The sequence below is a fragment of the Haemaphysalis longicornis genome, unplaced genomic scaffold (assembly GCF_048455015.1).
Source record: "Haemaphysalis longicornis isolate Haplotype H1 unplaced genomic scaffold, Haemaphysalis longicornis Haplotype H1 scaffold_11, whole genome shotgun sequence".
NCBI classification, from domain to species: Eukaryota; Metazoa; Arthropoda; class Arachnida; order Ixodida; family Ixodidae; genus Haemaphysalis; species Haemaphysalis longicornis.
The window spans coordinates 17,923,285-17,995,373 of record NW_027526214.1 but is presented as its reverse complement, the minus strand read 5'-3'; positions in this window follow the sequence as shown (position 1 = coordinate 17,995,373).

Below are 72,089 nucleotides of genomic sequence, written 5' to 3'. Positions count from 1 at the left end.
ATGAACAAACTTCGTTTGTCAAACATTTGTGAGTGTTCTAGGTGAACGGCCAACGTGCAAGGACTCACTGGACATTACTAGAAAACCTTGTAGGCCATCGGAATGCTATTCATTGCTACAAGAAGACTGTGCCACACCGATGGGTGAGCTAAGCCTCGCCCGTCATAGCCGCTCCCCCCGCCTAGCCCGCCGGCTTTGTCGACGCATCAGCTCGAGGCTACTCGCCCGCTCGAGAAATGCAGAGCATTGTAGACCTTGACCCGGTAGAAATTTCCTACCCGAGATGAAGGTGGTTCCCCCAAATAACTGGCCTTAAAGGGCGTCTAGCAAGCGGCCACCATGCAGGAGATCAACCGGCGCCATATCAAGGACTCCCCACCAATGAAAGGCAAGGACGCGCAAAAGCGCAACTTTGCGGCTATTCTTCACAAAACAATACTGCGGAAAACAATGTTACACTATTTTGTTGGTGATAAACGTAGAAGGGGCTCAGCTCGTGCATTGGTAGGCTCAACTTTGTGCCCTGCACTGTGTTACTTCATGAGATTTTATGACTGCCTACTCAGGAACATGTGGTATTTTAAATTTGCTATAACAATAGATCCTTGTTAATGACGAAGCCTGGATGTTAATTAAGTTGGGCTGTTTGAAGGAGGCTTTACCTACACTTGGGATATGACTCATTCGGTAACAAATATTCGCCAGCATACTAGCAAACACGGATTTCGTCATGTGTTTCTTGCTCAAAGCAGCTTGTTAATTTTACGCACGATTTGGCTTTACAAATTGATAACATTAAAGTAGTTGACTGTATGTTTTTGGACTGCAAAAAAGGATTTGACATTGCGACCGCGGATGGTACATCTTTTACTCTCGTTTACCCTCTTCTTATTTCCTGTCCATTCCATTTCTCTAACTTCTTAACATCTCTATATCTATTCTTTTCTCTTCTTTGCAGTTCTTTATTTTCAGTTTTCCTATCTTCCCAGCGATACGTTTGTGGCGCAGGCTTGGCTCTCTTGCCTATCTCACAATCAGTACATTGCGGGTTATAAACTGAATGGATCGGTTATTGCATGGGTAGCCCAGTATCTTTCTATAAGACAGAAGTACGTCGCTTTCAATGGTTGTTCGTCCGAATATGTTCTCGTGACATCAGGAATTCCCCAAGGCTCAGTTACGGGCCTCTTTTTTTTCTGTATACAGGGTGTCCAGCTATCATTCACCAATATTTAAAAAAAGAGCAATGGCGTTACTCGAAGAAAACATTGTGCGCAATGTTTGCAGTACGGTGGAGAAGCGGACAGTAATTTTCTCGTTAATGATATTTAACCAATTAATTGTAAGAAATATCCAACTCGAGAATTACAGTCCTAATCACTCAAGTGTCAATGAGGCACCTGTAAGTACACACGAGGGACATATAACTGCGGTATCTTCAGCAAAGAACTTATTGCGTACTCAGTTATTCTGACTGATAAAGAAAACCCGCGAAATATAAAAAATACTACCCGACGGCGAAAAAGACGTTCTACGTCTCCCGCGGTGGTCGAGGGGCTGCGCTCAGTTGTCCGGCCTCAGAGCACTTGTAAATATACCCCCCCCCTACCCCAGTGAAGTCGAGAGAGGAGCTGCTTTTTTGTTCTTTATTGCCGGTTTCAAACAAAATCCAGAAACAACTGTACATATACTAAGACTGCACTCTAGCCAGCGCTACCTAACTAAAACGGGCATAGAAAATACCTTTTCAAATTCATGCAACCATTCAGGAGTACCTTTCTGACTCTTCCACATTTCTACAATACGTTGGGCACTCTCACAGAAATACTGCCTTGTTGTCCTTCCATCTACGTCACAGTGCCGAAACGCCATTCTAGACCTCCATATTCCGTGGAGGACCAGCAACATCACTAGGTAGTAAGACACTCCATTATCGTTTTGCACTGCCAAAAAGCGGATGCCATAAGGGCTCAACGGAAACTCCTTTTTTATGTTTGCTAAAGCACGTCCCACAAAAACCCCCCATCCCAACAATAAAAAAAAAAAACATGTTCCACCGTCTCAGGCTTTTTACACAAAAAACGGTCCACTCCCCATGGCACATACAGACCCTTCTCCAACATCAGGGTTTTAACTGGCAACACTCCAGAGTGCAGTTTAAAGAAAATGTTTTAACACCAGGAGGAAGGGCCATAGCGTTTACGCGTTTCGAAACGTTTTGCCCTGGGCCCACTGGAAACATGCATTCGTATAGAAGAACCGGAAAACACATTTCAGCAAGATCCCTGTACAGCTTTTTCTTTGACACAGAGCTCAAATACTCCATCGAGAAGCGTACACATAGGAAATGAGTCGCTTGCACAACTTCCTTTAAATACCCGTGTACTCCGCTGTAGCTTTGACATGATGTGATAATTAATTGGGGGAGTAGTCTACCTACCCTGACTTCAATGAAAGTGCGCTGGAAGAAGTCCTTTACCTCACGCAAGAAATAAAAACGATTCACCACTTGTCTTAAAAAAATATTCGAGAGCGATAGACCACCTTCGCGTACTCTTCGAAAAAGATTCGTCCTACTTATCCTTTCCCAGGACGAGCCCCAAACAAAAACAGCACAGACGCGGGCCGCTGAACAGCACAGCCGCTGAACAGCACAGCCGCTGAACATTTGCGCGAGAACAGTGGATCACTTGCAAAACGTACCAAAGTTTAGCAAACAGAAACATATTGCACACCGTTGCGCGCGCAAACATCGACAGCGCATGCCTCTTCCATTCCCACTTTTCCGCTTTATCACGCAGCGCCGTCGTCTGGCTTCGTCAGTACGGGTCGCTATCTCAGTAGTTTTCCAGTAGAACGAATAAGTATTTGGCAGGCATAACCTGCCAGTTCATACCTTCAAACACACTAGCGGTCACGTCTGATTTGTCGTGCAAAAAACCTAAGCACTTGCTCCAATTTACAGAGCTCCAGGTATACTCGCAGAATATTTTAAGCAACGAAACAGCAATACTGATGCTTTTTCTGTCACGACCAAATGAAGCAACGTCATCCGCATATGCCAAAACACTTACCTCACATGCGTGCAACTGGAAACCATGTATAATGTTGCTGTTTATGATGCTAGCAAAACATCTCGATGTACAAACACAACAGTAAAAGGAACAGCGGGCATCCTTGCCGTACTGAACACGTGACATTTATTGGTCGGCTCACTGACCGATTTATTACCAGCCTTGTCGAGCAATCTTTATACGCCAGTCTTCCACCCTCCATCATTACTTTCCCGAGGTTTACTTTTTCGAAAATATTATAGAGTAGCTCATGCGAGACCTTATCAAAGGCCTTTTCTAGGTCTATTTGTAGCATGGCTACAACGTCATTCATGCTATCACAACATTCCAGAATGCTCCGTGCTATGTGTATAATACTTGTGATAGACCTTCCCTCTATACCACATGTTTGGCGTTCACCCACAATGTTCGTTATCCCACTCTGTAATCTCTTTGCAAAAACTTTCATTAAAATTTTATAATCAACATTTGTTAAAAATATTGGCCTACAAGCAGTAACTTTTCTGATCTCTTCGCTTACGTCTGTTTTCAGTACGAGGACCGTGTGCGATTTTGAGAACGAGGGCCGCAGTATTTCCTGCTTGTAGACTTCTTTGTACAGGCCACACAACACTGGACATAAGTCATTGCGCAAGCCTTTGTAGAACACCGTGCACAACCCGTCCGGGCCTGGAGACTTTCCCGGACTTAGTTCGTCGATAGCCTTCTTAACCTCCTCTACTGTAATCGTTACTTCTAAATTTTCTTTTGTCTCATCGCCTGTCACCGACAAGAATCTTAAAAGTTGTCCTTAAACAGTTCCAACTTCACAGGTGGGTAGGAAAACAAACCATCATAAAACTCACAAAAAGCTTTGCTAACTGCTTCTTGTTCGCCGAGAACTAGCCCCTTGTACTCTATTTCCGTAATCGAGTTGCGGGTAGCGTATCTTTCTCGGAGCTAAATGCTCTGTCTGTAGGGGCTTCCCCTAACATGAACTTTTCCGCACGGGCTCGCACTGTAGCGCCATGATAACTTTCTTGTTCTATAGCTTCTATGTGATGTTTCAAAACTTTAATGTCGTCCTTGAACAGTCCAGGTGACTGGCACTCTAGTGCAGAAAGCCTCCCCAGGTTCCCTTAAGCATTGCTTCATTTTTTCTGTTGTTGTGCTTTACGGCGGTCGACCTTTCTATTCCTGCCATTTTAATTTCTGCTTTTAAGTTCTACCAATCAAAGGCCCAGTCACATGTGCCGTGGAAGGTTCGTAATCTTTTTTGTAACTTCTTTTAAGAATTGTTCATCCTTTAACAACACATTTTCCATAGGTCTCAATTGAACTTATTCTTATCTTTGAACTTGCGAATCGAGAACTACACCAGGGAATGGTCGCTGAACGACACGGGTATAACACTATACTCAGAACACTCCGGCACAAGTTCTAACAAAACATAAGCTTGGTGTAATCTTCCGTGGCTCGTTCCTTGAAAGTGGGTGAACTGGATATGCGTCTTGCATTCCAACGTATCGCCTACATCTTCCAAATCAAACTCTGCCGTGGCACCATTCAATGCGATCGTGCTTCTGTAGCGATAAGGAGTACCACTTGATTTATAGTGAGCCGAGCACACACAATTAAAATCTCCCAGTAGTACAAGAGCCCATTGTGTGTGAAGCTACATCAGCAACTCTTCAAAAAACACTTTTCTTTCATCGACCTTTGTAGGCGCGTACACACAAACGATCCGCCATTCTTTTGACGCGAACATAAAGTCAGAAATAACAAAGCGCCCAGATAAACTGGACGTGACGTTTTGCATTACTGCGCCGCTGCCCCGACGTATTAAAATCAGACAGCCAGCCGATAATCCCACCGCATGGCTGACACAGACTCCATAACTAGAACTAAGCACTCCCACCATCATTTCCGTGCTTTGCTCGGTCTTTACTTTCGTCTCATGGAAGGCTACGACATCTAACTATCTCTCCTTGATGATTCTTTACAACTGACTCTGACCTTTACGCTCGGAAAGGCCGCGTACATTATGTGTTGCACAACACATATGAGGAAATGAACAACGCATGAATGGAAGAAGAAGGCAAGTAACACACTGTTACACAAACGTTTCAAGAACATTAGCCCCGCCCCGCTTTCCACCCCTGAACGCTGATTCAAAGACTCCGCCGCAACGCTGATTCAAAGACCTCCCCCCGAAAAACAGCAAATGTTTCGCTTACGGAGGCTTCCCCGCCGCAGGTCCTCTGTCATAAGGCGTGGTGTTGGGCTTTGGTTTGAAGCGTGGACGCCTAAGCAAAACCCCGCCCACACTTGCCTTGACGTTGCCGGAGTCACCAGAGTCCTCACGCTTGCCGTCCTCTTTATGCGGCCGCTTAACGGTGGCTTCCGGGTCGTCTCCGTCGCCGTCGCTGGCGTCACGCACTTCACGAGTTAAGGCGTTGTTCATCGAACCCGCCCAAACACACTCCTCACTTTTCGCGTCCAGCACAGGTGCCACCGGCGCTGGGTCGTTCTCGGAGGTCGATTGCTGCTCCGCGGGCGCAGCATTTACGTCCTCCACGCCTGGTTCCGCCAAAGTGTCCCCGGGTACGGACGCACCACCTCCACCGGCCACCGCCGCCTCTCCATCCCCCTCGTCCATACGGTTTTCGACCACGTCCGCATCTCCGACACGTCCGGTGACATGTACGTACGTCCACAGTCACTGTGTCGCCTCGTGACGGAGGCGGCGGCAGACAGTGCTGCACGGCACCTTGAAGTCGCGCCTCATATGACCCGTCCCCGAGTAGCGGATGCACTGCGGAGCCCTGCCTGGAACGACCACGAGCGCCTGGCCCCCCGCAACCCGGAACTCGTGTTGTAAGTCGTCGAGCCTCACGCCGGCGCTGAGCCTGAGGGTCACCGACCGCGTCGCCGAACCTTTCTCATTAATGCCCTTGACCCACCACCTCCCGCGTCCGATGTCAACGACGTGCCCGTAGGGAAGCAGCGCCGCTCGCTCCTCGTCGTCCGGAAGGTTGTGCAGAATTCAGGGCAGTTTCATCCGCACATCCTGGTTCGTCGGATCAATGACAAGGTACCGACGCTCCTTCAGCTTCACGCCGGTGGTCGCCAGCATGCGCTTTACGCCGCCTTCGTCACTGAATGTCAGGGCCCAAACGTGGTTCATTTGTTACGCCCCCAAGAAAAGCACCTCGGGGAGCAGTTCCAAACGAGCCAAAGTGCCCCTGAAATCCTCGACGCAATTAGCCCTTGCATGAACGTCGGCATGAAGAAAAAATTAGCGCCAAACCACCCTGTGAATGTGGTTGGAAAGCAAAGCTGTTAACGGCACCCACAGCGATTACCCATGCGACATCAGTTATATTCACTCACGTCGCTCTACTAATAGTGAAACGAGGGAAAAGTGAAATGCACTTAATCACACCCTCTATTACCTTAAAGAGATATTCATGGTAAGGTTAAATTGCTGCATGATGCATGAACGGTGGTTGGTTGAGTTGTATTGGTGTAGCACTGAAGTAGAAAATCTTTTTTAAAGAAATAATAGCTCAAACCCGGTGTTGGACGTTCTCACTTCTCAGTCTCTGCCGTCGCGGACGGTGGCGGCGGGATCGGCGGCAGAGACGAAGGGGGAGCAGCAGGAGGAAATACGTGTATTCAGATTTCTGAACGGCCCCCAGAGTGCGGCCCAGTGGAGTAGTTCTTTCTCACTGTAGCCCGTATTCAGTACGCGGCGCCTGTGTCTGTCCACCAGCTGAAGCTGCGTAGGCAGAGAGGGCCTGGACTGCAGCATCTCCCATTGCTCATTCGGTAGTCGACGGAAAGAGAGGAGGTTGCTCCGAGTTTAAGTCGCACAACCCCATTGTTTGGCAGTGTTCCTAATTCTGAGGAAAAATCAAATTAAGTGTTGTAACGATTCTTGTGCATTCAAGTGAATACGCGTCGGGTGTGGGAAGGAGCCGGATTGTATGAGCCGTAACGTAGTTTGTTGTTCTATGGAAAGGTCAGGGTAAGTCGAAGGTAGGGTCTGTCTTGGAAGGCGATAATGCTGGGTTATGTCCCTGAACGAGACAAGCTGGTGACTGTCCTCGTGTAGCTCCATAGCACGGGGGGGATGCAGGCTTGCTGGACGTATTCGTTACCCTCCATGGAAGCGTGAATGGGTGTCTAGATGAGCTGAATGGAACCATTTGGGGAGTGGTTTTTTAGAACAAGAAGTGCAGGTCGGGACACGAAAGCCGACTGGTAATTCCGATAGGCTAGTTGGGAATCGGTGACTACCTTACGAACTCTTGGTTGAGTTAGAACCAAGGCGATGGCTGCGTCTTTAGCTGCCGTCGTGTCTTCGGTCTTGAGTGAGCGCAATCAAGGAGGTTGGTTCTGGAGGCAGCCACGATGATGGCGTACTGCTGCCTCAATGTTGAGAGGCGTCTTTGTAGATAACAGCATTATCCGCACCCAGGGTGGGGTTGAGCGCTTGAGCCCGTGCTTGTCTCCCGACCCTCGTCATGTGATGCGTTCATATTACTAAGCTGGAAAGCATCTTAAGTTCTTCTCGCCAAAAGTCAAGGAGTACATCAGGCGGAGTGACATTCTGTGCAACCCAGCCAATCTGGTGAAGGATACGGCGACCCGCCGCAGTTCTGCTCTTTCGGAGCTTCTGGATAGAAAGCCGGCCATCTATTAGTTCTTCCAACGTTTTGTACAGCCCCGTGCTAATCAGCCTATCGGTGGACGCACTCATTGAAAGACCAATGGCTTCCTCAACCACCTTTCTAATCATTATATAAAGCGCCTTAATGTCCTTCTTGCGTAGAAGAAGACAAGGGGTTGACGTAAGTGATTCTAGAGAGGACAAAAGCTTGCACTAATCAAATGGTATCAGATTCCTTGAGACCTCGCTTTATGGTGGCAACTCTCCCGATCATGTGTATGATTTTATTGATGCTGTCTTTGAGGTGCTGCAAGGATACCTTGGTGTTGGCCTGAAGATGTAGGCCAAGGATCTTGATGCTGGTGCTTGTGGTGATGGCCCGGCCATCAAGGAGTATTTGAATGTATATCCTTGAGGTGTCGTTTGGCGTCAGGGTGCACGACAAGGAGCTGCGATTTTTTAAGTAGTCAAGGGAAGCCACAGGCTTTAGCACATTGGCCTACTAGAAGTGAGATGCCATGGGTTGGTATGAGCTTCCTCTAATCGCAATCGCGGGGCATTCCGCGAGAACGCACGGCTTAAACCTGTAGATGAGCTGGGTGAGAGCACCACTACTCTTTTGCGCGAGAACAGAAAAGCGCAACTTTGCGGCTATTCTTCTTAAAACAATACTGCGGAAAACAATGTTACACTATTTTGTTTTTGATAAACGTAGAAGGGGCTCAGCTCGTGCATTGGTAGGCTCAACTTCGTGCCCTGCACTGTGTTACTTCATGAGATTTTTATGACTGCCTACTCAGGAACAAGTGGTATTTTAAATTTGCTATAACAATAGATCCTTGTTAATGATGAAGCCTCGATGTTAATTAAGTTGGGCTGTTTGAAGGAGGCTTTACCTACACTTGGGATATGACTCATTTGGTAACAAATAATCGCCAGCATACTAGCAAACACGGATTTCGTCACGTGTTTCTTGCTCAAAGCAGCTTGTTAATTTCACGCACGATTTGGCTTTACAAATTGATAACATTAAAGTAGTTGACTGTATGTTTTTGGACTGCAAAAAAGGATTTGGCATTGCGACCGCGGATGGTACATCTTTTACTCTCGTTTCCCCTCTTCTTATTTCCTGTCCATTCCATTTCTCTAACTTCTTAACATCTCTATATCTATTCTTTTCTCTTCTTTGCAGTTCTTTATTTTCAGTTTTCCTATCTTCCCAGCGATACGTTTGTGGCGCAGGCTTGGCTCTCTTGCCTATCTCACAATCAGTACATTGCGGGTTATAAACTGAATGGATCGGTTATTGCATGGGTAGCCCAGTATCTTTCTATAAGACAGAAGTACGTCGCTTTCAATGGTTGTTCGTCCGAATATGTTCTCGTGACATCAGGAATTCCCCAAGGCTCAGTTGCGGGCCTCTTTTTTTCTGTATACATGGTGTCCAGCTATCATTAACCAATATTTAAAAAAAGAGCAATGGCGTTACTCGAAGAAAACCTAGTGCGCAATGTTTGCAGTACGGTGGAGAAGCGGACAGTAATTTTTTCGTTAATGATATTTAACCAATTAATTGTAAGAATGATCCAACTCGAGAATTACCGTCCTAATCACTCAAGTGTCAATGAGGCACTTGTAAGTACCCACGAGGGACATATAACTGTGGTATTTTCAGCAAAGAACTAATTGTGTACTCAGTTATTCTGACTGATAAAGAAAACCCGCGAAATATAAAAAATACTACCCGACGCCGAAAAAGACGTTCTACGTCTTCCGCGGTGGTCGAGGGGCTGCACTCAGTTGTCCGGCCTCAGAGCACTTGTAAATATACCCCCCCCCCCCCAGTGAAGTCGAGAGAGGAGCTGCTTTTTTGTTCTTTATTGCCGGTTTCAAACAAAATCCAGAAACAACGGTACATATACTAAGACTGCACTCTAGCCAGCGCTACCTAACTAAAACGGGCATAGAAAATACCTTTTCAAATTCATGCAACCATTCAGGAGTACCTTTCTGACTCTTCCACATTTCTACAATACGTTGGGCACTCTCACTTGAAATACTTTTCCTTGCTGTCCTTCCATCTACGTCACAGTGCCGAAACGCCATTCGAGACCTCCATATTCCGTGGAGGACCAGCAACATCACTAGGTAGTAAGACACTCCATTATCGTTTTGCACTGCCGAAAAGAGGATGCCATAAGGGCTCAACGGAAATTCCTTTTTTATGTTTGCTAAAGCACGTCCCACAAAAACCCCCCATCACTTCAATCCAAAAAAAAAAAACATGTTCCACCGTCTCGGGCTTTTTACACAAAGAACGGTCCACTCCCCATGGCACATACAGGCCATTTTCCAACATCAGGGTTTTAACTGGCAACACTCCAGAGTGCAGTTTAAAGAAAATGTTTTAACACCAGGAGGAAGGGCCATGGCTTTTACGCGTTTCGAAATGTTTTGCCCTGGGCCCACTGGAAACATGCATTCGTATAGAAGAACCGGAAAACACATTTCAGCAAGATCCCTGTACAGCTTTTTCTTTGACACAGAGCTCAAATACTCCATCGAGAAGCGTACACATAGCAAATGAGTCGCTTGCACAACTTCCTTTAAATACGCGTGTACTCCGCTGTAGCTTTGACATGATGTGATAATTAATTGGGGGAGTAGTCTACCTAACCTGACTTCAATGAAAGTGCCCTGGAAGGGGTCCTTTACCTCACGCAAGAAATAAAAACGATTCACCACTTGTCTTAAATAAATATTCGAGAGCGATAGACCACCTTCGCGTACTCTTCGAAAAAGATTCGTCCTACTTATCCTTTCCCAGGACGAGCCCCAAACAAAAACAGCGCAGACGCGGTGCAGCCACTGAACATTTGCGCGAGAACAGTGGATCACTTGCAAAACGTACCAAAGTTTAACAAACAGAAACATATTGCACACCGTTGCGCGCGCAAACATCGACAGCGCATGCCTCTTCCCTTCCCACTTTTCCTCTTTATCACGCAGCGCCGTCGTCCGGCTTCGTCAGTACGGGTCGCTATCTCAGTAGTTTTCCAGTAGAACGAATAAGTATTTGGCAGGCATAACCTGCCAGTTCATACCTTCAAACACACTAGCGGTCACGTCTGATTTGTCGTGCAAAAAACCTAAGCACTTGCTCCAATTTACAGAGCTCCAGGTATACTCGCAGAATATTTTAAGCAACGCAACAGCAATACTGATGCTTTTTCTGTCACGACCAAATGAAGCAACGTCATCCGCATATGCCAATACACTTACCTCACATGCGTGCAACTGGAAACCATGTATAATGTTGCTGTTTATGATGCTAGCAAAACATCTCGATGTACAAACACAACAGTAAAAGGAACAGCGGACATCCTTGCCGAACTGAACACGTGACATTTATTGGTCGGCTCACTGACCGATTTATTACCAGCCTTGTCGAGCAATATTTAAACGCCAGTCTTCCACCCTCCATCATTACTTTCCCGAGGTTTACTTTTTCCAAAATATTATAGAGTAGCTCATGCGAGACCTTATCAAAGGCCTTTTCTAGGTCTATTTGTAGCATGGCTACAACGTCGTTCATGCTATCACAACATTCCAGAATGCTCCGTGTTATGTGTATAATACTTGTGATAGACCTTCCCTTTATACCACATGTTTGGCGTTCACCCACTATGTTCGTTATCACACTCTGTAATCTCTTTGCTGAAACTTTCATTAAAATTTTATAATCAACATTTGTTAAAGATATTGGCCTATAAGCAGTAACTTTTCTGAGCTCTTCGCTTACGTCTGTTTTCGGTACGAGGACCGTGTGCGATTTCGAGAACGAGGGCCGCAGTCTTTGCTGCTTGTAGGCTTCTTTGTACAGGCCACACAACACTGGACATAAGTCATTGCGCAAGCCTTTGTAGAACACCGTGCACAACCCGTCTGGGCCTGGAGACTTTCCCGGACTTAGTTCGTCGATAGCCTTCTTAACCTCCTCTACTGTAATCGTTACTTCTAAATTTTCTTTTGTCTCATCGCCTGTCACCGACAAGAATCTTAAAAAGTTGTCCTTAAACAGTTCCAACTTCACAGGTGGGTAGGAAAACAAACCATCATAAAACTCACAAAAAGCTTTGCTAACTGCTTCTTGTTCGCCGAGAACCTGCCCCTTGTACTCTATTTCCGTAATCGAGTGGCGGGTAGCGTATCTTTCTCGGAGCTAAATGCTCTGTCTGTAGGGGCTTCCCCTAACATGAACTTTTCCGCACGGGCTCGCATTGTCGCGCCATGATAACTTTCTTGTTCTATAGCCTCTATCTGATGTTTCAAAACTTTAATGTCGTCCTTGAACAGTCCAGGTGACTGGCACTCAAGTGCAGAAAGCATCCCCAGGTTCCCTTAAGCACGGCTTCATTTTTTCTGTTGTTGTGCTTTACGGCGGTCGACCTTTCTATTGCTGCCATTTTAATTTCTGCTTTTAAGTTCTACCAATCAAAGGCCAAGTCACATGTGTCGTGGAAGGTTCGTAATCTTTTTTGTAACTTCTTTTAAGAATGGTTCATCCTTTAACAACAAGCTATTCATTTTCCATAGGTCTCAATTGAACTTATTCTTATCTTTGAACTTGCGAATCGAGAACTACACCAGGGAATGGTCGCTGAACGACACGGGTATAACACTATACTCAGAACACTCCGGCACAAGTTCTAACAAAACATAAGCTTGGTGTAATCTTCCGTGGCTCGTTCCTTGAAAGTGGGTGAACTGGATATGCGTCTTGCATTCCAACGTATCCCCTACATCTTCCAAATCAAACTCTGCCGTGGCACCATTCAATGCGATCGTGCTTCTGTAGCGATAAGGAGTACCACTTGATTTATAGTGAGCCGAGCACACACAATTAAAATCTCCCAGTAGTACAAGAGCCCATTGTGTGTGAAGCTACATCAGCAACTCTTCAAAAAACACTTTTCTTTCATCGACCTTTGTAGGCGCGTACACACAAACGATCCGCCATTCTTTTGACGCGAACATAAAGTCAGAAATAACAAAGCGCCCAGATAAACTGGACGTGACGTTTTGCATTACTGCGCCGCTGCCCCGACGTATTAAAATCAGACAGCCAGCCGATAATCCCACCGCATGGCTGACACAGACTCCATAACTAGAACTAAGCACTCCCACCATCATTTCCGTGCTTTGCTCGGTCTTTACTTTCGTCTCCTGGAAGGCTACGACATCTAACTATCTCTCCTTGATGATTCTTTACAACTGACTCTGACCTTTACGCTCGGAAAGGCCGCGTACATTATGTGTTGCACAACACATATGAGGAAATGAACAACGCATGAATGGAAGAAGAAGGCAAGTAACACACTGTTACACAAACGTTTCAAGAACATTAGCCCCGCCCCGCTTTCCACCCCTGAACGCTGATTCAAAGACTCCGCCGCAACGCTGATTCAAAGACCTCCCCCCGAAAAACAGCAAATGTTTCGCTTACGGAGGCTTCCCCGCCGCAGGTCCTCTGTCATAAGGCGTGGTGTTGGGCTTTGGTTTGAAGAGTGGACGCCTAAGGAAAACCCCGCCCACACTTGCCTTGACGTTGCCGGAGTCACCAGAGTCCTCACGCTTGCCGTCCTCTTTATGCGGCCGCTTGACGGTGGCTTCCGGGTCGTCTCCGTCGCCGTCGCTGGCGTCACGCACTTCACGAGTTAAGGCGTTGTTCATCGAACCCGCCCAAACACACTCCTCACTTTTCGCGTCCAGCACAGGTGCCACCGGCGCTGGGTCGTTCTCGGAGGTCGATTGCTGCTCCGCGGGCGCAGCATTTACGTCCTCCACGCCTGGTTCCGCCAAAGTGTCCCCGGGTACGGACGCACCACCTCCACCGGCCACCGCCGCCTCTCCATCCCCCTCGTCCATACGGTTTTCGACCACGTCCGCATCTCCGACACGTCCGGTGACATGTACGTACGTCCACAGTCACTGTGTCGCCTCGTGACGGAGGCGGCGGTGACATATGCTGCACGGCACCTTGAAGTCGCGCCTCATATGGCCCGTCCCCGAGCAGCGGAGGCACTGCGGAGCCCTGCCTTGAACGACCACGAGCGCCTGGCCCCCCGCTACCCGGAACTCGTGTGGTAAGTCGTCGAGCCTCACGCCGGCGCTGAGCCTGAGGGTCACCGACCGCGTCGTCGAACCTTTCTCATTAATGCCCTTGACCCACCACCTCCCGCGTCCGATGTCGACGACGTGCCCGTAGGGAAGCAGCGCCGCTCGCTCCTCGTCGTCCGGAACGTTGTGCAGAATCCAGGGCAGTTTCATCCGCACATCCTGGTTCGTCGGATCAATGACAAGGCACCGACGCTCCTTCAGCTTCACGTCGGTGGTCGCCAGCATGCGCTTTACGCCGCCTTCGTCACTTAATGTCAGGGCCCAAACGTGGTTCATTTGTTACGCCCCCAAGAAAAGCACCTCGGAGAGCAGTTCCAAGCGAGCCAAAGTATCCCTGAAATCCTCGACGCAATTAGCCCTTGCACGAACGTCCGCATGAAAAAAAAATTAGCGCCAATCCTCCCTGTGAATGTGGTTGGAAAGCAAAGCTGTTAACGGCACCCACAGCGATTACCCATGCGACATCAGTCATATTCACTCACGTCGCTCCACTAATAGTGAAACGAGAGAGAGGTGAAATGCACTTAATCACACCCTCTATTACCTTAAAGAGATAATCTTGGTTAGGGTAAATTGCGGCATGATGCATGAACGGTGGTTGGTTGAGTTGTATTGGTGTAGCACTGAAGTAGAAAATCTTTTTTAAAGAAATAATAGCTCAAACCCGGTGTTGGACGTTCTCACTTCTCAGTCTCTGCCGTCGCGGACGGTGGCGGGGGGATCGGCGGCAGAGACGGACGTGGAGCAGCAGGAGGAAATACGTGTATTCAGATTTCTGAACGGCACCCCAGAGTGCGGCCCAGTGGAGTAGTTCTTTCTCACTGTAGCCCGTATTCAGTACGCGGCGCCTGTGTCTGTCCACCAGCTGAAGCTGCGTAGGCAGAGAGTTCCTGGACTGCAGCTTCTCCCATTGCTCATTCTGTAGTCGACGGAAAGAGAGGAGGTTGCTCAGAGTTTAAGTCACACAACTCCATTGTTTGGCAGTGTTCCTAATTCTGAGGAAAAATCAAATTAAGTGTTGTAACGATTCTTGCGCATTCAAGTGAATACGCGTCGGGTGTGGGAAGGAGCCGGATTGTATGAGCCGTAACGTAGTTTGTTGTTCTATGGAAAGGTCAGGGTAAGTCGAAGGTAGGGTCTGTCCTGGATGGCGATAATGCTGGGTTATGTCCCTGAAAGAGACAAGCGGGTGACTGTCCTCGTTTATCTCCATAGCACGGGGGCGATGCAGGCTTGCTGGACGTATTCGTTACCCTCCATGGAAGCGTGAATGGTTGTCTAGATGAGCTGAATGGAACCATTTGGGGAGTGGTTTTTTAGAACAAGAAGTGCAGGTCGGGACACGAAAGCCGACTGGTAATTCCGATAGGCTAGTTGGGAATCGGTGACTTCCTTACGAACTCTTGGTTGAGTTAGAACCAAGGCGATGGCTGCGTCTTTTGCTGCCGTCGTGTCTTCGGTCTTGAGTGAGCGCAAGCAAGGAGGTTGGTTCTGGAGGCAGCCACGATGATGGCGTACTGCTGCCTCAATGTTGAGAGGCGTCTTTGTAGATAACTGCATTATCCGCACCCAGGGTGGGGTTGAGCGCTTGAGCCCCTGCTTGTCTCCCGAACCTCGTCATGTGATCCGTTCATATTACTAAGCTGGAAAGCATCTTAAGTTCTTCTCGCCAAAAGTCAAGGAGTACATCAGGCGGAGTGACATTCTGTGCAACCCAGCCAATCTGGTGAAGGATACGGCGACCCGCCGCAGTTTTGCTCAATCGGAGCTTCTGGATCGAAAGCCGGCCATCTATTAGTTCTTCCAACGTTTTGTACAGCCCCGTGCTAATCAGCCTATCGGTGGACGCACTCATTGAAAGACCAATGGCTTGCTCAACCACCTTTCTAATCATTATATAAAGCGCCTTAATGTCCTTCTTGCGGAGAAGAAGACAAGGGGTTGACGTAAGTGATTCTAGATAGGACAAACGCTTGCACTAATAAATGGTATCAGATTCCTTGAGGCCTCGCTTTATGGTGGCAACTCTCCCGATCATGTGTATGATTTTATTGATGCTGTCTTTGAGGTGCTGCAAGGATACCTTGGTGTTGGCCTGAAGATGTAGGCCAAGGATCTTGATGCTGGTGCTTGTGGTGATGGCCCGGCCATCAAGGAGTATTTGAATGTATATCCTTGAGGTGTCGTTTGGCGTCAGGGTGCACGACAAGGAGCTGCGATTTTTTACGTAGTCAAGGGAAGCCACAGGCTTTAGCACATTGGCCTACTAGAAATGAGATGCCATGGGTTGGTATGAGCTTCCTCTAATCGCAATCGCGGGGCATTCCGCGAGAATGCACGGCTTAAATCTGTAGATGAGCTGGGTGAGGGCACCACTACTCTTTTGCGCGAGAACAGAAAAGCGCAACTTTGCGGCTATTCTTCTTAAAACAATACTGCGGAAAACAATGTTACACTATTTTGTTGGTGATAAACGTAGAGGATGCTCAGCTCGTGCATTGGTAGGCTCAACTTCGTGCCCTGCACTGTGTTACTTCATGAGATTTTATGACTGCGTACTCAGGAACAAGTGGTATTTTAAATTTGCTATAGCAATAGATCCTTGTTAATGACGAAGCCTGGATGTTAATTAAGTTGGGATGTTTGAAGGAGGCTTTACCTACACTTGGGATATGACTCATTTGGTAACAAATAATCGCCAGCATACTAGCAAACACAGATTTCGTCATGTGTTTCTTGCTCAAAGCAGCTTGTTAATTTCACGCACGATTTGGCTTTACAAATTGATAACATTAAAGTAGTTGACTGTATGTTTTTGGACTGCAAAAAAGGATTTGGCATTGCGACCGCGGATGGTACATCTTTTACTCTCGTTTCCCCTCTTCTTATTTCCTGTCCATTCCATTTCTCTAACTTCTTAACATCTCTATATCTATTCTTTTCTCTTCTTTGGAGTTCTTTATTTTCAGTTTTCCTATCTTCCCTGCGATACGTTTGTGGCGCAGGCTTGGCTCTCTTGCGTATCTCACAATCAGTACATTGCGGGTTATAAACTGAATGGATCGGTTATTGCATGGGTAGCCCAGTATCTTTCTATAAGACAGAAGTACGTCGCTCTCAATGGTTGCTCGTCCGAATATGTTCTCGTGACATCAGGAATTCCCCAAGGCTCAGTTACGGGCCTCTTTTTTTTCTGTATACAGGGTGTCCAGCTATCATTCACCAATATTTAAAAAAAGAGCAATGGCGTTACTCGAAGAAAACCTAGTGCGCAATGTTTGCAGTACGGTGGAGAAGCGGACAGTAATTTTTTCGTTAATGATATTTAACCAATTAATTGTAAGAATGATCCAACTCGAGAATTACCGTCCTAATCACTCAAGTGTCAATGAGGCACTTGTAAGTACCCACGAGGGACATATAACTGTGGTATTTTCAGCAAAGAACTAATTGCGTACTCAGTTATTCTGACTGATAAAGAAAACCCGCGAAATATAAAAATACTACCCGACGGCGAAAAAGACGTTCTACGTCTCCCGCGGTGGTCGAGGTGCTGCGCTGAGTTGTCCGGCCTCAGAGCACTTGTAAATATACCCCCCCCCCCAGTGAAGTCGAGAGAGGAGCTGCTTTTTTGTTCTTTATTGCCGGTTTCAAACAAAATCCAGAAACAAGGGTACATATACTAACACTGCACTCTAGCCAGCGCTACCTAACTAAAACGGGCATAGAAAATACCTTTTCAAATTCATGCAACCATTCAGGAGTACCTTTCTGACTCTTCCACATTTCTACAATACGTTGGGCACTCTCACTTGAAATACTGCCTTGCTGTCCTTCCATCTACGTCACAGTGCCGAAACGCCATTCGAGACCTCCATATTCCGTGGAGGACCAGCAACATCACTAGGTAGTAAGACACTCCATTATCGTTTTGCACTGCCAAAAAGAGGATGCCATAAGGGCTCAACGGAAACTCCTTTTTTATGTTTGCTAAAGCACGTCCCACAAAAACCCCCCATCACTTCAATCCAAAAAAAAAAAACATGTTCCACCGTCTCGGGCTTTTTACACAAAGAACGGTCCACTCCCCATGGCACATACAGACCATTTTCCAACATCAGGGTTTTAACTGGCAACACTCCAGAGTGCAGTTTAAAGAAAATGTTTTAACACCAGGAGGAAGGGCCATGGCTTTTACGCGTTTCGAAATGTTTTGCCCTGGGCCCACTGGAAACATGCATTCGTATAGAAGAACCGGAAAACACATTTCAGCAAGATCCCTGTACAGCTTTTTCTTTGACACAGAGCTCAAATACTCCATCGAGAAGCGTACACATAGCAAATGAGTCGCTTGCACAACTTCCTTTAAATACGCGTGTACTCCGCTGTAGCTTTGACATGATGTGATAATTAATTGGGGGAGTAGTCTACCTAACCTGACTTCAATGAAAGTGCCCTGGAAGGGGTCCTTTACCTCACGCAAGAAATAAAAACGATTCACCACTTGTCTTAAAAAAATATTCGAGAGCGATAGACCACCTTCGCGTACTCTTCGAAAAAAATTCGTCCTACTTATCCTTTCCCAGGACGAGCCCCAAACAAAAACAGCACAGACGCGGTGCAGCCACTGAACATTTGCGCGAGAACAGTGGATCACTTGCAAAACGTACCAAAGTTTAACAAACAGAAACATATTGCACACCGTTGCGCGCGCAAACATCGACAGCGCATGCCTCTTCCCTTCCCACTTTTCCTCTTTATCACGCAGCGCCCTCGTCCGGCTTCGTCAGTACGGGTCGCTATCTCAGTAGTTTTCCAGTAGAACGAATAAGTATTTGGCAGGCATAACCTGCCAGTTCATACCTTCAAACACACTAGCGGTCACGTCTAATTTGTCGTGCAAAAAACCTAAGCACTTGCACCAATTTACAGAGCTCCAGGTATACTCGCAGAATATTTTAAGCAACGCAACAGCAATACTGATGCTTTTTCTGTCACGACCAAATGAAGCAACGTCATCCGCATATGCCAATACACTTACCTCACATGCGTGCAACTGGAAACCATGTATAATGTTGCTGTTTATGATGCTAGCAAAACATCTCGATGTACAAACACAACAGTAAAAGGAACAGCGCACATCCTTGCCGAACTGAACACGTGACATTTATTGGTCGGCTCACTGACCGATTTATTACCAGCCTTGTCGAGCAATATTTAAACGCCAGTCTTCCACCCTCCATCATTACTTTCCCGAGGTTTACTTTTTCCAAAATATTATAGAGTAGCTCATGCGAGACCTTATCAAAGGCCTTTTCTAGGTCTATTTGTAGCATGGCTACAACGTCGTTCATGCTATCACAACATTCCAGAATGCTCCGTGTTATGTGTATAATACTTGTGATAGACCTTCCCTTTATACCACATGTTTGGCGTTCACCCACTATGTTCGTTATCACACTCTGTAATCTCTTTGCTAAAACTTTCATTAAAATTTTATAATCAACATTTGTTAAAGATATTGGCCTATAAGCAGTAACTTTTCTGAGCTCTTCGCTTACGTCATTTTTCGGTACGAGGACCGTGTGCGATTTCGAGAACGAGGGCCGCAGTCTTTGCTGCTTGTAGGCTTCTTTGTACAGGCCACACAACACTGGACATAAGTCATTGCGCAAGCCTTTGTAGAACACCGTGCACAACCCGTCTGGGCCTGGAGACTTTCCCGGACTTAGTTCGTCGATAGCCTTCTTAACCTCCTCTACTGTAATCGTTACTTCTAAATTTTCTTTTGTCTCATCGCCTGTCACCGACAAGAATCTTAAAAAGTTGTCCTTAAACAGTTCCAACTTCACAGGTGGGTAGGAAAACAAACCATCATAAAACTCACAAAAAGCTTTGCTAACTGCTTCTTGTTCGCCGAGAACCTGCCCCTTGTACTCTATTTCCGTAATCGAGTTGCGGGTAGCGTATCTTTCTCGGAGCTAAATGCTCTGTCTGTAGGGGCTTCCCCTAACATGAACTTTTCCGCACGGGCTCGCATTGTCGCGCCATGATAACTTTCTTGTTCTATAGCCTCTATCTGATGTTTCAAAACTTTAATGTCGTCCTTGAACAGTCCAGGTGACTGGCACTCAAGTGCAGAAAGCATCCCCAGGTTCCCTTAAGCACGGCTTCATTTTTTCTGTTGTTGTGCTTTACGGCGGTCGACCTTTCTATTGCTGCCATTTTAATTTCTGCTTTTAAGTTCTACCAATCAAAGGCCAAGTCACATGTGTCGTGGAAGGTTCGTAATCTTTTTTGTAACTTCTTTTAAGAATGGTTCATCCTTTAACAACAAGCTATTCATTTTCCATAGGTCTCAATTGAACTTATTCTTATCTTTGAACTTGCGAATCGAGAACTACACCAGGGAATGGTCGCTGAACGACACGGGTATAACACTATACTCAGAACAATCCGGCACAAGTTCTAACAAAACATAAGCTTGGTGTAATCTTCCGTGGCTCGTTCCTTGAAAGTGGGTGAACTGGATATGCGTCTTGCATTCCAACGTATCCCCTACATCTTCCAAATCAAACTCTGCCGTGGCACCATTCAATGCGATCGTGCTTCTGTAGCGATAAGGAGTACCACTTGATTTATAGTGAGCCGAGCACACACAATTAAAATCTCCCAGTAGTACAAGAGCCCATTGTGTGTGAAGCTACATCAGCAACTCTTCAAAAAACACTTTTCTTTCATCGACCTTTGTAGGCGCGTACACACAAACGATCCGCCATTCTTTTCACGCGAACATAAAGTCAGAAATAACAAAGCGCCCAGATAAACTGGACGTGACGTTTTGCATTACTGCGCCGCTGCCCCGACGTATTAAAATCAGACAGCCAGCCGATAATCCCACCGCATGGCTGACACAGACTCCATAACTAGAACTAAGCACTCCCACCATCATTTCCGTGCTTTGCTCGGTCTTTACTTTCGTCTCCTGGAAGGCTACGACATCTAACTCTCTCTCCTTGATGATTCTTTACAACTGACTCTGACCTTTACGCTGGGAAAGGCCGCGTACATTATGTGTTGCACAACACATATGAGGAAATGAACAACGCATGAATGGAAGAAGAAGGCAAGTAACACACTGTTACACAAACGTTTCAAGAACATTAGCCCCGCCCCGCTTTCCACCCCTGAACGCTGATTCAAAGACTCCGCCGCAACGCTGATTCAAAGACCTCCCCCCGAAAAACAGCAAATGTTTCGCTTACGGAGGCTTCCCCGCCGCAGGTCCTCTGTCATAAGGCGTGGTGTTGGGCTTTGGTTTGAAGCGTGGACGCCTAAGCAAACCCCGCCCACACTTGCCTTGACGTTGCCGGAGTCACCAGAGTCCTCACGCTTGCCGTCCTCTTTATGCGGCCGCTTGACGGTGGCTTCCGGGTCGTCTCCGTCGCCGTCGCTGGCGTCACGCACTTCACGAGTTAAGGCGTTGTTCATCGAACCCGCCCAAACACACTCCTCACTTTTCGCGTCCAGCACAGGTGCCACCGGCGCTGGGTCGTTCTCGGAGGTCGATTGCTGCTCCGCGGGCGCAGCATTTACGTCCTCCACGCCTGGTTCCGCCAAAGTGTCCCCGGGTACGGACGCACCACCTCCACCGGCCACCGCCGCCTCTCCATCCCCCTCGTCCATACGGTTTTCGACCACGTCCGCATCTCCGACACGTCCGGTGACATGTACGTACGTCCACAGTCACTGTGTCGCCTCGTGACGGAGGCGGCGGTGACATATGCTGCACGGCACCTTGAAGTCGCGCCTCATATGGCCCGTCCCCGAGCAGCGGAGGCACTGCGGAGCCCTGCCTTGAACGACCACGAGCGCCTGGCCCCCCGCTACCCGGAACTCGTGTGGTAAGTCGTCGAGCCTCACGCCGGCGCTGAGCCTGAGGGTCACCGACCGCGTCGTCGAACCTTTCTCATTAATGCCCTTGACCCACCACCTCCCGCGTCCGATGTCGACGACGTGCCCGTAGGGAAGCAGCGCCGCTCGCTCCTCGTCGTCCGGAACGTTGTGCAGAATCCAGGGCAGTTTCATCCGCACATCCTGGTTCGTCGGATCAATGACAAGGCACCGACGCTCCTTCAGCTTCACGTCGGTGGTCGCCAGCATGCGCTATACGCCGCCTTCGTCACTGAATGTCAGGGCCCAAACGTGGTTCATTTGTTACGCCCCCAAGAAAAGCACCTCGGAGAGCAGTTCCAAGCGAGCCAAAGTATCCCTGAAATCCTCGACGCAATTAGCCCTTGCACGAACGTCCGCATGAAAAAAAAATTAGCGCCAATCCCCCCTGTGAATGTGGTTGGAAAGCAAAGCTGTTAACGGCACCCACAGCGATTACCCATGCGACATCAGTCATATTCACTCACGTCGCTCCACTAATAGTGAAACGAGAGAGAGGTGAAATGCACTTAATCACACCCTCTATTACCTTAAAGAGATAATCTTGGTTAGGGTAAATTGCGGCATGATGCATGAACGGTGGTTGGTTGAGTTGTATTGGTGTAGCACTGAAGTAGAAAATCTTTTTTTAAAGAAATAATAGCTCAAACCCGGTGTTGGACGTTCTCACTTCTCAGTCTCTGCCGTCGCGGACGGTGGCGGGGGGATCGGCGGCAGAGACGGACGTGGAGCAGCAGGAGGAAATACGTGTATTCAGATTTCTGAACGGCCCCCCAGAGTGCGGCCCAGTGGAGTAGTTCTTTCTCACTGTAGCCCGTATTCAGTACGCGGCGCCTGTGTCTGTCCACCAGCTGAAGCTGCGTAGGCAGAGAGGGCCTGGACTGCAGCTTCTCCCATTGCTCATTCTGTAGTCGACGGAAAGAGAGGAGGTTGCTCAGAGTTTAAGTCACACAACCCCATTGTTTGGCAGTGTTCCTAATTCTGAGGAAAAATCAAATTAAGTGTTGTAACGATTCTTGTGCATTCAAGTGAATACGCGTCGGGTGTGGGAATGAGCCGGATTGTATAAGCCGTAACGTAGTTTGTTGTTCTATGGAAAGGTCAGGGTAAGTCGAAGGTAGGGTCTGTCCTGGATGGCGATAATGCTGGGTTATGTCCCTGAAAGAGACAAGCGGGTGACTGTCCTCGTGTATCTCCATAGCACGGGGGCGATGCAGGCTTGCTGGACGTATTCGTTACCCTCCATGGAAGCGTGAATGGTTGTCTAGATGAGCTGAATGGAACCATTTGGGGAGTGGTTTTTTAGAACAAGAAGTGCAGGTCGGGACACGAAAGCCGACTGGTAATTCCGATAGGCTAGTTGGGAATCGGTGACTTCCTTACGAACTCTTGGTTGAGTTAGAACCAAGGCGATGGCTGCGTCTTTTGCTGCCGTCGTGTCTTCGGTCTTGAGTGAGCGCAAGCAAGGAGGTTGGTTCTGGAGGCAGCCACGATGATGGCGTACTGCTGCCTCAATGTTGAGAGGCGTCTTTGTAGATAACTGCATTATCCGCACCCAGGGTGGGGTTGAGCGCTTGAGCCCCTGCTTGTCTCCCGAACCTCGTCATGTGATGCGTTCATATTACTAAGCTGTAAAGCATCTTAAGTTCTTCTCGCCAAAAGTCAAGGAGACATCAGGCGGAGTGACATTCTGTGCAACCCAGCCAATCTGGTGAAGGATACGGCGACCCGCCGCAGTTTTGCTCAATCGGAGCTTCTGGATAGAAAGCCGGCCATCTATTAGTTCTTCCAACGTTTTGTACAGCCCCGTGCTAATCAGCCTATCGGTGGACGCACTCATTGAAAGACCAATGGCTTGCTCAACCACCTTTCTAATCATTATATAAAGCGCCTTAATGTCCTTCTTGCGGAGAAGAAGACAAGGGGTTGACGTAAGTGATTCTAGATAGGACAAACGCTTGCACTAATAAATGGTATCAGATTCCTTGAGGCCTCGCTTTATGGTGGCAACTCTCCCGATCATGTGTATGATTTTATTGATGCTGTCTTTGAGGTGCTGCAAGGATACCTTGGTGTTGGCCTGAAGATGTAGGCCAAGGATCTTGATGCTGGTGCTTGTGGTGATGGCCCGGCCATCAAGGAGTATTTGAATGTATATCCTTGAGGTGTCGTTTGGCGTCAGGGTGCACGACAAGGAGCTGCGATTTTTTACGTAGTCAAGGGAAGCCACAGGCTTTAGCACATTGGCCTACTAGAAATGAGATGCCATGGGTTGGTATGAGCTTCCTCTAATCGCAATCGCGGGGCATTCCGCGAGAATGCACGGCTTAAATCTGTAGATGAGCTGGGTGAGGGCACCACTACTCTTTTGCGCGAGAACAGAAAAGCGCAACTTTGCGGCTATTCTTCTTAAAACAATACTGCGGAAAAAAATGTTACACTATTTTGTTGGTGATAAACGTAGAGGATGCTCAGCTCGTGCATTGGTAGGCTCAACTTCGTGCCCTGCACTGTGTTACTTCATGAGATTTTATGACTGCGTACTCAGGAACAAGTGGTATTTTAAATTTGCTATAGCAATAGATCCTTGTTAATGACGAAGCCTGGATGTTAATTAAGTTGGGATGTTTGAAGGAGGCTTTACCTACACTTGGGATATGACTCATTTGGTAACAAATAATCGCCAGCATACTAGCAAACACAGATTTCGTCATGTGTTTCTTGCTCAAAGCAGCTTGTTAATTTCACGCACGATTTGGCTTTACAAATTGATAACATTAAAGTAGTTGACTGTATGTTTTTGGACTGCAAAAAAGGATTTGGCATTGCGACCGCGGATGGTACATCTTTTACTCTCGTTTCCCCTCTTCTTATTTCCTGTCCATTCCATTTCTCTAACTTCTTAACATCTCTATATCTATTCTTTTCTCTTCTTTGGAGTTCTTTATTTTCAGTTTTCCTATCTTCCCTGCGATACGTTTGTGGCGCAGGCTTGGCTCTCTTGCGTATCTCACAATCAGTACATTGCGGGTTATAAACTGAATGGATCGGTTATTGCATGGGTAGCCCAGTATCTTTCTATAAGACAGAAGTACGTCGCTTTCAATGGTTGTTCGTCCGAATATGTTCTCGTGACATCAGGAATTCCCCAAGGCTCAGTTGCGGGCCTCTTTTTTTCTGTATACATGGTGTCCAGCTATCATTAACCAATATTTAAAAAAAGAGCAATGGCGTTACTCGAAGAAAACCTAGTGCGCAATGTTTGCAGTACGGTGGAGAAGCGGACAGTAATTTTTTCGTTAATGATATTTAACCAATTAATTGTAAGAATGATCCAACTCGAGATTTACCGTCCTAATCACTCAAGTGTCAATGAGGCACTTGTAAGTACCCACGAGGGACATATAACTGTGGTATTTTCAGCAAAGAACTAATTGTGTACTCAGTTATTCTGACTGATAAAGAAAACCCGCGAAATATAAAAAATACTACCCGACGCCGAAAAAGACGTTCTACGTCTTCCGTGGTGGTCGAGGGGCTGCACTCAGTTGTCCGGCCTCAGAGCACTTGTAAATATACCCCCCCCCGTGAAGTCGAGAGAGGAGCTGCTTTTTTGTTCTTTATTGCCGGTTTCAAACAAAATCCAGAAACAACGGTACATATACTAAGACTGCACTCTAGCCAGCGCTACCTAACTAAAACGGGCATAGAAAATACCTTTTCAAATTCATGCAACCATTCAGGAGTACCTTTCTGACTCTTCCACATTTCTACAATACGTTGGGCACTCTCACTTGAAATACTGCCTTGCTGTCCTTCCATCTACGTCACAGTGCCGAAACGCCATTCGAGACCTCCATATTCCGTGGAGGACCAGCAACATCACTAGGTAGTAAGACACTCCATTATCGTTTTGCACTGCCAAAAAGAGGATGCCATAAGGGCTCAACGGAAACTCCTTTTTTATGTTTGCTAAAGCACGTCCCACAAAACCCCCCATCACTTCAATCCAAAAAAAAAAAAAACATGTTCCACCGTCTCGGGCTTTTTACACAAAGAACGGTCCACTCCCCATGGCACATACAGACCATTTTCCAACATCAGGGTTTTAACTGGCAACACTCCAGAGTGCAGTTTAAAGAAAATGTTTTAACACCAGGAGGAAGGGCCATGGCTTTTACGCGTTTCGAAATGTTTTGCCCTGGGCCCACTGGAAACATGCATTCGTATAGAAGAACCGGAAAACACATTTCAGCAAGATCCCTGTACAGCTTTTTCTTTGACACAGAGCTCAAATACTCCATCGAGAAGCGTACACATAGCAAATGAGTCGCTTGCACAACTTCCTTTAAATACGCGTGTACTCCGCTGTAGCTTTGACATGATATGATAATTAATTGGGGGAGTAGTCTACCTAACCTGACTTCAATGAAAGTGCCCTGGAAGGGGTCCTTTACCTCACGCAAGAAATAAAAACGATTCACCACTTGTCTTAAAAAAATATTCGAGAGCGATAGACCACCTTCGCGTACTCTTCGAAAAAAATTCGTCCTACTTATCCTTTCCCAGGACGAGCCCCAAACAAAAACAGCACAGACGCGGTGCAGCCACTGAACATTTGCGCGAGAACAGTGGATCACTTGCAAAACGTACCAAAGTTTAACAAACAGAAACATATTGCACACCGTTGCGCGCGCAAACATCGACAGCGCATGCCTCTTCCCTTCCCACTTTTCCTCTTTATCACGCAGCGCCGTCGTCCGGCTTCGTCAGTACGGGTCGCTATCTCAGTAGTTTTCCAGTAGAACGAATAAGTATTTGGCAGGCATAACCTGCCAGTTCATACCTTCAAACACACTAGCGGTCACGTCTAATTTGTCGTGCAAAAAACCTAAGCACTTGCTCCAATTTACAGAGCTCCAGGTATACTCGCAGAATATTTTAAGCAACGCAACAGCAATACTGATGCTTTTTCTGTCACGACCAAATGAAGCAACGTCATCCGCATATGCCAATACACTTACCTCACATGCGTGCAACTGGAAACCATGTATAATGTTGCTGTTTATGATGCTAGCAAAACATCTCGATGTACAAACACAACAGTAAAAGGAACAGCGGACATCCTTGCCGAACTGAACACGTGACATTTATTGGTCGGCTCACTGACCGATTTATTACCAGCCTTGTCGAGCAATATTTAAACGCCAGTCTTCCACCCTCCATCATTACTTTCCCGAGGTTTACTTTTTCCAAAATATTATAGAGTAGCTCATGCGAGACCTTATCAAAGGCCTTTTCTAGGTCTATTTGTAGCATGGCTACAACGTCGTTCATGCTATCACAACATTCCAGAATGCTCCGTGTTATGTGTATAATACTTGTGATAGACCTTCCCTTTATACCACATGTTTGGCGTTCACCCACTATGTTCGTTATCACACTCTGTAATCTCTTTGCTAAAACTTTCATTAAAATTTTATAATCAACATTTGTTAAAGATATTGGCCTATAAGCAGTAACTTTTCTGAGCTCTTCGCTTACGTCTGTTTTCGGTACGAGGACCGTGTGCGATTTCGAGAACGAGGGCCGCAGTCTTTGCTGCTTGTAGGCTTCTTTGTACAGGCCACACAACACTGGACATAAGTCATTGCGCAAGCCTTTGTAGAACACCGTGCACAACCCGTCTGGGCCTGGAGACTTTCCCGGACTTAGTTCGTCGATAGCCTTCTTAACCTCCTCTACTGTAATCGTTACTTCTAAATTTTCTTTTGTCTCATCGCCTGTCACCGACAAGAATCTTAAAAAGTTGTCCTTAAACAGTTCCAACTTCACAGGTGGGTAGGAAAACAAACCATCATAAAACTCACAAAAAGCTTTGCTAACTGCTTCTTGTTCGCCGAGAACCTGCCCCTTGTACTCTATTTCCGTAATCGAGTTGCGGGTAGCGTATCTTTCTCGGAGCTAAATGCTCTGTCTGTAGGGGCTTCCCCTAACATGAACTTTTCCGCACGGGCTCGCATTGTCGCGCCATGATAACTTTCTTGTTCTATAGCCTCTATCTGATGTTTCAAAACTTTAATGTCATCCTTGAACAGTCCAGGTGACTGGCACTCAAGTGCAGAAAGCATCCCCAGGTTCCCTTAAGCACGGCTTCATTTTTTCTGTTGTTGTGCTTTACGGCGGTCGACCTTTCTATTGCTGCCATTTTAATTTCTGCTTTTAAGTTCTACCAATCAAAGGCCAAGTCACATGTGTCGTGGAAGGTTCGTAATCTTTTTTGTTACTTCTTTTAAGAATGGTTCATCCTTTAACAACAAGCTATTCATTTTCCATAGGTCTCAATTGAACTTATTCTTATCTTTGAACTTGCGAATCGAGAACTACACCAGGGAATGGTCGCTGAACGACACGGGTATAACACTATACTCAGAACAATCCGGCACAAGTTCTAACAAAACATAAGCTTGGTGTAATCTTCCGTGGCTCGTTCCTTGAAAGTGGGTGAACTGGATATGCGTCTTGCATTCCAACGTATCCCCTACATCTTCCAAATCAAACTCTGCCGTGGCACCATTCAATGCGATCGTGCTTCTGTAGCGATAAGGAGTACCACTTGATTTATAGTGAGCCGAGCACACACAATTAAAATCTCCCAGTAGTACAAGAGCCCATTGTGTGTGAAGCTACATCAGCAACTCTTCAAAAAACACTTTTCTTTCATCGACCTTTGTAGGCGCGTACACACAAACGATCCGCCATTCTTTTCACGCGAACATAAAGTCAGAAATAACAAAGCGCCCAGATAAACTGGACGTGACGTTTTGCATTACTGCGCCGCTGCCCCGACTTATTAAAATCAGACAGCCAGCCGATAATCCCACCGCATGGCTGACACAGACTCCATAACTAGAACTAAGCACTCCCACCATCATTTCCGTGCTTTGCTCGGTCTTTACTTTCGTCTCCTGGAAGGCTACGACATCTAACTCTCTCTCCTTGATGATTCTTTACAACTGACTCTGACCTTTACGCTCGGAAAGGCCGCGTACATTATGTGTTGCACAACACATATGAGGAAATGAACAACGCATGAATGGAAGAAGAAGGCAAGTAACACACTGTTACACAAACGTTTCAAGAACATTAGCCCCGCCCCGCTTTCCACCCCTGAACGCTGATTCAAAGACTCCGCCGCAACGCTGATTCAAAGACCTCCCCCCGAAAAACAGCAAATGTTTCGCTTACGGAGGCTTCCCCGCCGCAGGTCCTCTGTCATAAGGCGTGGTGTTGGGCTTTGGTTTGAAGCGTGGACGCCTAAGCAAACCCCGCCCACACTTGCCTTGACGTTGCCGGAGTCACCAGAGTCCTCACGCTTGCCGTCCTCTTTATGCGGCCGCTTGACGGTGGCTTCCGGGTCGTCTCCGTCGCCGTCGCTGGCGTCACGCACTTCACGAGTTAAGGCGTTGTTCATCGAACCCGCCCAAACACACTCCTCACTTTTCGCGTCCAGCACAGGTGCCACCGGCGCTGGGTCGTTCTCGGAGGTCGATTGCTGCTCCGCGGGCGCAGCATTTACGTCCTCCACGCCTGGTTCCGCCAAAGTGTCCCCGGGTACGGACGCACCACCTCCACCGGCCACCGCCGCCTCTCCATCCCCCTCGTCCATACGGTTTTCGACCACGTCCGCATCTCCGACACGTCCGGTGACATGTACGTACGTCCACAGTCACTGTGTCGCCTCGTGACGGAGGCGGCGGTGACATATGCTGCACGGCACCTTGAAGTCGCGCCTCATATGGCCCGTCCCCGAGCAGCGGAGGCACTGCGGAGCCCTGCCTTGAACGACCACGAGCGCCTGGCCCCCCGCTACCCGGAACTCGTGTGGTAAGTCGTCGAGCCTCACGCCGGCGCTGAGCCTGATTGTCACCGACCGCGTCGTCGAACCTTTCTCATTAATGCCCTTGACCCACCACCTCCCGCGTCCGATGTCGACGACGTGCCCGTAGGGAAGCAGCGCCGCTCGCTCCTCGTCGTCCGGAACGTTGTGCAGAATCCAGGGCAGTTTCATCCGCACATCCTGGTTCGTCGGATCAATGACAAGGCACCGACGCTCCTTCAGCTTCACGTCGGTGGTCGCCAGCATGCGCTTTAAGCCGCCTTCGTCACTGAATGTCAGGGCCCAAACGTGGTTCATTTGTTACGCCCCCAAGAAAAGCACCTCGGGGAGCAGTTCCAAACGAGCCAAAGTGTCCCTGAAATCCTCGACGCAATTAACCCTTGCACGAACGTCCGCATGAAAAAAAATTATCGCCAATCCACCCTGTGAATGTGGTTGGAAAGCAGAGCTGTTAACGGCACCCACAGCGATTACCCATGCGACATCAGTTATATTCACTCACGTCGCTCTACTAATAGTGAAACGAGAGAGAAGTGAAATGCACTTAATCACACCCTCTATTACCTTAAAGAGATATTCTTGGTAAGGTTAAATAGCTGCATGATGCATGAACGGTGGTTGGTTGAGTTGTATTGGTGTAGCACTGAAGTAGAAAATCTTTTTTAAAGAAATAATAGCTCAAACCCGGTGTTGGACGTTCTCACTTCTCAGTCTCCGCCGTCGCGGACGGTGGCGGCGGGATCGGCGGCAGAGACGAAGGGGGAGCAGCAGGAGGAAATACGTGTATTCAGATTTCTGAACGGCCGCGCAGAGTGCGGCCCAGTGGAGTAGTTCTTTCTCACTGTAGCCCGTATTCAGTACGCGGCGCCTTTGTCTGTCCTCCAGCTGAAGCTGCGTAGGCAGAGAGGGCCTGGACTGCAGCTTCTCCCATTGCTGATTCGGTAGTCGACGGAAAGAGAGGAGGTTGCTCAGAGTTTAAGTCGAACAACCCCATTGTTTGGCAGTGTTCCTAATTCTGAGGAAAAATCAAATTAAGTGTTGTAACGATTCTTGTGCATTCAAGTGAAGACGCGTCGGGTGTGGGAAGGAGCCGGATTGTATGAGCCGTAACGTAGTTTGTTGTTCCATGGAAAGGTCAGGGTAAGTCGAAGGTAGGGTCTGTGCTGGATGGCGATAATGCTGGGTTATGTCCCTGAACGAGACAAGCGGGTGACTGTCCTCGTGTAGCTCCATAGCACGGGGGGGATGCAGGCTTGCTGGACGTATTCGTTACCCTCCATGGAAGCGTGAATGGGTGTCTAGATGAGCTGAATGGAACCATTTGGGGAGTGGTTTTTTAGAACAAGAAGTGCAGGTCGGGAAACGAAAGCCGACTGGCAATTCCGATAGGCTAGTTGGGAATCGGTGACTACCTTACGAACTCTTGGTTGAGTTAGAACCAAGGCGATGGCTGCGTCTTTTGCTGCCGTCGTGTCATCGGTCTTGAGTGAGCGCAAATAAGGAGGTTGGTTCTGGAGGCAGCCACGATGATGGCGTACTGCTGCCTCAATGTTGAGAGGCGTCTTTGTAGATAACTGCATTATCCGCACCCAGGGTGGGGTTGAGCGCTTGAGCCCGTGCTTGTCTCCCGACCCTTGTCCTGTGATGCGTTCATATTACTAAGCTGGAAAGCATCTTAAGTTCTTCTCGCCAAAAGTCAAGGAGTACATCAGGCGGAGTGACATTCTGTGCAACCCAGCCAATCTGGTGAAGGATACGGCGACCCGCCGCAGTTTTGCTCATTCGGAGCTTCTGGATAGAAAGCCGGCCATCTATTAGTTCTTCCAACGTTTTGTACAGCCCCGTGCTAATCAGCCTATCGGTGGACGCACTCATTGAAAGACCAATGGCTTGCTCAACCACCTTTCTAATCATTATATAAAGCGCCTTAATGTCCTCCTTGCGGAGAAGAAGACAAGGGGTTGACGTAAGTGATTCTAGAGAGACAAAAGCTTGCACTAATCAAATGGTATCAGATTCCTTGAGGCCTCGCCTTATGGTGGCAACTCTCCTGATCATGTGTATGATTTTATTGATGCTGTCTTTGAGGTGCTGCTAGGATACCTTGGTGTTGGCCTGAAGATGTAGGCCAAGGATCTTGATGCTGGTGCTTGTGGTGATGGCCCGGCCATCAAGAAGTATTTCAATGTATATCCTTGATGTGTCGTTTGGCGCCAGGGTGCACGACAAGGAGCTGCGATTTTTTACGTAGTCAAGGGAAGCCACAGGCTTTAGCACATTGGCCTACTAGAAGTGAGATGCCATGGGTTGGTATGAGCTTCCTCTAATCGCAATCGCGGGGCATTCCGCGAGAATGCACGGCTTAAACCTGTAGATGAGCTGGGTGAGGGCACCACTACTCTTCCTCGTCTCTGAGTGGGCTCATAGCTAAATGGATTCTCCTTCCGGCCGCTGCGCTGTGCGGACGCAGGATGGCGAGCTCCGTTCAAGGGGCGGCTTTGGTGGACCAATCGGCGCGCGGTACCGGGCCTTCTGTATTTGACAACTCTGCAAACCAGGAATATCAAGTTATTCTGCCTCATTTGCCATACGGATCATCTGTCCTGACACCATTTTTCTGCACACGGACGTGAAAGCCAGTACATACAAGGTGGAAGATTTCCGCGACCCGCTGGTGCGTCTTAATTTGCTGCCCGAGATTGTGGCCTTGGGCGCATATCAGATGAACCACGTGTGGGCCGTGACGTTGAAGGATGCCGAGGCAGCTGCGAAGCCGGTTGCCGCCTCCGAACTTGAAGTGAAGGGGCGGAGGCGCCTTATTATCAATCCGCGGAGCCAGGACGTACGCCTAAAGCTAAACGTCCCAGACGACGAAGTGCGAGGCGCCCTGTCGCATTACGGGAAGGTCACCGAAGAGAACCGAGACCACTAGCGTGTGCAGGGCTCCACTTCGCAGCTTTCGACGACACGCCTGGTCACCCTACGACTGAAGTCAGGCGTCACCCTAGACGATGCCCCGCACCAGCTACGCATCGCCGGTGAGCAGGCCCTTGTCGTGGTGCCCGGACGGGTACCGTTTTGTTTGCGCTGCCACCGGAGTGGCTACATTCAGCGGGAGTGCCGCGTCCCATGGTTCGGGCGTTGCCGCCGCTTCGGCCACAGCGAGAGCGAGTGCGTCCGTACTTACGCGAACGTTGCCTGACCAGGGGATGACGACCACAAGTCCGGGTACGTGATCGACGCCGAAGACGCGGAGAGCGCATCAAAGGGCAAGGACGAGGACGCGGTGATGAAGGCAACGCCCCCTGAAGCTACAGCAGCCGTGGCACCGAGCGCCGAACCACCCGCCAAAGGAGACACTCCCACCGAACCCCCTGACGTGCAGGGCAACCAAATCCCCATGGACCGTTCGGGCTTGGCCGAAGCACCACTCTTGGCGTCGGAGGTAGAGAAAAGCAAGGAAGAAGAAGAGGTTGAGATGGCAGGTGTTCTTTCTGGTTCTGCAAAGCGTGCAAGGGATGCTGTCGAAGGAAAACAGGCAAGCACTGCGAAGCCGAACGGTGACGAGATACCGGCGAAAGCTCCGACGCATGCTCGACGGGCGTCGGTTAAAGTGAAACCGAACATGAACGCGGAGCGGCCCAGGAAGCCACGGGACAATTAACGTGAAGCCCATTTTGCGTCCCTGCAATGTCAATAATGCCCAGCGATGTTCTCCGTGCAGTGCAGCGCAACGAACCGCCGTCTCCGGGGAGCATTGAGCAGCTGCTATGGACAAGAGCACGGCAACATACTTGGGATATCCGCCGTCGCTACACTGGAGGCTAGATTTCGTTGAGCTGGTCTTTGTTTTTTATACTCTTGGTGTGCTTTAATTAGATGTAATAGCTACTTTAAATTGGCCACTTTGGATTTCTACAATTAACGTAAGAGGGCTTGGGGCAAAGCGCAAGCAGTATCAGCTGCGGAGGATTATGGACTACAAAGAAATAGATATAATGGCCATTCAACAAACCAAAATTTAAAACGAAGGCAGCACCGAGAGCATGATAAGGCCCTTTAGTGGGCGTTACAGCGTTTGCGTGAGTCATTCTGAGTGAAGTTCTGGGGGTGTTGTATTTTGGTTAGAAATTCAGTTGGTATTCGTGTACGATCAGTTATTTCGAGCGAACCTGGCAGGATTGTGTTTTGTGATTTCAACTACTGTGGAGTAGAATTTCGTGCAGTGTGTATCTATGCACGAAATGTTGCACGGGATAGGACGGTTTTTTTTTCGAAGGGTTGTCTGACTATTTAAAGCAAGAAAGAGTAATTTTATTGGGCAACTTCAATTGTGTGTTAGAACGAGGAGACAGAAATTTGTCGCCGCGTACCAATGATCAGAGTGCAAGGGTACTAACAGAAGTTCTTGAAGACTGCGAACTAGCCGATGCAGCATACGGCGCGGTTAACAGAAGTGCTTTAAAATTCACGCACTTTCAGGGCACGAGCCATGCGTGACTGGATCGTGCATACGTATCTTTCCGGCTCGCTGCGGCGTGCAAGAACTTCGTGGTTGATAGTGTCTCTTTTAGTGACCACTGCCCGGTTTCATTTTTTTGGGGGGAATGGAGGGAGGATTGTAAGAAGTTAAGCTAGGAACTTTGGAAATTTAACGTAAAATTATCGCAAGACACCACATTCACGGATAGAGTCCAGGAAAGTACAGTAAAAGAAACAAACGACGAATTCAGCAGCTGGCGGGAGACGTGGGAGGTATTCAAACAAGCATGCAAAATGATAGCGATAGAGAGGTAGACAGTGCTAAAACGGCAAGAGAGGGAAGTGGAAAACCAACTCAGAAATAATCAGCAACACATGTTAAAACTCAAAAGCGAAATGTTTGGGGCATACAAAGAAGATATTAAAACTATTAAAACTAAGCTGGAAGCCATCGATATAAAAATACTTCGAGGAGCGACCGTGAGGGCGAGGGCCGAAGTGTTTTTGGCCGGCGAAGCGCCAACAAAACGAGCGATAAAAGACGAAGAACGGTACGCGAGAGGGAATGGTATCGAGGAAATATATTGGCGAGGCGCACTTACCAGTGACAAAGAGAACATAAAAAGTGCGTTTCAAGAAGATTACACAGATTTATTTATCCCAACAGTTCCAAAACTGATGAGTTCAAGAAAGACTGTCTTCTAGCCATGCCAAGGTTGGGAGACGATGTGAGGGAGGAGTTAAAACGACCGATATCGCTTGGTGATATTCAGACGGCAATATCGCAGTTAAAAGTAGGGAAGGTGCCGGGACCTGACGGGCTTGGAGCGGATTTTATAAAAGCTTCTCAGACATAGTACCTCCGTTTTTATTTATGGTTTTTCGCGATGCGTACGAGTCCACGGTACTTCCGCAGTCGTTTGGTCGCACACACACCGTCCTCATACCCAAATCGGAAGACCGTGTTAAACTTCAGTCGGTTTCTGGGTACCGGCCGATTACATTGGCCGGTAATTTAAAATGTAGAATTTAAAATCCTTATGAAGATGTTAGCGCAACGATTGCAGAGTGTTGTAACAAGTGTAGTAGGGCCGCATCATACCTGTGGTACAAAGGGGAGTAGTATATAGTAACAAATGTTCATGTTGCGCGCAGTGTGCTGGAGTGTTGTGATAAGTTTTTTTAAAAGGGTCGCTATGCTTCATATTGATTTTGAGAAAGCGTTCGACCATGTGTACCATGAGATTGTTTTTTGTATTTTGGAGCATATAGATGTTAGTGATGTGATCACACAGGGAGTGCGTATAGCGTACTCTCACTGCTGCACGAGACATATAATCAACAAGAATGTCCCTGGAAGTATTCCTGTACTGTCTTCCGTGCGACAAAGATGTCCAGCATGTCCTCTTTTTATTTGCGATTTATTTGGAACATTTTTGTTTAAGTATAATAATGACAGTTGAGTACGTGGTTTTCATTTACACACACGCGAAGAAAAGTTAATAACATACGGGGATGATCTGGCGGTTTTTTGTGAAGACGAGGAGAGTGTGAGCGCAGCCATATCGATAACAAGAAAGTTTTGTAGTCTTACTAACAGCTGTGTTAATTGGGCCAAGTGTGCGGGTTTTTTTCACGGGGAGTGGTGGCCAACACCATCTGTATTTGAAAACGTGTTAAGTGCGAATGCACTTCTTAAGCGACCCTGAACCTGCGTCCACCGGCGATGTCCGCATAGCATACCCACGTGGGGGATTGGCCAGGAATCTCCTCGTCTTCCTTGGCAACGGGGGGAGATGGGCGCGCGCTGCCTGGCCGCTGACATGCCACATACCCACGTGGGAGATTGGCCAAGAATCGGGCGTGAGAAGGGCTAATGCGCCCGCTTAAAGGAGTACTGACACGAAATTTCAAAGCGGAGATCAGCTCTAGCAATCAAGTACAACGACCACGCAAATAGGTGTCTGTGAATAAATTCATCTTTCTTTCTTTGTAGTTCTGCGTATGTGTGTGATATCTCTTTCGCGAACATTACCGAACCGCGCAAATTCAACTCGTGCATTCGCACTTTCACATTCTCCCCTCGGGGAAATGCGGGGAATTTTCTTGGTCGCGTACACCAGCGCGTTATCTCAGAGTTCGGCTGGATCGCTATCAGGATAACGGTGAGTACTGGGAATCCGAGGCGGCGAAGCTGCGCGAAAAAACAACGAAGTGGGGCGGTCGCACATTGTCTGTTTTCGCACGAGCCATGGTATGCAACCTTTTTCTTTTGGCAAAGCTGTGGTATGTGCTGCAGGTGCTTCATTGTTCACGAGTCCATGTGCAGCGAATGCACAGAGTAAGTTGCCCAACACTACGTAGAACCTGGTAGGGTCCGAAATACCGTCGCAGGAGCTTCTCACTGCGTCCGCGTCGTCGGATGGGAGTCCAAACCAACACACGATCCCTTGGTTGGTACTCGGCGTCTGGGCGTCGGAGGTTGCAGCGGCTCGCATCCACCAGCTGCTGGTCCGCTATACGAACTCGAGCGAGCTGGCGGGTCTCCTCCGCACGTTGAAGATATTCGTGGACGTCGGCGTTGAGGTCGTCGTCTTCTACGTGCGGAAGCATGGCGTCGAGCATCGTAGTGGCCCTTCTACCGCAGACAAGCTCGAACGGCGTCAGCTGCGTAGTCTCCTGGATAGCCGTGTTGTACGCAAACGTGACATACGGGAGCATTCGTCCCAAGTCTTATGTTCAACGTCAACGTACATTGACAGCATATCTGCGATTGTCTTGTTCAGACGTTCTGTTAGTCCGTTCGTTTGGGGGTGGTACGCCGTCGTTCTTCGGTGATCCGTGTTGCTGTAGCGTAATACTCCTTGCATCAGCTCCGCAGTAAATGCCGTTCCGCGGTCTGTGATTAGGACTTCCGGGGCTCCATGTCGCAGCATAACTTGGCTTATAAAGAACTTCGCCACTTCTTGTGCAGTCCCCCTCGGAAGAGCGGCGGTCTCTGCGTAGCACGTCATGTAGTCTACCGCAACGACAATCCACTTGTTTTGTGATCGTGACGTAGGGAACGGGCCTAAAAGATCCATTCCAATCTTTTCAAATGGTCTCGATGGGACGGCGATCGGTTGCAGAAGTCCGGCGGGTCTTGTCGGCAGCGTTTTTCGTCGCCGGCAGTCACGGCAGCTCCGGACGTAGACGGGTGACGTCAGAGGTAAGGCCGGGCCAGTAGTACCTCGCCTTGACTTTTCCAATAGTGCGGGCTGTGTCCAGATGTCCGGAAGACGGGTCGTCGTGGCACGCTTCAAAAATTTCGTCACGAAGGTGCGCGGGGATGACGAAAAGGTAATTCGCTCTTGTTCCGGGGCTGAAATTCTTCTTCACAAGGACGGAGTTTGTCAGGCTGAATGCGGGTAAGCTGCGTTTGAAGGTCATAGGAACGGCAACGTTGCATCCCTCGAGGTACTAGATTATGATGCGTAAGTCGGGGTCGGCACGCTGCTAGGCGGCTAGGTCGCTCTCCGTCACGATCCCGAAGAACGCGCTGTCTTCATCAGAGTCTTGTGGCAGTGGGTCGACGGGAGCGCGGGACAGGCAGTCGGCGTCGGAGTGTTTCCTGCCGGACTTATAAACGACTGTAACGTCGAACTCCTGCAGGCGCAAGCTCCACCGCCCAAGAGGACAAGCGTGGTTCTTCAAATTGGCGAGCCAACACAGCGCCTGGTGGTCTGTTACAACCTTGAATGGCCTTCCATACACGTATGGGCGAAATTTTGAAATTGCCCATATAATACCCAGCACCTCCACCAGATGTCACGAAGACAAGGACGATGCAGTTGTGTTGAATGAGAAACACATTTATTGGAGCAAACTTGTGCTCCCCTAACAACTCAGAAGAATACAGAAGCGGCGAAGCAGCGGTCAACAAAGTGACTTGCACAGGCGAGTGTCGCCGAATCGAATGCCCCGGCGTCCGCACTGCAGGCTTTTTATCTTTTGGCGCGCGTGGTTCTCGAAACGTCGATTCGCATCGAGAACATAGTAGATCCAAGAAGATTATTCTGGGCTGTTGACATTAGATCGGAATGCTCTCCCTATCACAACAGATAACACATGCGGCACAGAAAGAAAGAATGGAACACGCGCTTCCCTTGGCGCAGAGATAACACAGACCGGCGCAGCCAGGCTGTAAAAGCAAAACAATAATAAACGAACCCAATGTATGGTTCGCGGCAATATAAACCTCCCCCCGGTAAAGTCGAGAGAGGAGCCGCTGCGGGGTGGCATAATTGGTCAATGCACCGCAAGCTTTATGCGGAGACGTAGGTTCGACTCCCCACCCCGGAAACAACGCCGGGTTTTTCCCCAACCTATATTTTCGCCTGTTTGTCACTATACCAAATAAGCATGAAAAACAGACCTCGTTCGGCACTATAAATATTTCGGAAACAGCCGAATAGCACTGGCAATGACGACTGCAACCTTGATTTGTCTCCTTACCGAGTCCCTCTTCCCGTATCTTTGTGTTCTGCTACACGCATTACAAGGGCTCCGGCTCCAGCAGGTCGGATATGCCAATTGATCTGACCCTTGACCACGTCTTGCGTGGCGGCCGCTGGGAAAAAAGACGTTCTACATCGCCCGTGATGGACGAGTGGCAGCGCTAGTTGACTGGCCTCAGATCACTTTTAAATATAAGCCCCGCCCGGTAAAGTCGAGAGAGAAGCCGCTGCGGGGTGGCATAATTGGTCAATGCACCACAGGCTTTATGCGGAGACGTGGTTTCGACTCTCCCTCCCCGAAAAACAGCGGATTTTTTCCCAAATATATTTTCGCCACTATATCAAAGAAACATGACAAACACACCTCATTCGGCACTATAATTATTTAGCAAACAGCCGAATAGCACTGGCATAGACGACTGCAATCTTGATTTGTGTCCTTACAGAGTCCGTCGTCCTATATCTTTCTGTTCTGCTACATGCATAACGAGGGCTCTGGCTCCAGCAGTTCGGACATGCCTATTGCTAACCCATGACCTCCGACCACGTCTTACATGGCGGCCGCTGCGAAAAAAGACGTTTTACATCTCCCGTGATGGACGAGTGGCGGCGCTAGTTCTCCGGCCTCAGAGCACTTGTAAATATATACTCCGCCCGGTAAAGTCGAGAGAGAAGCCGCTGCGGGGTGGCATAATTGGTCAATGTACCGCACGCTTTATGCGGAGACGTGGGTTCGACTTCCCCTCCCGGAGCAAAACAGCGTATTTTTTCTCGACTCATCTTTTCGTCTTTTTATCACTATATCAAAGAAACATGACAAACACACCTCATTCGGCACTATTAAATATTTCGGAAACAGCCGAATAGCACTGGCAATGATGACTGCAACCTTGATTTGTTTTCTTACCGAGTCTCTCGTCCAGTATCTTTCTGTTCTGCTACACGCATTAGGGTTTCTGGCTCCAGCAGTTCGGATATGCCAATTGCACACCCATGACCGCCGACCACGTCTTAAGTTGTGGCCCCTGAGAAAACAGACGTTCTACGTCTCCCGCGGTGGTCCAAGGACGGCGCTAGTTGTCCGGCCTCAGAGCACTTGCAAATATAAACCCCGCCCGGTAAAGTCGAGAGAGGAACCGCTGCGGGGTGGCATAATTGGTAATATCATGCACGCTTTATGCGGAGAAGTGGGTTTGACTCCCGCTCTCGGAAAAACAGCAGATTTTTCCTCCACCTATAATTTCGCCTTTTTATCACTGCTTCATAGAAACATGAAAAACACGTGTCATTCGGCAGTATTAAATATTTCGGAAACAGCCGAATAGCACTCGCAATGGCGACTGCAACCTTGATATGTGTCCTTCCTGAGTCCCCCGTCCAGTATCTTTCTGTTGTGCTACACGCATTACAAGGTTTTCTGGCTCAAGCAGTTCGGATATGCCAATTGCACACCAATGACCTCCGACCACTTCTTAAGTGGTGGCCGCTGAGAATAAAGACGTTCTACGTCTCATGCGGTAGTCGAAGGGCTGCGCTTGTTGTCCGGCCCCGGATCACTTGTAAATATAACACCCCCCACCCGGTAAAGTCGAGAGAGGAGCTGCTGCGGGGAGGCATAATTGGTGACATCAACGCACGCTTTATGCGGAGACGTGGGTTCGACTCCCGCTCCCAGAAAAAACAGCGGATGGTTTCTGGACCTATATTTTCGCCTTTTTATCACTCCACAAAAGCAACACGACAAACACGTGTCATTCGGCACTATAAATATTTCGGAAAGAGCCGAATAGCACTGGCAATGACGACTGCCATCTTGATATGTGTCCTTACCGATCCCTCGTCCCATATCTTTCTGTTCTGCTACATGCATTACGAGGGCTCTGGCTCCAGCAGTTCGGTTATGCCCATTGCACACCTATGACCTCCGACCACGTCTTACGTGGCGAGCGCTGGGAAAAAAGACGTTCTACATCTCCCTCGCTCGTCGAAGGGCGGCGATAGTTGTCCGGCCTCAGAGCACTTGTAAATATAAACCTCCCCCCAGGTAAAGTCGCGAGAGGAGCCGCTGCGGGGTAGCATATTTGGTCAATGCACCACACGCTTTATGCGAAGACGTGCGTTCCACTCCCACTCCCGGAAAAACAGCGGATTTTTTCTATGCATAACATTTCGCCTTTTTATCACTGCATCAAAGAAACATGACAAACACGTGTCATTCGGCACTATTAAATATTTCGGCAACAGCCGAATAGCACTGGCAATGACGACTGCAACATTCATATGTGTCCTTGCCGAGTCCCTCGTCCCATATCTTTCGGTTCTGCTACTTGCATTACGAAGGCTCTGGGTCCAGCAGTTCGGATATGCCAATTGCACACCCATGACTTCCGACCACGTCTTAAGTAATGCCCACTCGCTTCAAGTCGAGTGGATGATATCATCGCGTAACGTCTGCTCCACTTGGATGCGAATTGCGTCCCGTTCCTTCGCAGAGCCACGATAGGGATTCTGACGAAGTGGCCTCACATTATCATCAGCAAGGATGCGATGTTTTCTAAGTGGAGTTTGACGCGCGCCAGATGTCGAAGTGAAACAGTCCTTGAAGGTCGTCAGCAATGCGAGGAGTGTTTCTTGTTCACCTAAAGGCACACCGGAGTTAACATCGATGATGGGATCGGAGCTGGTTTCACCATGTTTGGCGCCTTGTAAAGCACAGCAGTCTTCGCCATCAGCTATGTCTTCAAAATAGGCAACTGTCGTGCCTTTGGCGACATGTTGGTGTTCATTGCTGAAGTTAGTACGCAGCAATACTGCACGGCCATTGGTTAAGTGCAACACGCCTCGAGCAACTGCGATGCCATGACGGAATAAAAGTTCATCGATTCGCTGTGCTATGCCGTCAACAGTGCTAAACATGTCGCAGTGAACTGCAACTAGCATCCAGGTCCGCGGTAGTATGTTCTCGTCCTCGTCGATAACCCGCAACGGCACTCGACATGCTGAGCTCTTGTAGGTGGTGGCTCAACGGGAATGTAATTAAGCATTCCCCAACGTCGACCACGGCGTTGTACTTCCTTACAAAGTCCATCCCTAAAATAAGTTACTTGCGAAGACCGGGAAGACCATGAAACTGCCGACAAAATCAGCGTCACCAATGGTGATTCTGGCGGTGCACTTTCCTACTGGAGTTAATAAATGGCCTCCAGAAGATCGAATCTGTAATCCAGACAAATGCATTTTCACTTTTTTAACCGATCGGCGATGGTCTGACGAATTATAGACTAGTCTGCACCGGTGTCAATAACAGAAACCACTTCATGTCCATCTAATCAAATTACGAGGTCCGCGCTTCCAGCTTCGGAGAATACATTGCTGTGGTATCCTTTTCTGTCGGAGACGTTGATGGGTTTGAAGGTCTTGCGTATGTAGGCTACGAGCAACCCTGCCTCCAGAGGTTGCTGCTTTTAGTTTTCCAGCCTAGGGCTTGGGGATCTGCCTCGCAGTATCCCGCCGAAGTTCCGAAGCTTAGAGAAGATGTCGTTCGCTAGGAATGGTGAACGTGATCGACGGTTCTGCGAAAGATCTAATCTCGCAGCAAGGTATTCCTCGATAGCAGGGTCTTGGCTCAAAGCTAGGGCGTGGAGCCGTGGGATCGAGTCCGGAAAGCCCAATTCCTCAGTACGGACCGCGGCGATGGATATGGCTTGCTTCGCCACAGTGAAAACACAGTGACCGGTTGTCATTTGTACGCCAGACGTCCGACTCTCGTACCTGTCTTCGAGCTTCAGTCTCCATTCGAGCCGAGGATGCAGGCTGGTGTGCACTCCCTGATGCCAGGAATCGGCCTGGGGCAACCGTTGAGGTGCTGGAATAGTCGTTGCAGGTGGGTGACGACAGACAACCGACACATAGCTTGGTTGGAGCTGCTGCGGCTGGCTCTCCGGAATGGCCAATACTTGCCGGATCACCTGACGAACGTTGTCGTCGACAGAAGCATGCGAAGGCTGCGAAGAGCATATCCCGTGCATCTGTAGTTCCTCCTTAACTATCTGTCGCACGAGCTCACGCAGTGACCGGTCACTGGATACAGTCGCTGCAGCAGTAGCGCTTGGAGAACCGCCGGTAACGTGGTTACACTGCTGGCATCTGTCCTGCAGGGCACACTCGATGGCTGTGGCTTCCTTAATTACATCCTTCACTGTGCGGGGTGGGTTTCGTACGAGGCCAGCGAACAGTTTTTCCTTCATGACATGTATTAGATGCCGTAGTTTCTTCGCCTCTGACATTTCAGGGTCGGCCACCCAGAAGAGGCGGGCCATGTCCTCTGCAAACATCACCATCTCGTTCGATTTTTGGATGCGAGACTCTAAAAGGCGCTGAGCTTGGTCAAGGCAGTCGGTGCTAGCGAATGACTCCAGCAGCTCCTTGCGAAATTCCTCCCAAGTAGATACCCTCGCTTCGCGAATCTCCATCCACGTCCTTGCACCATGTTCGAGCGAGTAGTATACCTGATGCAGCATTTGACGAGCGTCCCACTGGTTGAACGATGCGACACGATAAAACTGCCCCAGACAGTCCTCGACTTCCTCAAACACTTCACCGTGAAAAATGGCCGGAGTACGTGGATGTTGCAGAGTTACCTTGGAGGTAATTGGTTGCGCCATTACTTGGAGTGCCGGGGCTTGACGTCAAGGTGCGGTGCAGTCAAGGTAACCGCACTCTGGAGAGAGTCCGTGCAGGTGACGACTAGCCCAATAGACAAGTGTGTGGACTGGGCGAGGCCGTTCCGGGGTGGCCGAAGGGGTCCTTCGCATGGGGTAGTCGTACCCCGCACTTCCGCCAGTGTCGCATACAGCAAATACGCGTTGGGGGTGTTGGTGAGCTTTACTAAGAAGCTAATAGAAGAAGCTGTGGAGAATAACTCTCTTGACCGAGTGCTTCAGAAACACTGATGATGATGCGTTCTGGGTAGCACTTGTTCGTCGTCATCGTCGGCTTGGCTGGGACGTGACAAATTAAAAGTTCATTCAGGTGCTTGTGGCTAAGTAATATATATATATATATGTATATATAAATATATATATATATATATATATATATATATATATATATATATATATATATATATATATATATATATATATATATATATATATATATAACAAGAACAAGGGTTATTAACAATTCGACTGGAGGACCGGTCTTCATCAGCGGAACATTTACAATACACAGCCGCCCGTTTTTAAAGGTGCATGTTAAGAGAGGAAGTTGCGCTACAATACGCCCACTTTAAAAGAAATCATACGTCATCATTCAGCAAAACAAGAAAAAACCTGAAGACATATACATGAGAGGGCATGCACTGTTCTCCTTTTTGTGGCGAGAAAAGGTGCGCTACAATGCGGCCTACTTAGAAATATTTATTTGCACGAGGTACAACAAAAAGAGAAAAGAAGTGGGAGGAAAAAGGCAAATGGATTTTTAGGAAGAGGTAAATTGGCAACCGTCTTTATGTGAATTAACAAAAGAAGTGGGAAGAAAGAAATAAAGAACGCACGTCAGCACGCCTCCGATTTTGCTCTTACAATTTTGTCATGTTGTGGCCAATAAAACGAATCGCCCTTCACCACCCGCCACATAGTGTCTAAGAGGGGTCGTGAGTTACGCCCGCGGGTGTCAGCGCCTCTAAACCATTCTCCGAAACCCTTGGGGAGGCGAACCAGGGGTGCGTGAAGGAATGTAATTTGAGTTTATGCACGCAAGTGTTTACACTTTCTAAGAACTAAATTGACAGTGTCTTCCCGGGTTAAACGGAGAGCACAAATGTCCTTGCCCAGCCCGAGGACGCAGATTAGAAAAATGACGCGACGTACAATCCACTAACTATGCGTTAATAGTTTCTGGCAAGACTGAATTCAAGTATCCCTACATAGAAGGGGCTATGTGCATGAACCTGGAATGTTGAAGGTGGCGCTGCTATCCTTACAAAGAGAACAGATCCCCAAGAAGCTACCAGAAGAAAAGGAAGTAATTAGGTGGCAAACGTTTCAGCGCGCCCATGCTTTCGGTCAACCGAGAGAATGCGGTTTTCAACGTAAATATGAGATATCAGGCGCAAACTTCGCTCGCATGATTGCTCTGGAAATTTGATTCAATTGCTGTTACATTCAAATTAATGAATAGATGACCCGAAATATTGAGCTGACGGAACAAATTAAGGTAAGGAAGAGCATTAGCGTGTTCCCTACTTCAATTTTAATCGGTTTGTGTTTGACGAATGTATTGCAGGTGGCAGGAATTGCACTCGAGCAAGTGAACTACGTTGGTGTTGTAACCGATAAAATTTTTCTTCAGTTCTACAGAGGAGTGCGAGGTGGCGTTAGAGGCTGTTTTTGTTCTCGTCATGGGGTGGGGGGCATACCTCAAAACGGGGCTTGTTGCAGACCCCACAACCGGTAACTGGCGAATCGCTCAGCCTGAAAGATGTCAATGTCGCGCAGGTTTTTGTTTCACCTGTAAACAACACGTGGAGGTTCGGAAAATTTAGATGTTAGTCGAGGACTTTTAACTTATATGTTATGAGGCTTTCGAATTTTTCAAGAAACATTCGGCCCCGCTGCGCTGTGAGGGAGATCCACGTTATCGGGAGCGCGTCGGTTTGCTGGCTTCCTAGCGTTAAGGAATTTATTGCGGCTCAGCGCTACTGCTCGGCGAAAAGAATCGTCAATTAATTGGAGCGGGTACATTTGCTTACGATCGTTTTTCAGCTCCTCACAGTTGGAAAGAAAATCTATCTCCTTGGAGCTTATGTGACCGAAGCGAAGCGCTTGACTATATGGTATGCCCGTCTTCCAGGAAATAATGTGACTACTTTGAAAATGCAAATATTGATTGGAAGCTGTCGTTTTTCGATAAAGATTGGTCTCTAACAAATTCTGCGAGAGAGAAACCCTTATGTCGAGGAAATTGGTACTGGTAGCGAAAAATTGGTGTGAGAAACATATGTTAGGGTGGATCGCGTAAACTCGGCTATAAATCTTAGGAGACTAGATTCTCCGTATGGCCAAATGAAAAAGCCAGCGTCGAAGAAGCGCTTGCAAAAAACGCTTCAATTCGTTACAAGAACTCATTCATCGGGAACTGGCAAGAAAATATTTCCATATTTTGGCCGTATTCCTGTGCCAATGAATGTACCACCTACTTTAACATAGTGTTTGCCATTGAACATGAAATCATTTCGCTGAAGAAATATTGTTAGTATTGTAATCTTAGTAATAGAATCGGAGCAATCTTAGCTAACGTGGAATTGTTTACCGGATTAGGCTTCCGCGATTCACTTAAGCGTAGATCACCGCTTGTATTCCATCGGAGTTGGGAATATTGGTACACAGTGGTGTAACGTTCATGGTGACAATTAAACAGCCACTGGGAATATCAGGTTTACTATTTCAGAGAGGAAGTGGTTTTTACTCGTTTGTATGACAGAACGTTTTGCGGAATGCGGTTGATTAGGTTGTTGGCATAGGGGCAAAAATTTTCGGTAACCATTCCTATGCCAGACACGATTGGCTGACCAGGTACGTGTGTCTTGTGAAGTCTGGGCAAAAGGTGGAAACTGCCTGCTTTCTGCTGAGTGTTATTAAAAAACACACCGTTTTTTTCTCTATTTCTTTTGCCTCCAGAAGTGCTTCGATGTTTTCCTTGATGACTTCTTTATAATCGAAAGTGAGATCATATTGAAGGATTTTGTAAAACGATGCGTCCAACAATAGTCCCTCTTCTTCGTTGATGTAATCATCTCGATTCATTATCCCTGTTGCTCCAGCTTCAGCAGTGGGCTTGATTACAATTTTGTTGCGACATCCCTACTTCCCAAGTGATTCAGTCCCTTAATTGAAAGGTGGGTCCTATAAGGCGTCTCCTTTTTATAGGCTTCAAGCGAGGCATGTTGTATTGCGGTAACATATAGATCTAGACATTTATCGCATTGAGACGGTGGAGTCCAGGCTTTGGGGGCGGTTAAAGAGCCGCCAGTATTGTCCATATTAGGGTACTCTTGAAATAATTTAGGTCTTTAGGAAGCTGCAATTCGCTGTAACCTCACGTCGCTGGACAAAAACTCGGGCGCCTGGGTAGTGTGCGAACTGCAACCTGTCAGCTCAACACTTCACAAAATCAAAAGTTACTAGTGGAGAAGTCACTCTTCTCGGTCATTTTGGAGGATGATGTCGTAGGAGCCGGTAATTACAATTGCTTTAAAGGAGAGACCATGTCACGAGATATCTTCTCAGAGTTTATCGCGGCTTTTGAAGACTTTTGCTTTAGTTCAATGACTCCTACAGAATCTGATCCATGTTTATTGAAAAGAGGCACCAAATTCGCCTCTTGCTGATGCACTGAATTAACTTTTGATTGGCTGTTATCTGAAACATTACTTGTTAATTCCAAGGATGCAGATGTTACGACATTTTTTCATCTGGCTTGGTTATCGAGAGACAATTCAGACGTAGAGACTTGCAAATTTTTCTTGAAACCTTTCGGAACAGTATATTCATTTAGGTAGTGGGTGAGTGAGGTGACTTGCAATTCAAACTGAATTAGTTTTTATGCCACTTTTCGAGTATTTTGAAATGTTAACACACGGTGTCAGGAGCAGATTCACCAATGTCGAAGATGGGAAGTTGATTTTGGCGGTTGCTTGTTGAAAGCTCATCACCGCTTCTCCGAAGGTTGTAACTACTAGGGCTTGGAAAGGGCCTGTGTGGAGCTGATGGCTGGGGCCTATGGCTGGTGTATCTTTAAACCAAAGGCGTCCCATTTTATCAGGAAGAGACATGGTTTGTCTGGCAGCGTGGATCAGCTGAAGAGAAGCAGCACCACGTAGTATCCTCGCTTTGTCTTCGGGAACACAGGTGCCGGATATGATCGGCCATGATGGCGAGTCCTTAGAAACTGACGGGACGCCCGTCGGAAGCTAGTTTCCTTGCCTCCAGGACGCAGGCCAACCCATAGTTTAAATAGAACGTAGTCCGGGAACGGTGGCAGAGGTTCCTGATTGAAGAGGGTCACCAAGGAGCGGTTTCAGCCATCATGATGGCGATGAGTGCTCCTAGGTCGAATTACGCTGGCGTACATGCGCGACACTTGGCGCCGCTTCCTGGTGATCGCGTCAAGGAGGAATCAGAATTTTTCAAACACGGACGGCGCCTTTTTTATAGCAAGGTCGTTGGGGCCCACATTTAGAATAACAGCCTTCGCACTGTCCGGTATAGAGTATAGAATGTCATGGACATGAATGATGCATGCACCACTCGGCGTCGCGAAGCCAGGGGTTCCTTTGTGGTTGGAGTGTTAGGGTTCCTTGCTGACTCGCCGCAATCAGGAAGCTTGCAGCTTCAACCAACAGCTCCAGAATTTGTACCGCCGTTCCCGGATTACGTTCCACGTGGACCATGGGTTGGAGGGGCTCCATGCGGCACCGGTACTAGCTGCTGACAGCCTTCAGGACAGTATTGAAGGAGTCGCCATCAAAGCCAGTGATATCCGGCGCCTCTGTTTCTGAAGACACCGCGAGGATACTAAGCGGTGCTGCTTCGCTTCAGCTGATCCACACAGACAGACAACCCAAGAATGCCGTCGACGAAATGGGACGCCATCAATTCCACAGAGACCACAGCCATCGGCTCCATACCCCATCCAAAAGCTCCACACAAGCCCCAGCCAAGCCCACGCCACTACAACCCTCGAAGCAGCGCTGCCCAGCCTTCAACAAGCAACAACAAAAACTGACTTCCCATCTTGGACACAGATAAATATGCTCCTCCAACGATGTCTAGGGACATTCGAAATGCTCCAAAACTGGCAGGAAACTGCACTCACTTTGAATTGCAGGCCTCTTCAGTCATCAATTACTTAAATGAATCAACTATTCCGAAAGATCGCATGTTAAAATTAGAAGCCGCTACGTCTGAAATGTCTCAGCATAACCAAGGCAGACGGAAAGACGTCCCGACTTCTGAATGACCTAGAACTAACAAGTACTGTTTTAGATCACTACACATCGGAAGGTAAATCGGTTTCCCGCAGCGGCTTCTCTCTCGACTTTACCGTGGGGGTTTATATTTACAAGTGTTTTGGGGCCGGTCAACTAGCCCCGCCCCTCGACCAGCGCGGGAGACGTGGAACGTCTTCTTTCCCAGCGGCCGAGCTGCCCCCCCCCCTCCCCCCAGCCCCCCGAGCTGGCGCGCACACCGGTTATAAAGAAGTATCCGAGGGACCGCGCATACTTTTGCGCAGCGTAATCGAGACACCTCTTCCTGGCCCGCGATCCACAAGATATGCCCGTCGCGCTGCTGGAATGCTCGACCGTAAACACACGCACGTGTTAAAGCGTCGATTGCCAGCGTGGGTCCTACACTCTCCCCCTCTCAAAACAAAACCGAAGGGAGAATGCGGTTTCCCGCATTCCCGCGGCTAAGAATGCTGTTCTGGTCCTCGGGGGTGGCGGCGCAGACTGCAACGCCGGGAGGGTGGAATCAACCCTCCATCGGAGCGCTGTTCTTCAGGACCGGAAGCGGGTGATGAGGCGGTCTCTTGGCCTACATATTGTTCCTCGGCCTGGTGAAACTGCTTAAGATGGGTAACATGAATGGGGCTGCACTGTTCCTCTGTAGCGCAGTTGGTCAACATATACGACAGCCTGACAAAGTACTCACTCTGTGTCGTCCATCCCACCTGTTTGCAAGTAATGCCGTAAATTCTCGTGCTGCGTCACTGAGAGGATGTGTACGTCTGAGTACCAGATCGCCAACATTGAATATAATTTCTCAGCGGCGCTTGCCATACTGTTTAGCTTGTTCCAGTCTGAAAACCGCCCGTTGTTCACGAGCCTCTTGTGCCGTGTCCGTCAGCCGCTTGCGGAGGTCACCTGCGAACTTTGCATAGGATGTTGATACCCCAACAGCGGCCGTCTCCAAGAAATTTTCCAGAGGAAATTGCAACTCCTTCTTAAAGTTCAGTTGTGTAGGAGAAAAGCCAGTTGATCTGTTAATCGTCGTGCGTGTCGCAAACGTCATTTCAGGAAGCTTGAAATCCCAGTCCTTGTGGTGGACAGTGTGAGCAACAAGCAAGGATTTCAAATTTGCAAGGATTTCAAATTTCGGTTTACCCTTTTGGTGATGTTTGCCTGAGGGTGGTAGGTTGATGTAAGGTTGGTAGGTTGATGGTAGGTTGATGACAAATTCCCAGGGCATCGCGGAAGTCAACGAATACCTTGCTCATGAAGTGCGAATACCTTGCTCGTGAAGTACTTGCTGGTTAAGTGAATACTATGCTCGTGAAGCGCTTTAGTGAGGCTGGGTGTGGGCTGACCTGAAAAGCCGGTGGGTCTGTCGCATGTTAGCGCTTGCTCCGGCCGCCGCTGAGACCATCCGCAGTGTCATCTGCTGCAGGCCGAGAAGCGGGTTCAACCCGGAGATGGTCACCATCGGGACCTGCAGGGCCCGTTCCGCCCTCGTCACTGCTTGGACCAGACGGCATCTGCGGTTTGCTGAAAAGCTGTGCCTGCAAACTTCGCAATAGGATTCCGAGCTCGCGAAAGTCAGCAGCCAGGGCTTTCCGCTCGGATGGGGGAAGATCAAACATTTTGCACCGGCGTGAGAAGCAGTTCTTCAAGTTAGAGGGTTATGCCGAAAATGAAAATAAACTGTCTATTTAGGAGTGCGCAAGGCGAAGATTGCATTTTGTGCAATTGTGCAAACAAATCTAGTACTGGCATTACTTAAACTTAGGCGTAATGGTGGTGCGCTGCGGGTAAAGGATGAAACCGTATGAAACGAGAACGCTCCAGCACAAAGCCCACTGTGGGTAATGCTTATCAGTTGCAGCGGTGGCCGGGAAACTTGATATTCGGTGCCGCAGAAAAGCAAGCAGCGCAGTACGCAGGCTCGTTGAAAGGAAATGAACTCCGGCGAAATAGCTGCAACAGTGTGTCTGGGTTTCAGAGCGTCTAGCGCAGTCCGGAACAGCAACAAAATACCTTTCGTTAAGCTTAAGTGCTCAGTTTCAAAAAACAGCTGCCACGTGCAAAACAAATGCTGAAAGGTTTACTCGCAACTTGCTCCTGTGCGTAAGCGTCTTGCTGAAAAAAAACTGTGCCAGCCTTATTGCATGTTGGGCGCCACTGAAGGTAATCCTGCCTACCGAGGGGGTTCAGGCATCAGCATCGTCAAAACATTAAGACGCAGAACAATGCTAGAGGAATAAGGGGCTTTATTGAACCAGTGGAAACAAAATATAAAGGGCACAGAAGATACAATAACGAACGCACATCACCAAAGCACTTCTATGTCCGGAGGCTTACAGCACAATGGGACGGACGGCTGACCGCTTGCTGCCGTGCGGGCTCCTTGAAGGTGGCTGGCGGTGACTTGTCTCTCCTGGCTGGCGGCACTCCCAGCCGCGATTGCCCCCGCTAAGACCTATCCATCGCTAGATTGGTAATTCACTCCACGCATAGCACCAGAAAGCTTGGCTACATCAGCATCATCTTCATCCCCGCTTTACGGGCTGTCACCTCACATCCGGCGTGCAACGAGACCGTCACCTTCGTCAAAAGCTCGGCTAGTTGCGTCCTTCGTGAAGCCGGAATAGGCTATCTGGGCTTCCCCGCGCCTTTGTTATTCAAAGGGTGGAGTTGTCTCTCGGTCCCGTCTTCCGCAGCTCCCAATTACACCTCTCGAGATCCATTCCGGTTGAGGAATCCAGCTACCAGCTCCGCCGATGCAGCGAGCACCCAGTTCGGAGTCCGCCGTTCAAAATGCGTCGACATGGACGCTGACAAGCCGCCACCGTGACCCTCCCCTTTTTCGCTGGCCTTCCCGGGAACGATGTTGACGTCTAACTGGACCAGTACAACCACGTAAGCCAGTTTAACTAGTTGCACGCCGTTTTCAAAATATCTCCTTCTATCGAAGCGACATGTCAAAAACGTTTTTCTATAACAAGGAAAAACGCATCAGATACTGGACCGCCTTTACGAATAAAATACGCCAGATCATCGACACCCCACCTGTACACTCGGATGTCGCCAGAAGGAGCCTGAACTGTCGCATGCAACAGCAAGAAAAAAAACCTATCTTTGTGACATCGAGGACGTTCTTGCTTTCTCCCGCAGTGTGGAACAAAGCATGCACGAGGCTTACGTCTTCCGAATCCCACCAGCGTCTGCGATGTGCGGACAACCTGCCTACCTCTCCGCCAGTTCCAGACTCCTCGCCTGCAACCTGAGCCTTGGATAATTTTCCTGGACGGGAACGCGGACATACGTACCCTCATTCATAATATCATCCGTGAGGAGCTAGAAACCAAGCTCGCCGTGGTCCCACGTGACAACTGTTACCCGAACGCGTAGTGCGTGCTCGACCTCATCAAGTGGGAGCTTGCGTCTATGACTGGTATTCGATCTGTTAACCAAGCCCCTTCTATCATCCAAGCCATTTCATACCCTGATGCTGTTTCGAAACCATCGGTGCTATTGGAAGCGCCCCCGCTACCGTCTTATCACGGTCATCTGGCGGAAATCTCTGCCGTTCCGTTTTCCGAGACGTAGTACTCGTGCGTTCGTCCCGACCGCCAGCTTTTCTGTCGGGTACGCCCGGTGGTTGGGAAATGGTGGGCTTGTTGAATGAAGACAGAAATGAGGGAAGGCATTCAAGAAAGTCAATTAAACCCAAGGGGAAGATGGGCTAGGTCAGATATATTTTGTACAGAAAGAATGAAACTGGAGAAAACATGTCCACCGAGTGGGACCCCAATTTACGACCTCCAGTAGTCCGGATGCATGGGTTAATAAAGCTCACTTTAAAATTATGCAGCAAGTCTTGGGGAGATATTCATGTAACTTGACAGGAAATACGCACGGTTGCGGATAAGCGGGGAATACTTAAAACCTTTGAGGTTTGAGGAATACTCCATGCAAAATAAAAGAGAATTTTTTTGAAAAAAGTAAAAAATAAATTAAAGTAATTTCATATAGTCCCTCTTATGCACAAGATAAAGGTGTCCTCAACACAGGAGTAACCTCGCGTAGCACATATGTAGAGCAAATAATGGAAAACAAGTGGACAAATACGTGCAATGCAGGCAGAAAAGTACAACCCGAGGACCAACACGGTAACAGGGTGGACAGCGAGAGGAAGCCATTCAAGAAAAGCAAGGGTAACGCCTCGAATAATGAAAGAAAGTTGGAGGCAAAAAAGCTACACGAGAAGCGCTCGAAAGAGCAGTTGAAGGTGAATGACAGAGGCATTTGTCTGCCAGTATACCTAAAACGGCTGTGTTATTGGTCAGGATAATAGTGGTCGTGAGTGCCTGCGATACAAAGATTGCTAAACGGAATGCATGCAGTTTTTCTGGTGAGGAACTTCCGGCGTGTTTGAGGTTACAGAAGTTCTTACAAGTTTCTGAAAAGTGGCAATGATTGTTCAGTAAAAATGAGATGTAAAGTGAATTATTTGGAATAAATGATTTGAAAATTAGATTTTATGAAAATTTGATATAAATAATTTGGATATATTTTTGGGTGCCTCGAAAAGAATATTCACCGACAAAACATTCGGAGTAGAGCAGACAAGCCAAAAGTGCGATCTTCACGCCTGAGGAACCGGTTGTTACGCCGAAGAAGAAAAAAAACCCCTTCGCTGCGGAGATAATTCATCCCAAAGAAATTTAGGACGGGTGTAGTGCATGCCGTGAGCATGCCTCGCACTTTGGTGAACTGAGCGCAGGTACTTCTGCCACCATAAATTTAAAGCCGCTTTCATTCGCCGACTTCAGGGTCTGTTCACTAGAAGTTCAATCGGCCTCTACATGATGGCCAAATTGTGACACGTAAAACTATTCTACACATAATACGGAAACACAGTAGAAACTAGATATATAAATAGGGTACTCACAACACTTCCCCCAAGCATACATTTTCTTTTCCTAAACGCGAGTGTGAATTTTGGTCAAGCCTCAATCCGAATTCCTTGCGGGTCAGCGCTTATAAGCGTTTAGCAAATAGCGGATATTAAAATACAGAAAATGTTAACTAGAATGCCGTGACAACCCCTTATAAGCTAGGCATTTTATATGCGAAAATTGCAAAGCAATGTTGTTCGTCTACGAACGCATCTTGCTTGTAAGCCTGCGAAGCCCCAAGGGTTTTAGTCTCGCAACTTCCTTACTGGCAACCAGACTAAAAGTTCTGCAAGCTCTCGCTGAATCCTAAAAAAGATTAGGATGCCCCTTTATTGTTTTTGCTGTTATCTCTAACAAACAGTTTCCATAGGCAATCTGTCTGTAGCAGGTGGATAAAAAGCTGTTCTTTTCTTCAGTTAGTGCTTTGACGACGATGAACTCTTCCCAGGATTTATGCGGTGTCTTGTGTTATGTATTCATTTTTCTAAGAAGTATTGTTTCTTTAGTGTCTTGGTAGAACTGTTTCTCATTTGATTCGTATTTCTGTATGCACCGGGTGCGTCTAAAGCTCTATACCAAACTGGTCGTTGTGAACCGGTAGTGGTAGCGGTCCAAATCAGCTTTCGTTTTTTAAAAGTTGCTCCACTTGTAAAGGTTTCTCGACAACAAAAAAAGACAGCGTTAATTTCTCTTGCGTGGACAGCAGATAGTTTTTCACTACCTTTAAATTGTCTACAGCTCACAGCAAGTCTCACCAATGTCGACAAGCCCGCCGCATCGCAGATGCACAGAGAAAACTGATATGCTGGCTTGCGTGCTATCCCCGTCCAAAACCAGAATTGCTCCCAAAAGTGTAATGACTTACCCCAACCACGGCAATTCCAAAGAAAAGAGAAACTATTCTGCCTCCGAAAAAGAGGAACTCGCCATAAGCAACACCAGTACTAACTTTAGCGGTATGCCTGTGGTAGGCCGTTTAGTTTTGTAACAGACCACCATGTGTGTTTTGTCTTAAAAATTTGAAGTTCCCCACTCGCCTCGTTGGCTGTTGGAGCATTTGAATGCGGAAGATCTACTTGATGATCGTGTAAAAAGTCGACACGAAACTTTAAGACACCGAATGCCTATACCGCTCCTTTTCAGCCAGACACAACACGCCTCTGATGAACACGGCGGGTTTTGTGGCATCTACCTAGCCACCCAGCATCTAGCGACCTAGCTACCTCGCCCCGTTTCCAACCGCGAGCTACGTGTCAAGATCGAAAATCGCGATATATGGAACGTAGGCATTTTAATGGGTTTAATGAGACCAACCGATACAATCTGCTTGTAGAATTCGGTTCATGGAAATAGGTTCAACCCTAAACCAATAGCAGAGTATTTTCTGGTAATGGAGCATGATTTTGCAGCAAAATCCTAAAAGCGTGTCACAAACAACCATTATCCAGAAACGATAAGACGGTACACTCGCTAGGCGATAACTAAAGAAAATATCACTGTCCCCGCCATAAATTCGACGTCACCCACTGGGTTCAGAGCGGCCTAGACTGCGAGCAACGCAAAAGAGGTACCTACGTGAACCACCGAACTTTTGCAGCTAATGGCTGTATCATTAGGCGCTACCAAAAAATGGGTGTCTACCTTGCGCGTCGAATTTGCTGCGTCACGTGGCCGAAACAAGTGATTGCTGTAGCCACGCAATGCATGCCACGTAACCTCTTCCCATGGGAACTGCACAACAAGTTGGAAAATCTTTCAGCAAATAAGTTGTGATATGTTATGGAGCAGATAAAGTCTAAATCACAAACCACTAAACAGGATTTAAGGAGGAGCTTTTGCTAGAAGTCATACGCTACAGTGACGTGGATCACAGAAGGACAAGAGTTCCACATTAAAACAAGCGGACTAACCGTACGCCTCAACAACATCATTGCGGATATGCCGGCTATGTACGTCGACGTTGAACTTAAGACGTTGTAGGACGTATTCCTTACGTAACATTTGTGTGCAACACAGCTACCAAGAAAAGACTAAGGTGACACGGTTTTAGGTTGTCTATGTCAGACTGCCGACTGTGATACTCGACATTGTCGCACTGCACGCAGGTGACGAGGATCTCAGCACTGACATTGAAGGGTGCCTACAACGTGTGCAGGAGTCCCACCACACGAGTTGTCAGTTCTTGCGACTTGTCCCTAAACTGGCTACCTATGCATATCGTGGCGACTGAAATTTTAGTGTGTTGACTGCGTATTTCCTGCCTTCTTTGAGCGCTGGTGATTGTGTATGTATACACAAAAACACACACTCATATATAGATATGTATATATATTTACGTATATATGTGTGAGTGTGTATAGCGCTGATTACGTTCTGGGATTTCGTTTTTAAAAATGCACGACAGGATAGACACACGTATGTCTACGTAGATATGTATGTCTACCCGGCCACGTATATATATATAAATATATATGTATGTATATATATGTATATATACTAAAAAGTGCTATCAAAATGTCTCACATTCTGTCCCTCTATGGGTAAATATAATCAATTTCAGCTGTAACGGGACTTAGACAATTTTGCGAGGAACTTGCGCCTTCGTGAATACTTCTACGACCGGGAAACGAATCCAGACAAAAAAAGTTCCGGGAGCATCAGGGAAATGTTGGACACCGACCGATGGTCGGGACAAACATCTCGATATGTACATTTCGGCCGTTCAAAAAGACATGTTGAATGCAATAAAGAAAACAAACACTGTCCGCAACAACCTTTCAACTGATGAAAGCAAGGCCCATTTCTCTTTCCGCAATCGTGATGACATTGTCATAAAGCCGGCGGACAAGTGTGGAGCAATAGTCGTAATTAACAAAACGGACTAAATTAAAGAAGGACTCCGACAACTCAGTGATGAGAATGTTTATGAGGAACATCCTGCGGACTCAACACAAAAGTTCGTATCGAAAATCACCCGTGAACTCACAAGGCTTCTCAAAAATGGCGATATTACTAAGGTCATATTTAAAGCAATGACACCCACCCAATCAGCACCTGGATGCTTTTACCTACTTCCCAAAACTCCCAAAACTGGCAATTCAGGCCGCCCTATTGTCCCTTGCAATGGTACTCCAACAGAACAAATTTCCAGGTTTCTTGATGTTATTTTGAAAAACCCAGTTCCCACAATTCCGGCCTATATCAAGGAGACAAGCCATTTTTTGGAGAGAAATCTTGACTGCAAATCCCCCCGGGAAGCTTCCTGTTTACAATGGATGTCTCATCGCTGTACACTAATATCCCCCCTTCAGACGGCATCAGGTATACCGTGGAGGCATGTCGAAACACTGATATGCCATTAGAGATAACTGATCACGCCCATACTACCCTACTCGACCTGGTGCTTTGTTAAAATTATTTCCAATTCGAAAACAAACACTACCTTAAAATAGCGGCACATCTATGGGCACAAAAACGGCACCAAAGTGCGCAACCTCTTTCATGGCAGCACTCGAGAGACCATTCTGGGAAAATCAACCTGTTCGCCCTCTCATATACAAGCGATTCCTGGATAAAATCTCTTTTGTCTGGAAGCACGACGAGGCAAGCTTGCATAACTTCATTTCGGATTTGACTGTTGTCCACTCTTCTATATCCTTTATGCATAATATCTCAAGGACATCGATAAACTTTCTCGACGTCACCATACAGGTAGAGGACACGACCACGATCACAGCCCTAAACACAAAACCCACAGATCACCAGCAGTATCTGCCATTTGAAAGTGACCATCCACGGCATTGCAAGATCAGCATTCCCTATTCCCAGGTCCACAGATACCGCAGAATTTGCTCTGACAACGCCGAGTTTGACCACAATTCCCAACAATACAAATTTCCTCATTCGTCGAAAGTTCCCAGCAGCAGTGGTCAATTACTCCATCAACAGAGCTCGTAGCCTGTTAATGGAGTCTGTAAATCGTAGCCTGTAAATCGAATCACAAGGAAATTCTAAATGGAGGAAATCCTAGGAGTTAAGGAAGCCAGAAAAATCTTGTCCTCACCCACTTATCAGCGTTGCCTAAACTTAACATTCTTTCGAGACATTTCAATATATTGCAACAAAGTAGCCGGCTATCCTCAATTTTCCAAAAGCCCCCCCTCCTGAGTGGATTATTATAGCGGAAAGAAACAAAGATATCTTAGTCAGAGCCAAGACGAGTACCATTGAGGGAACTCAAAGGGGATGCTAGCCATGCAAGAAAACGCGTTGTAAGGTCTGTTCACACATGACAGCCACCACTAATGCTAAAGCCAGCTCCTCAGATTACGTATTCAAAGTAAATGCGCATCTAATCTGTGACAGCCACAATGTCGTCTACATGCTTCACTGTGACATCTGTGGCGTGCAGTACATCGAACGAACGTACACCGCCTTCCGTAAACGCTTTTACAACCACCCTTCTCATGCTAAAACACTACCGAACTTGCCCATTTCAAGACATGTCAGCCTCTCGAGACATTCATTCGACCAAATTAAAGTCACTCTGCTAGAGACCGGTTTTCACACTAAACAGGGCCGCGAAGAGAAAGAATCGTATCAAATTTTAAGTTCAAAACGCTGACTCATGGTATCAACGAGAGCGCTGGCAGCATGTCGTGCCTCCGGAGGACCACGGACGTTGAATGACAAAAGGACGTGGATGCACATTGTTTCACCCCCCTTCCCCTATCATAGAAGTTTTTTAACTATTCAGGACCACCCACCATTTGCTCAGACAACGGGCGCATACCAGGGGGGGGCGCGGCCAAAAAAGCCGCCTAAACCCCGCACTGGACGTGCTGCACGATAAATGCTGTCCAGGTTGGGACAACAAAGAAAAGTAAGAAGAGAGAGTGAGGTGACGTTGAACGGCAGTGCCAGTCTGGCCGTACCTTGAAATTGCCGCGTTCTGGTAACACATAGTGGTGGCGTAATTCAGTGGTTTTCGTCTCGGCTCTCAATTTAACTTTACGCACGTCGTGCCGTATGTGTGCCTTTACAATGCTCTACACTGCCGCCGAGGACGAACGGGGCACTCGTCGCCTTTTCCGAGCTCGCCGCGCCCTGCTTAACAAGATCCCTGTCTTACGCGCGGTCCGACCGCTGTGCGGCTCGCCGGTGGCTGCCGTTAGTCCCTTTCTCTGCCGCCATGTCACGGACGTTCAACGGGCAAAAAAGTAGAATTATCACCGGTTTCTTGGTAAAAGCAATGCCTCCCCGCTTAATTATTTGTCTGGCCTTTGTTAACCCCCGAAAAAACTGCCGGGCCAAGACTGCGTCCTTAGTTACTACACCACCACCCCGCTCTTCCCATCTGTAAACTTACGTAGTCTGTATTTTGTCAGTTCTCTTTTATCCCAGCCGCAGCGGGCAGATAGAAAAGTTTGCTCCCGCTCCCTTCCTCCACCCGTGACGTTTCCTGACTAAAGCCACCGCCTTTCTTTCGTTCTTTCTTTATTTATATATTTATTTATTTATTTACTCTCTCCCACTCAGCAACAAGCCCCGAAAGTGGCGTGTTCTTACCGCAATTGTTACGTTCGCTGGCGTATTCCCCTCCTTCAAGAGGGTGAGAAATTGAGACTGCCTGGTATGCAGTGTGCATAAAGGTTCTGTGTTCATTGTGGCATTGTTCCTGAGAAAGGAAGTTCCACTTTTGAAACTCCTAAACTAATTTATAATCAGCAAGTTAACCGTAAAGTTGTTCATATCTTCTACCTATATATATATATATATATAGATATATATATATATATATATATATATATATATAAATATACATATTTATATACATATATGTATATATATTGTCACAGACTTCGGACAGATTCCCGAGAAACGTAAACGGGGCATAACCACGTATCCATGTGGCTAATTCCTCCCTATCGGGGTATGTGCTCCAGTGGAAAGACGCTGGGCGGTATCTAACGGAATGAAGAGGAGGTAGACGAAGACCTAGCTCCCGCTGGGTTTGCGCCATACACCCGTCTTTCGCCCGGTGGCTACGGTGTCCTTTGTAAATACACCTCCTTCCTGACTACCCCTTCACCTTTCATCGTTGTGTCCCACCCTAGGGACCCCGGCGACTTCACTGGGACGGACGACATTGATGTAGAAGATTGGCTCCGTAGGTTCGAACGTGTGAGTGCTCACAACAGATGGGACGACACCCTTAAGCTCGCCAACGCTGCTTTGTGCCTCAAGAAAACGGCTGAGACACGGTTTGACACAATTGAAGCACGGCTAACCAGTAGAGATGTTTTCAAAGAAGAGCTGCGAAAGGTGTTCGGGAAGCCCGTTGGTCGCCTGCTTGAGGCAAAGCAAGAGCTCTCAACACGGGCGCAAACATCTACTGAAAGGTACGTCGCCTACATCCACGACGTTCTGGCCCTATGCTCCAAAGTTTACCCAGGGATGTCAGAAATGGACAAGGTTGGTCATATCCTTAAGGGCGTCGCCGACGACGCCTTTCACCTGCTCATTTGTAAGGACTGCGCCACCGTTATTTCCATCATCAAAAAGTGCCGGCGATTTGAGCAGGCCAAGGGACGCCGTATAGCTCACCAATTTGTCCGGCTCCCGCTCACCGCTGCGACATCTTCCTGTGATGACGTCAATCTACCCGCAACTTCTTCACGCTGGCCGGACCCTGTCGCCCCGTCTGCGGATATTACCAGAATCGTGCGCCGCGAAATCGAAGCAGCGGTCCCGACGCCCACACTGCCTTATGCAGATGATCGCTGCCAACTCCCTACGATCGCTGCAATGCAGGCCGTCGTTCGCAATGAAATGGCAAGCATGGGCATCCATCAAGCGTGGAGTATCGGGCATCCCCCTCTTCCTTTTACCCAGCAGTTTTCGCCGACCATGCTAATGGGCCCCCAAGCGCCTTTTGGTTACCGCCGCCGCAATCCAGCTGGTTGGCGAACGCCTGACGACAGGCCAATATGCTTCAACTACTCCCGTATTGGCCACATAGCTCGTGGCCACATAGCTATTGGCCACATAGTAGCCGCTAGACTCCACCCCCGCCCAATGCGTCACCTCGTTACGGCTCTCGGCCTTTCTCCTACGGCTACACTCCCGATGCGCAGCACCGTACTTCCCCAACCTCAGATACCCAATACTTGAATGCAGACCCTGTGCACACCCGGTTCAACCGCTCACCCTCGCCCCAACGCCGCCAGTCCCGATCGCCGCAACCTCGCCGCTCGTCTCCGATTCCCGACCGTGCCGCCCGATACTCCCCGGAAAACTAGGCAGTACAACTCCCAGAGGTGATGCTGCATTCCCGACCCGGCCGGAAAATCCTCTACCTCCTCATTCTGGAAAGCACAACGTATTAGCCCTTCATGTCGATGATGTCCCGGTAACTGCTTTAGTCGATACAGGTGCGCAGTTGTCCGTCATGAGCTCGTCCCTTCGCCGCTGCCTTAGGAAAGTCCTCCCGCCTGCCCCGTCCCGTGTTTTGAGACTTGCCGATGGAGGGATGACCACCGTAGACGGAATGTGTACTGCGCGTGTTGGACTGGCCGGGTACCAAATCTCTGTGATGTGTGCTGTCCTGGACACGTGCCCTCATGATGTTATAATCGGCCTGGACTTTCTCGCGGACCATGCAGCCTTAATCGATTGTGCCCCAGGTGTTCTTCGGCTCGAGCTACCGAGCCCCCTTGCTACTGATGTCGAACCTCAGTCCCGGCTTCGTTCCACTGAGCACATTCGCCTGGCCCCAAAGGCAGTGACCTACCTTCCGCTGACCTCGTCTCCGCCCGTGCCGGATGGTGATTACATCGTTTCTTCGGTTACAGCCGTGTTGCTCGAGCGACACGTGGCTCTTCCATTTTTGGTCGTAACGTTTGCCCAGAATCGGATCACACTGCCGTTACTAAATTTCGGACTTTCGACACAAGTCCTTCCTCAAGGAATAGCGCTTGCCCAGCTTTCACCATTGGATTACTGCGAGATTTCTGCCAAGCCCTTGACTGAGCCCAAGTTGACAAAGAACACCACCACAACCTCGCAAAATCAGAGGAGTTTGTACGAATGATTTCCCCGGACCTTCTTGCCAGCCATAGTGACATTTTTGACTTCGAAGGCCGGCCCTTAGGTCAGACGTCCGTTGTAACGCATCACATAAACACCGGGTATGCAAGTCCGATACATCGACGCCCATATCGCGTGTCTCAGACCAAACGAGGTGTCATTCAGCGGGAAGTTGACGAAATGCTCAGAAGGGATGTTATTGAACCCTCCTCTTGCCCATGGGCATCACCGGTTGTTTTGGTGAAAAGAAGGACGGCTCATGGCGCTTCTGTGTTGATTACAGGCACTTGAACAAAATTACGAAGAAAGATGTGTACCCGCTCCCTCGAATTGATGACGCCCTCGACTGCCTACATGGTGCCTCCTACTTTTCATCCATCGATTTGCGGTCCGGATACTGGCAAATAGCTGTTGACGAAAAACACAGAGAAAAAACCGCTTTCGTAACACCTGACAGTTTCTACCAATTCAAAGTCATGCCATTCGGACTGTGTAACGCGCCGGCCACATTCGAAAGGATGGTGGACTCTCTTCTTCGCGGGTTCAAGTGGACAACTTGCCTTTGTTACCTGGACGACGTTGTTGTCTATTCACCCACATTTGAGACTCACCTGCAACGTCTCTCAGACATTCTGGGTGTTTTTCGTAGAGTCGGTCTGCAACTGAACTCCAAAAAGTGCCATTTCGGTTGCCACCAAATCAAGATTCTCGGCCACCTAGTCGACTCCACTGGTGTTCAACCCGATCCTGAGAAGATACGCGCCTTTAAAGACTTCCCCATTCCGCGTTCAGTGCACGACGTGCGCAGCTTTATAGGGCTGTGCTCGTACTTCAGCCGTTTTGTCAAGGATTTCGCTCCCATCGCTCGCCCTCTCACTGATCTTCTTAAGAAGGATGCAGCGTTCTCTTGGGGCGAAGCGCACGAGTCGGCTTTTTCCGGGCTCATCGGCCACCTATCCAACCCGCCAGTCCTGGCTCACTTTGACAGCTCTGCTCCGACGGAAATCCGCACGGACGCCAGCGGCCATGGAAGGGGGGCAGTGCTAGCCCAAACACAGGCGGGCCTCGACCGGGTGATAGCTTACGCAAGCCGCCTCTTGTCTCCATCCGAGCGCAACTACTCTATAACCGAGCGCGAATGCCTTGCTCTGGTGTGTGCAGTCGGCAAATTTAGACCATATCTGTACGGTAGGCCGTTTACCGTTGTAACCTATCACCACGTCTCATGCTGGCTTTCTTCTCTAAAAGAGCCCACAGGTTGTCACGTGACAATATATATCTACATATATATAAATATATATTTATATATATATATATATATATATATATATATATATATATATATTTATATATATATATATATATATATACATATATATATATATATATATATATCTATATATTTATATATATATATATATATATATATATATATATTTATATATATATATATATATATATATATATATATATATATATATATATATATATATAGAAAGAAATGCCGGCGGTCTACAACGCCAATGAAGGCATAGGGGAATGGTTAGACTATTTTTTTTACGTTAGTGACGTTACATTTTTTAATTATTACGTGAGAAAGAAAGAAAAGAAAACACGCAGGCAGAGTGGGGACCGAACCCACGCCTTTCGGTCCCCACTCTGGGCGCGTGTTTTTCTTTCTTTCTCACGTAATAATAAAAATAATGTAACGTCACTAACGGTAAAAAAATAGTCTAACCATTCCCCTATGCCTTCTTTGGCGTTGTAGACTGCCGGCATTGCTTTCTGTACTTCCTAACAAGCCCCTCATTTCCAAACCCATATATATATATATATATAAATATATATATATATATATATATATATATATATATATATATATATATATATATAGATATATATATGTGTGTGTGTGTATATATATATATAGCAAAAAAAAAGAAAGACACGCGTTGAAAAAACAAAAAGGTTTTACGTTTCGGCCGAGGGACCGGCATTCGCCAGAATAATATAAAGGTGATCGCTGCAAGGTCACGTGCGGGGATGACAAAGTAAACAATTCAAATGCAATATACTGAGGCCCCATGCGGCAATCTTTTTGGGTGATTACACCATAATAATAAGTCCGGCACGTGCATTATAGGAAATCAGCAATGTTAAGCACACACGCGCGCAAAAATTAGGGGGAGAGAGAAGTGAATAGCAATATTGATTACGGTCACTGATGCAAGCAACTAAGTTTTCCGGCGCTTTCATTTAAACCACGTGCTATTTTATCGAATTTAAATATAAGAAAGGAATCCCGGACTTCGCTGTCATAATGTTTAAGGAAGCCATTTTCAAGTATGGTTGATTTGCTATGGTCTAATGAGTGGCCCGCGACATTGGCATGCTTTGATATCGGAAGGTGAGGTAGTGTAGAGATATGAGCCTTGTGGTTGTTGAACCACTACTGGAAGGGGGTTTTAGTCTCGCAAACATATTGCATTTTACAAATATCGCATTCAAGTAGATAAACCACGTTGCTCGTGTCGCAAGAATAGTTTCCATTTATTTTTACTCTGAAAGATGCTGTGCTGCTTGCACTTATAGATGTAGTCAAAAGATTGCACACCTTGCAACGTGGTTGGTTGCAAGGGCGGCAGCCAGTAGGTACTTGATTTTGTTATTGGATGATGTAAGCAGGTCACGTAAATTTTGCGATCTTCTGTACGTTGCCCATGGTGGTTTTGCAATATTGATTTTAATCGCTCGCTCTGTAACAGTATGTTATGGTGCTTTTGTAGAACGGCATTTACATTTTGTGCAGACACGGAAAATGTCAGAATCAGGTTTGTATGGGAATAAACCCGCTTCCTTGTTTTGCGGCATAAAACTGCTCTGCGGTCACGGCTATCAGCGCGCTTAATGGCATCGTCGATAATCTCTGGTGGGTACTTCTGCCTAATTATTGCACTACAGAGTTGGAAGCAATTTGAAATAAAATCCGCTTGTTCGGAACATATTCTTTTAAATCGAAGCACCTGACATTAGGGTGTGCTGGTTTTGCAGTGTTTTACGTGATAATTATAGAAATGTAGGAACTGTTGTTTATCAGTAGACTTCCTATAAACTTTTTTAGTCAGTTGACCATCACACAAAGTCAAATAGACACCCAGAAAGTTGATCGTTTGGTCCGAGTAGGTATGGCTAAAAACATGGATGGATGAGCGTTGTTAAACTCGCCAATAAATGATAACCGCAGAGCTTCCCCATGCTGCCTAATCATGAAGATGTCGTCAATGAACCGCCTGTAGTAGAAACTTCAAAGTAAAGATAAATGAGAACTATACTTGCGACACCAGCAACGTGGTTTATTTACTTGAATGCGATATTTGTAAAATGCAGTATGTTGGCGACACCAAAACCCCGTTGCGGCAGCGGTTCAACAACCACAAGGCTCATATCTCTACACTACCTCACCCTCCGATATCAAAGCATGCCAATGTCGCGGGCCACACATTTGACCATATCAAAGCAACGATACTTGAATCTAGCTTTGGTACACATCATGACAGGGAAGTCCGCGAATCCTTTCATATATATTAATACCATACACTAGCACGTGGTTTAAATGAAAGCACAGGAATACAAAGTTGCTTGCATCAGTGACCATAATAAATATTGTATCCACTTCTCTCTCCCCCTAATTTCTGTGCGCGTGTGTGCTTGACACTGCTGATTTGCTATAATGCCCTTGCCTGACTTATTATTATGTGGTAAGCACCCGAAAAGATTGTCGCATGGGGCCTTGGTATATTGCATTTTAATTGTTTACTTTTTAATCCCCGCACGTGACCTTGCAACGATCACCTTTATAGGCTGTGTGACTGCCACCGCTGCTGTTATTCTCACGAAGGCCGGTCCCTCGGCCGAAATGCTAAACCTGTTCTTTTTTTACGTGTCTTTCTCTTTTTTTGCTACTACTTGCCGGTGCCCAGGAAATATGTTCCTGCAATATACAAATACACACACACACACACACACGCACACACACACACACACACACACACACACACATATATATATATATATAAATATATATATATATATATATATATATATAGAGAGAGAGAGAGAGAGAGAAAACTTTAATGAATACTAAAGAGGTTAGCCCCACAAACGGCGGGGCTTGCTACTTCAGATGGGGGTGAACATAGCGAGGTGAAAAAAAAAAAAGAAGAAGAGGGGAAGAAGTGCGCACCAAGAATGAATAAGAGGGAGAAGAAAATAAAATCAGTTCGGAACGTAGCAAAAAAATTACAGCACTAGGAGAACAAATGTGAGGATCCCAAGTTTGAAGAACATCGGTTTGTCCCGTGTCAGACAGAAAAGTTAAGAGCGCCTGTGTCCCTCGCGCCGCGTCAGGGTGATTTTATCAGCGTGATGATATATATATATATATATATTTATATATATATATATATATATATATATATATATATATATATATATATATATATATATATATAGGGTTTGGAAATGAGGGGCTCGTTAGGAAATACAGAAAGAAATGCCGGCAGTCTCCAACGCCAAAGAAGGCATAGGGGAATGGTTAGACGATTTTTTACCGTTAGTGACGTTAATTTATTTTTTTATTTTATTATTAATTACGTGAGAAAGAAAGAAAGAAAAACACGCGCCCAGAGTGGGGACCGAAGGCGTGGGTTCGGTCCCCACTCAGGGCGCGTGTTTTTCTTTCTTTCTTTCTCACGTAATAATTAATAATATAAAAAAATAATTTTACGTCACTAATGGTAAAAAATCGTCTAACCATTCCCCTATGCCTTCTTTGGCGTTGTAGACTGCCGGCATTTCTTTCTGTATATATATATATATATATATGTATATATATATATATATATATATATATATATATATATATATGTGTGTGTGTATCTATATATATATATATATATTGTCACGTGACAACGCAGAGATAGGTAGTCAGGAAGAAGGTGTATTTACAAAGGACATGTAGTCACCGGAAGAAAGACAGGTTGATGGCTCGGACTTCGTCTACCTCCTCTTCAGTCCATTGGACATCGCCCAGCATCTTTCCACTGGAGAAAATACCCAGATAAGCAGAGATCGGCCACATGAATATGCGTTTATGCTCCGTGTACGTTTCTAGGGAAGCTGTCCGAAGTCTGTTACACAACTCCCCCGCCGCAGAAGCACCGTCCCGGTGCCCGTTATGAAGGAGGAGCAGTAGCATGTAGACTCAGTCGGTGGTACGGCTTGAGGTGGCTCACCTGAATCAGCTGAGGTACTGAGTACCCAGGCGAGGTCAAAGGGAACACAGGAGCGATTTCGTAGGTGAAGGGGGTGACGGCACGCTCGACGCGGGAGGGGCCAGTGAAGGGGGACATGCGCTTCTCGGACAGTCCAAATCGGCGAGATGGGGTCCACAAAAGAACCAAGGAGCCAGGACCAAAGTGTGCAGGGTGGTGACACTCGTCGTATCGAGACTTCTGGGATGATTGTGATGCCAGTAATCCTTCTGGGGCAACCTGGCGCGCCAGTTCAACGTGGGCGATGACGTCACGAGAATATGCAGTGGTCGGCTCACTTGATGTCAGTAGGGTGGTGTCGAAGGGTAAAGTAGGCTCACAGCCAAAGAGAAGGAAGAAAGGAGAATACCAGCAGTGTCGTGCCGGGAGGAATTATAGGCAAATGTGACATAAGGTGTTGTAACGCACCAATCTCGATGGTCTGTGGAAACGTACATTGTATGCATGTCAGTGAGCGTTTTCTTGAGCCGCTCAGTAAGGCCATTTGTTTGAGGATGGTATGCAGTCGCCAGTATGTGCTTTGATTCACAAGAGCGAACAAGGTCCTCGACAACCTATGACAAAAAGTACCGGCCACGGTCCATGCGCAACTGTCGCGGATCACCATGACGCACGGTGACGTCCTCCAGGAGGAAATCGGCGACATCGGTAGCACAACTCGTTTGGAGCGCACGGATGATAGCGTAGCGGGTAGTATAGTCTGTGGCTTCTGCAATCCAATGATTCACGGATGAGGACAACAAAAAGAGGCCTAAAAGTCTAAACCAACGCGATAAAATGGTTCGGTGGGAATGTCCACAGGCCGCAACAGGCCACCGGGACGTAATGGTGGCATTTTTCGACGTTGGCAAGGATCGCACGCCGCGACATAGCGACGCACAGTCCGGTAGAGCCCTCCCGAGTAAAATGGCCGGCGAACGTGGTCATAAGTGCGAGCAGCGCAAGGTGGCCAGCCATCGGGCAGTCGTGAAGCTGGCGGAGGACATCCGAGCGAAGTTGCTCGGGTACCGCCAGAAGCAGTTCAGGTTCATCAGCCCGGTAGTTGCGGCGGTATAGTATACCATCCCGCAGCACGAACGCGTTCAGAGAAGGGTGCGTTGGCTGTGAGTGGAGACGGTCGATAATGGGCCGAAACGTCGGATCATGGCGCTGGTGGTCCCCGATGTCTTTGAAGTCCGACAAAAAATAGACACAAATATCCGTGTCGAGCTGATCAGTTTGAGGCTCGCCGACGGGATGACGAGATAAACAGTCGGCATCTCTATGCAGTTTACCGGACTTGTACACAACTGAATAATCGAAGTCTTGGAGGTATAGAGCCCAGCGACCAAGCCGACTTGTGCGATCTTTCAGAGAAGAAAGCCAGCATAAGGCGTGGTGGTCGGTTACAACGGTAAACGGCCTCCCGTACAGATATGGTCTAAATTTGCCAACGGCCCACACCAGAGCAAGGCATTCGCGCTCGGTTATAGACTAGTTGCACTCGGGTGGAGATAAAAGGCGGCTTGCGTAAGCTATCACCCAGTCCAGGCCCGCCTGTGTTAGGGCCAGCACCTCTCCTATTTAATGGCCGCTGGCATCCGTTGCGGATTACCGTCGGAGCAGAGCTGTCAAAGTAAGCCAGGACTGGTGGCTTCGATAGGTGGCCAATGAGCGCGGAAAAAGCCGACTCTTTCTCTTGGCCCTAAGAGAACGCTGCATCTTTGTTAAGAAGATCACGGAGGGGGTGAGCGATGGCAGCGAAATCCTTGACAAAACGGCAGAAGTACGAGCACAGGCCTTTAAAACAGCACACGCCGTGCACTGAACACAGAATGGGGATGTTTTTACCGCCGTGTATCTTCTCGAGATCGGGTTGAACACTGGTGGAGTCAACTAGGTGGGCGAGAATTTTGATTTGGCGGCATCCGAAATGGCACTTTTTGAGTTGAGTTCCAGACCGGCTCTGCGAAAAACACCCAGAATGAACGAGAGACGTTGCAGGTGAGTCTCAAATGTGGGTGAATACACAACGACGTCGTCCAGGTGAAAAAGGCAACTTGTCCACTTGAATCCGCGAAGAAGGGAGTCCATCATGCTTTCGAATGTGGCCGGCGCATTACACAGTCCCAATGGCATGACTTTGAATTGGTACAAACCGTCATGTGTTACGAAAGTGGTTTTTGATCTGTCTTTTTCATCAAAAACTATTTGCCAGTATCCGGACCGCAAATCGATGGATGAAAAGTAAGAGGCACCATGTAGGCAGTCGAGGGCGTCATCACTTCGAGAAAGCGGGTATACATCTTTTTTGGTAATTTTGTTGAAGTGCCTGTAATCAACACAGAAGCGCCATGAGCCGTCCATCTTTTTCACCAGAACAATCCGTCATGCGCAGGGGCTAGAGGAAGGTTCAGTAACATTCCTTCTGAGCATTTCGTCGACTTCCCGCTGATTGACACCTCGCTCGGTCTGAGACCACGCGATATGGGCGTCGACGTATCGGACTTGCATCCCTGGTGTTTATGTGATGCGTTACAACGGACGTCTGACCTAAGCGCCGGCCGTCGAAGTCAAAAATGTCACGATGGCTGGCAAGAAGGCAGCGAAGCTCGTGAACATGGTGCGCTGGAAGGTCCGAGGAAATCATTCTCACAAACTCCTCTGATTTTGCGAGGTTGTGGTGGTTTTCTTTGTCAACTTTGGCTGAGTCAAGGGCCATGGCAGAAATCTCGCTGTTATACAATGGTGAAAGCAGGGCAAGCGCTATTCCTTGAGGAAAGACTTGTGTCGAAAGTCCGAGGTTTAGTAACGGCAGTGTCATCCAATTCTGGGTAACTGTTACGTCCGAAAACGGGAGAGCCACGTGGCGGTCAAGCTCTGGAACTGGAGTCATGTAACTGGAGAAACGATGTGATCACTATCAGGCACGGGCGGTGACGAGGTCAGCGGAAGGTAGGTCACTGCCTTTGGGGCCAGGTGAATGTGCTCAGTGGAAAGAAGCCGGGGCTGAGGTTCGACATCAGTAGCAAGGGGGCTCGGTAGCTCAAGCCGAAGAACACCGGAGGCACATTTGATTAAGGCTGCGTGGTCCGCGAGAAAGTCCAGGCCGATAATAACGTCATGAGGGCACGTGTCCAGGACAGCAAACATAACAGGGATTTGGTGGCCGGCCAGTCCAACACGTGCAGTACACATTCCAGCTACTTTGGTCATCGCACCATCGGCAACTCTAAAAACACGGGACGGGGCAGGCGTGAGGACTTTCCGTAGGCAGCGGCGAAGGGACGAGCTCATGACGGACAAATGTGCACAGGTATCGAATAAAGCAGTTACCGGTACATCATCGACATGAAGGGCTAAGTTGTGCTTTCCAGAAGGAGGAGGTAGAGAATTTCCGGGCCAGGTCGGTAATGCAGCATTACCTCTGGGAGCTGCACTGCCTAGTTTTCCGTGGAGTATCCGGCGGCACGGGCGGGCATCGGAGACGAGCGGCGAGGTTGCTGTGATCGGTACTGGCGGCGTTGGGGCGAGGGTGAGCGGTTGAACCTGGTGCGCACAGGGTCTGCATTCAAGTGTTGGGTATCCGAGGTTGGGGGAGTACGGCGCCGCGCATCGGGAGTGTAGCCGTAGGAGAAAGACCGGGAGCCGTAACGAGGTGACGCATTGGGCGGGAGTGGAGTCCAGCGGCCCCTAAAGTGACGAGGGATGTGGCCTATACGGGAGCAGTTGAAGCATATTGGTCTGTCGTCAGGCGTTCGCCCTTCAGCTGGATTGCAGCGGCGGTTGCCACAAGGCGCTTGGAGGCCCATGTGCGTGGTCAGCCAAAACTGTTGGGTAAAAGGAGGGTGGGGATGCCCGATACTGCGGACTTGATGCAAGCCCATGCTTGCCATTTCATCGCAAACGACGGCCTTGATTGCAGCGATCGTAGGGAGTTGGCAGTGATCATCTGCATATGACAGTGGGGTGGTCGGGGTCATAGCTTCGATTTCGCGGTGCACGATTCTGGTAATATCTGCAGACGGGGCAACAAGGTCCGGCCTGCGTGGAGCACGAGCAGGTAGGTGAAGGTCATCTCAGGAAGACGTCGCAGCAGTGTGCGGGAGCCGGGAAAATGGGTGAGCAATACGGCGTCCCTTGGCCTGCTCAAATCACCGGCACTCCTTGATGATGGAATCAACGGTGACGCAGTCCTTACAAAGGAGCAGGTGAAAAGAGTAGTCGGCGATGCCCTAAAGGATATGACCAACCTTGTCCATTTCTGACATCCCTGGGTCAATTTTGGAGCACAGGGCCAGAACGTCGTTGATGTTGGAGACGTAACTTTGAGTAGATGTTTGAGCTCGTGTTGAGAGCTCTTGCTTTGCCGCAAGCTGGCGACCAACAGGCTTCCCGAACACCATTCAAAGCTCTTCTTTGAAAACATCCCAACTGGAAAGTCGTGCTTCATTTGTGTCAAACCATGTCTCAGCCATTTTCTTGAGGCACAAAGCAGCGTTAGCGAGCCTAAGGGTATCGTCCCATCTATTGTTAGCAGTCACACGTTCGAACCTACGGAGCCAATCTTCTACATCAATGTCGTCCGTCCCAGTGAAGTCGCCGGGGTCTGGGGGTTGGGACACAACGATGAACGGTGAAGGGGATTCGGGCTCATTGGTAGGCATTGCGGGGCCGCCAGCTATGCACCCACTTCGAAGTTCCTTGTTGTCATGAAGCTGCGCTGGCAAGAGGTACGTGAAAGCGGAAGTCCAGCACCTCACCAAAGATGTCACGTGACAAAGCAGAGATAGGTAGTCAGGAAGGAGGTATATTTAAAAATGACCCCATCGTCACCGGGAGAAAGACAGGTTGATGGCGCAGACCCAGCGGGAGCTCGGACTTCGTCTATCTCCTCTTCATTCCGTTGGACATCGCCCAGCACCTTTCCACTGGAGCACATACCCAGATAGGGAGAGACCAGCCAGAAGGATATGCGGTTATGCTACG